At 50.1% G+C, this 56,452-nt stretch overlaps 2 protein-coding genes across 2 annotated transcripts in view; one reads left to right on the forward strand and one right to left on the reverse strand.

The window, feature by feature from the left end:
* Positions 1 to 1,687: 1,687 nt before the first annotated feature.
* On the reverse strand, positions 1,688 to 27,547 carry tgfbr2b (transforming growth factor beta receptor 2b). The gene is made up of 10 exons (XM_068570498.1): positions 27,396 to 27,547; positions 18,582 to 18,726; positions 18,295 to 18,488; positions 13,062 to 13,357; positions 12,724 to 12,972; positions 10,895 to 11,008; positions 10,674 to 10,811; positions 8,467 to 8,608; positions 2,960 to 3,087; positions 1,688 to 2,869 (listed from the first exon to the last, which is right to left on the reverse strand). The coding sequence occupies exons 1-10, from the start codon at positions 27,478 to 27,480 to the stop codon at positions 2,609 to 2,611; spliced, it is 1,752 nt and encodes a 583-aa protein (XP_068426599.1). The 5' UTR covers positions 27,481 to 27,547; the 3' UTR covers positions 1,688 to 2,608.
* A 27,771-nt stretch (positions 27,548 to 55,318) lies between these two features.
* gask1a (golgi associated kinase 1A) overlaps positions 55,319 to 56,452 on the forward strand; it is a 12,476-nt gene continuing 11,342 nt past the window's right edge. The window contains exons 1-2 of the mRNA XM_068570510.1: positions 55,319 to 55,852; positions 55,984 to 56,403. Of these exons, the coding sequence (XP_068426611.1) occupies positions 55,625 to 55,852; positions 55,984 to 56,403 (648 nt within the window). The 5' untranslated portion in view covers positions 55,319 to 55,624. The remainder of the gene's footprint in view (positions 55,853 to 55,983; positions 56,404 to 56,452) is intronic.

Consider the following 56,452-nt stretch of genomic DNA (forward strand, 5'->3'; position numbering starts at 1 on the left):
CATGGCTGCTTTGTTGTCCTTGTTGCTAGCTGGTGTGTGTGTTGTGTGTTGTGTGTTGAGACAGATGCTTGGATGTGTCGTACGAGCACACGGCCAATACACACGGTTCTGATTCAGAATTGTTTTTATTTTGAATCAGAAATGACGGTCGAGTGGAAAAAGACAGCAGTGAAGCTCAAACAAACCAGTCTGAGCGTCGTCTGTGTTTCTGTCCACCAGGGGGCAGACGCGCTCTTTCTCCCAACAGAGCCAGGAAGTCTTTAGAGGGAACACATGTTTCAGTCTGCAGGACAACAACACACAGTGATTACACAACGAGGAATCCAACGTGCACACATTCTTTATGGCTTTCTGTGTTGAGGAAAGTGAAGCTGTGTGAGGCGGACTGATCCAAGAACAGTCTCTCTGCTGACCACCAGGGGGCGACTCCTCTGGTTGTATAGAAGTCTATGCTTCATGTGTTGAAGCTGCATTCTCTCTCCTGACCACCAGGGGGCGACTCCTCTGGTTGTATAGAAGTCTATGCTTCATGTGTTGAAGCTGCATTCTCTCTCCTGACCACCAGTGGGCGACTCCTCTGGTTGTATAGAAGTCTATGCTTCATGTGTTGAAGCTGCATTCTCTCTCCTGACCACCAGGGGGCGACTCCTCTGGTTGTATAGAAGTCTATGCTTCATGTGTTGAAGCTGCATTCTCTCTCCTGACCACCAGGGGGCGACTCCTCTGGTTGTATAGAAGTCTATGCTTCATGTGTTGAAGCTGCATTCTCTCTCCTGACCACCAGGGGGCGACTCCTCTGGTTGTATAGAAGTCTATGCTTCATGTGTTGAAGCTGCATTCTCTCTCCTGACCACCAGGGGGCGACTCCTCTGGTTGTATAGAAGTCTATGCTTCATGTGTTGAAGCTGCATTCTCTCTCCTGACCACCAGGGGGAGACTCCTCTGGTTGTATAGAAGTCTATGCTTCCTGTGTTAAAGCTGCATTCTCTCTCCTGACCACCAGGGGGCGACTCCTCTGGTTGTATAGAAGTCTATGCTGCATGTGTTAAAGCTGCATTCTCTCTCCTGACCACCAGGGGGCGACTCCTCTGGTTGTATAGAAGTCTATGCTTCATGTGTTAAAGCTGCATTCTCTCTCCTGACCACCAGGGGGCGACTCCTCTGGTTGTATAGAAGTCTATGCTTCATGTGTTGAAGCTGCATTCTCTCTCCTGACCACCAGGGGGCGACTCCTCTGGTTGTATAGAAGTCTATGCTTCATGTGTTGAAGCTGCATTCTCTCTCCTGACCACCAGGGGGCGACTCCTCTGGTTGTATAGAAGTCTATGCTTCCTGTGTTAAAGCTGCTTTCTCTCTCCTGATATATTCCCTCAGTAACATTGTGAACATGAGTTTATGGACGATTCTCTTCTCGTCTTCAGCACAGTGTTTTTTAAAATAAGCTTTTCTTTTCCTGCCAGTGAACGGTTCTTCATGGCGGCTGCACTTCCTGTGTCGTTCCTACAGAACATCTAGATGGAGTCAGACAAAGTTTATGAAAAAGGAAGCTAAAAAAAAGAAGGAGAGGCAGAATAAAAACACTGAGGGGAAGTGGAATGAGCCTGAACCTCCTCTTCCTCCTCCTCCTCTTCCTCCTCTTCCTCCTGGTGGTTTCTTTTAGTGACAGGATGGAGAGTCGAATCTCAGTATACACAAATATCTTTAATTTCATAAAAAGATTTACAATATTTTACAAATGACACTCTGTATGAAGGTGCAACAGATATAGAAACACAGTTTATTTGTTAGAATACATGAAGTTAATCTCTGCGTCCAACAGGAGACACGCTCCTCATGTTCATCACCAACATCCACATGAGGAGACCAGGGAATAGCTGGGAGAAGCACACACACACACACACACACACACACACACACACACACACACACACACACACACACACACACACACACACACACACACACACACACACACTTGTGGGTGGAGTCACCAGCCTGGTGAAGGTGGACTCCACCTTCTGGTGGAGGAGGACTCCACCTCTTGGCCTGGTGGAGGAGGACTCCACCTCCTGGTGAGGTGGACTCCTCCTCTGGCCTGGTGGAGGACTCCACCTCCTGGTGAGGAGGACTCCACCTCTTGGCCTGGTGGAGGTGGACTCCACCTCCTGGCGTGGTGGACTCCTCCTCTGGCTTGGTGGAGGACTCCACCTCCTGGCGTGGTGGAGGCCTCCTCTGGCCTGGTGGAGGAGGTCTCCACCTCCTGGCGTGGTGGAGGCCTCCTCTGGCCTGGTGGCGGCAGGGAGCCGGTGTCTCCTGGTAAAGTGCGCTTGGTGTCTTTGGTGGAGCCGCTCGGCTGGTGTCAGAGCAGCAGAGGCTCAGTGACACGTCTCTGTGCATCTCTGGAGGCTTCCAGTTAACGTGGTCTTTTGTCTCTGTCTGGTTTCAGTGAAGGTTAGCTTGTTACGCGCGTGGAGGCCCAGAATGAGGGCTGGAATAAGTAATGACGCTGCCGTCCAGGAGCTCCACTCCTGCCTCACCTCCCCGGCTCCTCGAGCAGGACGGGTGCTCGTGTTGGGGGTTGAACATCGCTTGGAGTCCGGCTCCCTCCTCACTTCTCGTCGCTCACTGAGCAGTCCGCGGCGGGGACGTCCTGGATCTGGGAGATCTTCACCTCCTCCCCGGGGATGCCCACCTCCACCGGGATCTTCAGCTCGGCGGGGATCTTCTCGGCCGACGAGCTGCGGCTGGACAGCTTGTCCATCTCGTCCTCCAGCTCCGAGAGGCGCTCGGCGACGCAGTGGGCGGTGAGCCGGGCCTCGGGGTCGTGGTCCCAGCACTCCGTGATGGTGGCGCAGATCACCGCCACGCCCTGAGAGGGGAGGAGAGAGGGAGTCATGTTTCATGAATAATGTGAATAAGGGGGTTCCTCGCGAAGTGCTGGACCCGGTTGGCGTCTCACCTGATGCTGGATCCAGCTGTCGGGGATCTCGGGCCGGCCCCGGTCCCTCAGCACGCTGTCCTTCATGCTCTCCACACAGGGGTGCTCTCGCACCTTGGAGCCGTAGGCCGGCTCGTAGTCCTTCACCTCTGCAGACGCAGACGCATATTATTTATATTACAGAGGCAGAAACAGGTGAAGTGTAATAAAAACACAAATACACAAATACATAGCATTGTGACGTCTGACACAGCACAGTGAAACACGGTCGAGACCCACGATTTAAGACCATAGAGAGAGGAAACTCTCACTCTTGCATTTGAACAATTATCTTTTTCTAAAACCTCCGACTGCATAAAGCTCAGAAAGAACAATCCTTCTTTTTTGTTTTGACTATTTCATGTGGAGGAACATGCACGGGCCAAACATATCTGATAAGAGATAAGAGAGAGAGAGAGAGAGAGAGAGAGAGAGAGAGAGAGAGAGAGAGAGAGCGAGAGAGAGAGAGAGAGAGAGAGAGAGAGAGAGAGAGAGAGAGAGAGAGAGAGAGAGAGCACAACGTTGAAAACCATGACATTTCAAAACAAAGTCCCGGGACCGGGTCCAGACCTCATGAGGCCGAGCTCACAGCAGCTGCAGGTCTCTCAGATCTCTGGATCTTCTGAGTGAAACGAGACGCTGCACAGTCGTCCATGAAAATGATATTCAAGCATCCAACAAGTAGCCCTGTCACTAGCTGAGGATTATGAACTCGTACTGCCAGTTTCTTTTTCGTGTGATGTATTCACAGCATCTGCTTTTCAAAGATGAACATGAATTCACTTTGTTAGTCAAAGTGAATTCATGTTTCCTGTCAAGGAAAAGCTTCACTGAGCGATGTGATGCCGCCCGATGCTACAAAACCCTGCAAAGACTCCTCTGGTTGTATAGAAGTCTATGCTTCATGTATTAACGCTGCATTCTCTCTTCTAACCACCAGGGGGCGACTCCTCTGGTTGTATAGAAGTCTATGCTTCATGTGTTAAAGCTGCATTCTCTCTCCTGACCACCAGGGGGCGACTCCTCTGGTTGTATAGAAGTCTATGCTTCATGTGTTAAAGCTGCATTCTCTCTCCTGACCACCAGGGGGCGACTCCTCTGGTTGTATAGAAGTCTATGCTTCATGTGTTAAAGCTGCATTCTCTCTCCTGACCACCAGGGGGCGACTCCTCTGGTTGTATAGAAGTCTATGCTTCATGTGTTAAAGCTGCATTCTCTCTCCTGACCACCAGGGGGCGACTCCTCTGGTTGTATAGAAGTCTATGCTTCCTGTATTAACGCTGCATTCTCTCTCCTGACCACCAGGGGGCGACTCCTCTGGTTGTATAGAAGTCTATGCTTCATGTGTTAAAGCTGCATTCTCTCTCCTGACCACCAGGGGGCGACTCCTCTGGTTGTATAGAAGTCTATGCTTCATGTGTTAAAGCTGCATTCTCTCTCCTGACCACCAGGGGGCAGGTTTAAGGGCGTTCATGCACAACACACTCAGTTGGTCTTCATCCTGATCAGTATTTTATTAGGACGAGCTCTACACTGAAGGAGTGTCTTCATGTCTCAAATGGTAAGGATGCTAACATTTTGCCAGAGGCGTGTAGCTTTGGCTTAGCATGTCATCTCTGTACGTATTGAATACCCATTTATTCATCAACCAACTCTCAGAGAAAACGTTAGCTTAACTAGCCAGCTAGCTAAAGGTCCCGCTAGATTAATTATTTCAGCAAAATCAACAGTCTGCTGCTACACAAGGAGCCTTTTCTGAAATCCAGGACCCATTGAATGTAACGTGAGATAGACGTAGCATTGATAGCTGAGGAGGGCAGGGCAGCCTTTGTGGGGAGATTATTTTCTTCTGGCCATAATCTGACTCAGCAACTGCAGATGCATTTTGAATAACATGCTAATTAGCGTTATGGTCTGATGGGACCGAGGACATGTTTAATTTAAGTGGTTTATGCTGCTGTGTCCTCAAATACAGGAAGTGGGATGGTTGGAGTGGAGCCCTGGACAGGAAGTTGGAGGTCTGGGATTGGGACTGTGTCCAGAGAAACTGACTCTACAGGCCCGCACTTCCTGTTTGTTACATGTGGAACTTCCCCAACTGTTTTAGGCGTTTTAAAAGCGGACCCAGCCGGGCCGTTCCCCTGGAGGTTACTCATGCCAGCCTCTCTGCTGCTTAGAGCTCCTGCTGCAGAGCTGGTATAAATACCACACATTTTCCTGGACGGGACACAGCTGAAAAACCCAGAACAGAGCGAGCTGACCTAAAAATGAGAACGCTGGAAACAGAAGTAAAAAGAGCGGTGTTTCTGAACATCAAGACCGTGGCGGAAAAGGGTCCAATTTCATGCTCGGATGTTGATTTGGCCCCTGCAGCCTGCACTTGTCCTTGTGGTTCTGAGCGGCATCTGGGACACAGAGAAGTGGAAAGACCCGGTCCACACCAGAGAGGTGCCGCCGGCTACGCAGCTCTGGACATTTAAAAAGTTATGAGAAGAATTCCCGCCTTTGGTTTGAGAACATATTTCTTGAGAGACTGCAACCAGAGCCTCAGCCTCACTGTCCCCTGTTTGGCTGTCTGGGGGCCCGTGGTTTACAGGCCCTTATATCCAGTCCAAGGGGGCAGAAGGCGGTTTACGACAGTTTCCTTTACAGATTATCTGTCTGAGACCTTTTGTGGCCTGAAGGTTCGCAGGAACCTCTGTGGCTGGAAACGCTGTCTGGGATTTGCTCTCTGGAAAGAAACACAGCTCTGAAGTTTTGGCGCTCAAGAAACCCAAAACTCTGAACAGGTGTCTCAACATGGGCCCGATCCCACATCGATGGCGGGCGAACGGCATCGTAACAAGTACAAGTGAACCTGCGTTTAGACAACACCCTCTCGTGGAAAGACTTTTCTCCATCCAAACCAAACATTGGCCAAAGTCCAGGGGAGTTGTGTGCTGAATTTCCATGGCAACTTTGTGGTGAAAAAGTTAAAGTTTAACGTCTTCGTTTAATGGTGAACGTAGAGCAAGACAGGTCGACGCCTTCTCCAGCGACAGGTGCATCTCGTTGCATCCAGGCCAGGAAACAACTCCTTGTTGTTTGTGAGAAAATTGTCAAAGGACTTGACTACTTCTAAAATAACTACGACTGAAATTTGAGGGATGAGCAATCTGTTATCGTTTGTTCTCGGTGGGGGGCGACATCTTGTGTCTGTATGTGGAACACAGGGTCGAAGCCAGCAGTTAGCATCGTTTAGCATAAAGCTAGCTACACGGTAACTAAGTTATTATGAAGAACTACAGACGACCCCTGTGGACACAAGTGGTCGTGTTTCTAAGCACCAGAGTCTCTTTGGAAAACCTCCGATTTGACAACTTCACTTACCCCACGTAACCCTCAGTTACCCCGCGTAACCCTCAGTTACCCCGCGTAACCCTCAGTTACCCCACGTAACCCTCAGTTACCCCACATAACCCTCAGTTACCCCACGTAACCCTCAGTTACCCCACATAACCCTCAGTTACCCCACGTAACCCTCAGTTACCCCACGTAACCCTCAGTTACCCCACATAACCCTCCGTCCTGCAGACAGAGCACGCGGCCGCGCCCTGCCGGCTAAATCAGGAGATGTAAATGAAACGCTCCACAAGAGAATGAGCTATAACTGAGCACAACAACAAGAGTACATCAGGAGCATGCTGGAGTATTTCTATCCAGCATTCTGCCCCCCGTTGTTGGGGTGGAGGCAGAGGACGGACACACACACACACACACACACACACACACACACACACACACACACACACACACACAGATTGAGACATAAGCGTGGGCAACATGAGGGCGTTTGTGCAGCACCTCCCTTTCTCTCTTTCTCGGTTTCCAAGTTTCTGCGTCTGAAATAAACACACACACGCGTGTTGGAATGTGACTGTCTGGTTCTAAAAGTCTCAGACTGTCTAGAGAAGAAGCCCAACTCGGCAGAGGGAAGGAGAGAAGGAGGGAAGGAGGGAAGGAGGGAAGGAGGGAGATGAACCGGAGCGAGTGCCTCTCTCCTCGCAGGACAGCAGAGGAAACAGAAAGGTGTTTTCTTTGTGCTTCTATCCGTGTGAGAGACATCCGGACTGAAGGGAAGAGAGGACGTCTTGTCTCGTCCAGACGGTTGTTTGAGATGTTTGTTGTTCTAGATTGAACAGATTCGCTCTCCCGCTCCATACTCGGCTTGAAGCGTTGGCCATGCAACGATTACGTCACTTTAACACCACTTCTGGCTTTTTTATAGCAATAAAACCAATTTAGTTCCCTTATCAAATAAAAACGACTGATTTGTGAAGGACTAAAAGTGTTTGTTTTAAATGCTGCAGTGTTGAACGAGCTGGAGGAACCACTCAGGCACCCGATCCTTTTGAGAAGAACAGATAACGGCTGTGATTCATGTTTCTGGGGCTTTTATTGTGAAGGGAAAACGGAAGGAGAGGAAATGTTCTCGAGTAGTGTGGAACGAGAACAAAAGTGTTTTCTGTCTTGTAAGGAGATGAACCCTCCAGGACTACATGTCTTCATGCACTGTCCTACCATGCTGGTAATTATGTAAACTATATCAGATGGCACTGAAGGCCTAGGTCAAAAATGCACAGCCCGCCACTGCCACACACACACACACACACACACACACACAACCAGCTGAAACAGGTACAGTATCTACTCCTGCTCTCTCTCCCTGATTTCCTGCCCAAAGAAGGGCAACAGATCGTCTCCCTCACACATCAGACATTCCTCAGATTCCTGCTGCAGACCAGGAGCTGAGGTCGAGGTGCAGTCCAACAGACGTGACCGCCAACCCCCCAGCACCGCATGACAGGAAGCAGTAGCCTCCACCTGCTCGACGCAGGTCCCACATAGCATGCAGTGGGATGTTTTATATTTGGACTCTCAGATTACAGAACGCACAATTTAACACATGAAGCATAGACTTCTATACAACCAGAGGAGTCACCCCCTGGTGGTCAGGAGAGAGAATGCAGCTTTAACACATGAAGCATAGACTTCTATACAATCAGAGGAGTCGCCCCCTGGTGGTCAGGAGAGAGAATGCAGCTTTAACACATGAAGCATAGACTTCTATACAATCAGAGGAGTCGCCCCCTGGTGGTCAGGAGAGAGAATGCAGCTTTAATAAATGAAGCGTTTTTTTATTTTTATTTTTCATGTGAAGTTGTGTGCATATCTGTATTTTTGTCTCCATGAAACTTGAGGTGCATTTAGGAACATTATCAAAGCTGCACTAATCCATTTTTTTATGATGTATATTTCTGATATAAAAGATGTTACTCGAGCCGATTTACCGACAAAGAATGATAAACAATCATGTTTCTATTCTTAGGGCCCAATATCTGCATGTGTAAATAGGCAACAGTTTGCTTTGACATGATCACCGGATCTCACGAAACATGAGTGTGTGTGTGTGTGTGTGTGTGTGTGTGTGTGTGTGTGAGAGCACTGACCTCCGACGGCTTCACACCTGGACGTCATCTCCCACAGCACCAGTGCCATGGAGTAGATGTCGGTCTGTTTGAAGGATTCAATGTTCTCCAGGTTGAGTCGGGCCTCCAGCACCTCTGGAGCCATGTAGCGCGCCGTGCCCACCTGAGACCAGACAGCAGGGGTTAACGCTAGCACACACAGCAGGGCTTAATGCTAGCACACACAGCAGGGGTTAACACTAGCACACACAGCAGGGGTTAACGCTAGCAAACACAGCAGGGGTTAACAATAGCACACACAGCAGGGCTTAACGCTAGGACACACAGCAGGGGTTAACGCTAGCACACACAGCAGGGTTTAATGCTAGCAAACACAGCAGGGGTTAACGCTAGCACACACAGCAGGGGTTAATGCTAGCAAACACAGCAGGGGTTAACGCTAGCACACACAGCAGAGGTTAACGCTAGCAAACACAGCAGGGGTTAACGCTAGCACACACAGCAGGGGTTAATGCTAGCACACACAGCAGGGGTTAACGCTAGCACACACAGCAGGGGTTAACGCTAGCACACACAGCAGGGGTTAACGCTAGCACACACAGCAGAGGTTAACGCTAGCAAACACAGCAGGGGTTAACGCTAGCACACACAGCAGGGGTTAATGCTAGCAAACACAGCAGGGGTTAACACTAGCACACACAGCAGGGGTTAACGCTAGCAAACACAGCAGGGGTTAACGCTAGCACTCACAGCAGGGGTTAACGCTAGCACACACAGCAGGGGTTAATGCTAGCACACACAGCAGGGGTTAACGCTAGCACACACAGCAGGGGTTAACACTAGCACACACAGCAGGTGTTAACGCTAGCACACACAGCAGGGGTTAACACTAGCACACACAGCAGGGGTTAATGCTAGCACACACAGCAGGGGTTAACGCTAGCACACACAGCAGGGGTTAACACTAGCACACACAGCAGGGGTTAATGCTAGCACACACAGCAGGGGTTAATGCTAGCACACACAGCAGGGGTTAACGCTAGCAAACACAGCAGGGGTTAACACTAGCACACACAGCAGGGGTTAATGCTAGCACACACAGCAGGGGTTAACGCTAGCACACACAGCAGGGGTTAATGCTAGCACACACAGCAGGGGTTAACGCTAGCACACACAGCAGGGGTTAACGCTAGCACACACAGCAGGGGTTAATGCTAGCACACACAGCAGGGGTTAACAGAGCCAACTCAAGGGTCATTTATACTCTGGTTTTACGCGGAGACGCAAGCACGCATGACCCGCTAAGCCCCCTTGTGTAGTCCTATTGGCCCTCTTGCGTGCGGTGCCCAAAATTTCTGACTATTTGTCAAAGCTACGCGAGCCGTTCGCAGCCCACAAGGCTGTGATTGGTCCGCTAACCACGTCCTTTCTGAGTCTTGTATATCCGGTTTCATAGCATAATACCTCTGTTTTTAAAAGCCACAGCAGAAACACAAACAATGGATCCTGTTGAAGAGCGTTTGGCTGAAGAGGTCCACAAATATGAGCATTTATCAAACCCGTCTGACGAGTATCAGGACACGCAGATGGAGGTGAATTCCTGGAGGGAGATATCGTGAACGTCGGTGTGCAGGTCGACTCTTACGGTCGTTGCGCCACCTGCTGGTCTGGAGTATGGAAATGGCGGGAACCATAAACCAAAACGAGTCCGTCAATCCGACTGCGTGGCCAGCAGCAGCTTTAGTTGTATATCGCCCTTCAGCCACCTCGCATCTCATCAGAACCGGTCAAAAACAAAGCAGATAACAGGCGTTCTCTTCCAGCCCACCGATACAACATACTGTGTTCAATAGGCTCATTCATTGGCTTTACTTTTCTCACCCGGAGGTTGCTGGCTGATCACGACATCTGTGATATGATACAATCATGTTCACAATGATCATTTTGGAGGAGTGTCTTTGTGGGTCAGTGATGCCGACTTTGTGACTTTCTCACAAGCTACTTTTAGGGTTTTTTGGTTGTTTATTAAATCTGACATGGTCTTGTTACCTCTACACCTTGAAGCTAATGATTTGAGTACTTGTTCCACGACTGGTATACAATGACGATGGACCGGTTACAGTTGACTCTTTGGATTATTGCTGCCGTTCGGATCTGGAGGACTGCAGGTAAGTTCTGCACCTTCCTTGTTCAGGTAAATTACAAAACCAAAAGACTTTAAATCTGACCTGTCCACTGTTGGCCAAGTCATCCACAGACAGAGTGCTGTCCAAACGCAGTCCCAGCCCAAAGTCACACAGGCACAGCGTCAGGTCGCTCTTCACCAGGATGTTGGAGCTCTTCAGGTCTCGATGGACGATGGCCACCTGGAGGGTCACCATTGCTCATCATTAAGACATAAAATAACGCCTGGGCAATGAGAAGCGCTGTGACATTCACACGGTCCTACCTTCGGGCGCCCGCAGAGGAGGCGGTCGCTGTGCAGGTGTGCGACGCCGCGGGCCAGACACATGCCCAGCACCTGCAGCTCCTCCCAGCTGATCACATGACGCGTCAGGTGCTCCTGGAGGAAACAGTGAAAAAATTGCAAATCGCCTTTGGCGGAATCTACCTAGCTTACTTAAGTACACATTTGAGGTACTTACACTTTTGGAAATAACTAAAATATAGTTTTAGTTATTAGTTACTTTAAAAATTTTGATTTTGCACAAACAAATAAGACAATGTCAAATTACAGTTGGGTAATATAGTACTAATGATGATGTTTGGGACAAACAAAATGAGTAATCGCGACGGCATTCCTCACAATCTGCGTATTAATCCATCATAGGAACAAATGAGTTAATAGTTAACAACACAACAGTAAAATCCTAAAATCCTGTAGTAATAAAAATCTTATGACACAATATATATTAATAGAACAGTCACAGGGGACATGTTTCTACATTGCAGGCTTTAAGCAGAATATTCCTGGTTATACTTGCATACCTTTACTGAGGGAACATCTTCAATGCAGGACTTTTTCTTTTCACATATGCAGTGGTACTTTTACTGAAAGAGTACCTTTCCTACGTTCCCATGTGTTTGTGTCTATGTGACTAATGGCCACAACATTTTGTTAAAGTATTGAGGGAAATGCTGCAGACAGTAGCCACCTAAAGGAGTGAGCTACCCTGTAAGAGTCTGAATACCTCGTCACTACTGCCCTCAGGTAACACTGCCATCAGGTAACACTGCCCTCAGGTAACACTGACCTCAGGTAACACTGACCCCAGGTAACACTGCCCTCAAGTACTACTTCCATCAGGTACCACTGCCCTGAAGTAACACTGCCCTCAGGTACCACTGCCCTCAAGTACCACTGACCTCAAGTACCACTGCCCTCAGGTACCACTTCCCTCAGGTACCACTGCCCTCAAGTACCACTGCCCTCAGGTATCATTGCCCTCAAGTACCACTGCCCTCAGGTACCACTGCCCTCAAGTACCACTGCCCTCAGGTACCACTGCCCTCAGGTACCACTGCCCTCAAGTACCACTGCCCTCAAGTACCACTGCCCTCAGGTACCACTGCCCTCAAGTACCACTGCCCTCAGGTACCACTGCCCTCAAGTACCACTGCCCTCAGGTACCACTGCCCTCAGGTACCACTGCCCTCAGGTACCACTGCCCTCAAGTACCACTGCCCTCAGGTACCACTGCCCTCAAGTACCACTGCCCTCAGGTACCACTGCCCTCAAGTACCACTGCCCTCAGGTACCACTGCCCTCAGGTACCACTGCCCTCAGGTACCACTGCCCTCAAGTACCACTGCCCTCAGGTACCACTGCCCTCAAGTACCACTGCCCTCAGGTACCACTGCCCTCAGGTACCACTGCCCTCAGGTACCACTGCCCTCAAGTACCACTGCCCTGAAGTAATACTGCCTTCAGGTAACACTTCCCTCAAGTACCACTGCCCTCAGGTACCACTGCCCTCAGGTACCACTGCCCTCAAGTACCACTGCCCTCAGGTACCACTGCCCTCAAGTACCACTGCCCTCAGGTACCACTGCCCTCAGGTACCACTGCCCTCAGGTACCACTGCCCTGAAGTAATACTGCCTTCAGGTAACACTTCCCTCAGGTACCACTGCCCTGAAGTAACACTGCCCTCAGGTAACACTTCCCTCAGGTACCACTGCCCTGAAGTAACACTGCCCTCAGGTAACACTTCCCTCAGGTACTACTGCCCTCAGGTACCACTGCTTATGTTGGGTTACCTTCTTGTGGGGGTCTCACCTGGAGGTTTCCTCTGTGGTGGAAGGCAGTGATGAGCCAGTACTGTTTCTCCACCTTCCTCTCCTCCGCTGTCAGGAAGTGGAGGATGTTCTCGTGCCGCAGGTCCGAGTTGGAGAAGATGTCCTTCTCGTTCTTCCAGGAGGCGTACTCCTCGTAGGGGAAGATCTTCACGGCCACCGTCTCGAACTGATCCGACGTGGTCTGCTTCAGCTTGGCCTTGTACACCTGGGCGAAGCGGCCCTTTCCCACCTGGGAGGGGATCACAAGTGATGACTGGTTAGAATGGACGTTCGGGCGGTTCAGAGCAGGACCCATCTGAAGTGCCCCTCGGTGAGTACCAGCATGTCCAGCTCTATGGGCAGCAGCTCGGTGTTGTGGTTCAGGTGGTTGGCGAGCGTCGAGCTGATGTCCGACCCGTCGTCGTCCATCATGATGGCGCAGGCGTCGCTGCAGTCCAGCCCGCCGGCTTTCGGTTTGCGCTTTTTCATGCTGCTCTCCCACTCTCGGCTTACGCGTCGCCGGTAGGCTTGGTACCAGTATAACATACCGGCCACCACGACCCCCATCACCAGCAGGGGCAGCAGGCTCACCAGGATCACCGACACCAAGGGGTCGTCCGGCTTTGGATCCACGGCTGGAAGAACAAGACGGATGATGAGACGATCGGAGGAGGTCTTTGTAGCCGTGCACCAGCGAGACAAAGTGAGTGCTCGAGGACCTGCAGAGCAGCTGCTGCCATGCGAAGGCTCCCATGAAGACAGCGGACCAGTCGGGGAGCACAAGACTTGCTGAAGTCGGTTGTGAAGATGGTCTGAATCTACTTTTTAAACTTTATGGCTGTTGGTAAATTACTTTTACACAACTGCCCTTGAAAATGGACGCGGGCGCTAACATTATTACCCTCCAACATGACAACACTCTTCAGATAACGCACATGGCCATAAACCGTTAAGGTTCAATGTAGAATCTTTCAGACTTGAGTCCGGCCTGATTTGGTGATGCCTGCCACCAAAGTCTGGTTTTATATATTCCCACAACGCCATGAGCAACCGCAAGATTAAAAACTCAGCTGTCAGGGATTAATGCACAGAATGAAGACGTTGTGTTTTATAAATGCCACAGTGTTGATGAGGAAGCACGATCAGCTGGGTGACGACCGCTCCACATTGAAAGCCAGTTGGACACTTCTCCTTCTTTGATTGACAGAAGTCACGCTGGCCCACTGACCAATCACACGCAGGCGCAGCAGTCAAGAACACGCCCAGCTTGTCAAACTAAAGATGTGATTTGTTGAAGTCCATAACAATTAACCACAACGTCCAGAGTGTGTTGCAGTGTGTTGGGTTGTGTGGCAGTGTGTTGTGGTATGTTTGGGTTGTGTTACGGTGTGTTGGGTTGTGTTGCAGTGTGTTGGGCTGTGTTGCAGTGTGTTGGGTTGTGTTGCAGTGTGTTGGGTTGTATTGCAGTGTGTTGGGTTGTGTTGCAGTGTGTTGGGTTGTATTGCAGTGTGTTGGGTTGTGTTGGAGTGTGTTGCGGTGTGTTTGGGTGTGTTGCAGTGTCTTGGGTTGTGTTGCAGTGTGTTGGGTTGTATTGCAGTGTGTTGGGTTGTGTTGCAGTGAATCTCACTGGACGCAGTGAATCAAAGACACGGACCACGGACCTGAAAGTGTGTCGTGAAATGCGACTGCCAGACAGTCAACACACTTGTCCTCAGATTCCACACGTCTGTGCATGTGAATACGCCTTAAGGGTTTTCTAAGATCACCTGGAGGTTTTTAACGTTTACTTCCTCCGCTGTGATTGGAGCGTAGGACTGTGTCATGTGACCAAATGCTGCCAACACAAACCGGCCTTTTCCAATCAGAATGCCAGCGTGTTCTCATGCAGCCTCAAGGAGGTTCAACACGTCTTTCCAACTAAAAGAGGGATCCTCCCTCTGGCTGGCAATCACTCATGCCAAGTGTGTGTGTGTGTGTGTGTGTGTGTGTGTGTGTGTGTGTGTGTCAGGATGTGAATGCTGGCTTTTCAAATGCTGCCATCTCTGACTCAGGCTCTTAAACCCGGTTGCTAATTACTTGGATCCTCTCTCTGTTTGGTGAATAACTAAGTTGTGAGTTGGATATTAAAAGAGGAGGAAGACGACACAGCCAGACATGAGTTCACGCTGGAAGAAGGTGTTGGGTGGCGAGATGGAAGCACACTCTGCCAGTCCAACTCCAATGAGGCTCTGGTCTCATTGTTCACGTTTACCTGGTCAAACACACACCTGAGACGCTTTCTGATGTGTGCTGGGACTTTTCCTGAATGATGGCTGAAGTTGAGTGCTGGTGTCCACCGACTGCACCGTGATCTGGGGACGGGAGCTCATGTCTAGCAGCTTCCTGATGTCTACAAATAGCAGCTAAGCGCTGATAAGATGCTGCTGATGGACCCAGCGGCGACCTGGTGGCGCTTTGATTCCTCATGCAGTCCATGATCACTCTGGGGGGACGAGGAAATCACTTCTCTGGGCCGATGTCAGAGGGCTTCTTCAATGAGAACATCAGCGTTTAGCGGCGTGAGCACCAGCTGTAGTGGAGGCGCTCACTGTCATTGGTTTCCTGGCAAAGCTTTTGAAGCTTTGAGTCGGCACCATCTTGTTTTTTTTTGCAACCAGAAGATAAACCAGTAATACATCCTAAATATGTTTTAGGCGGCTTCACCACAGCCCTTTCTGAAGGGGAACGCCACCGGACAAAAGTAGCTTAACCTCTCAGAGTACACATACAACCCCACTCTAAACAATCTGAACTCCCATTTCAGTTTTGTTGTTTACCATCTTTCCCTGTGGAACCTTTCTCCTGGTGAAGGTATATAAATAACCTTCACCCGGGCTGGTATCATGTTATGTTGGAGCAGCGTGGAGGATTCCTGCTGCTCGCTCTCAAAGTGATTATCACACTCAGTATTTACTCGTCATGGTGACCAGCCCCTCCCTCCAACATCTCTCCGTCTCCATCTACTTCCTCATCTCATCTCAGTGGTTTGTTTTTCTCCCTCTTTCCCTCCTGTCCATGCGTGGTACAGTTGGCCTGCTTCCCTGTGCAGCCGTCTGCTGTGTGACTGAATGACTGACAGCGAGCCAAGATTCCACAGCGAAGGAGGAACTGTAAAAAATAAGTAGACAAAAAAATAAATAAAAGATCTTGGAACAGCAATTTTTTCCTTTCTTGCTCCATTTCCATCGTGTCCTCTTCCTCTGTCGGCTGCACCAATAAGTCTTTCTGATTTATTCTTCCTTTTTCTTATTTTTATCTCTTCCTTATCATCACCCCAAGGTGTCAAATTTCCCCCACTAGAATATCATTCATCACGAAGGATAACAAAACAAACCACAAAACGACTTGAGGGACATCAGGCGACGTACGAGTGGAGGAATGTTGGCGGTGAATTGGCTCCGCCTCCAAGTCATTCCTCACATGCAGAGCTGAGAGCACAGCTGCTCTGCAACAAGTAGTTACTGTGACGAGGCACTATTTACTATCGATGTTTCTTAATGCTGATTGACTCCTCATTCCTCACACGATGAGGCTGTTTGTGTGTCTCCTGCAGCAGAAGCGCCACAGCGATCTTTACTATAACTTATTATTATTTAAAACAATTACAATAGATATTCTTTTAATATTATAATCATTTTAATACCCCTACACTGGAAGCATAAGTTACTGTCTGGAATCAGTCCTCACTCCCTCGTGGTGACATTTGTAGCATTTCTGAATGCACAAACACTCTCAGTCACACAAACACGCAAACCACACAAACACGATTCCGAGCACGTCACAAGAATGTGAACGCCGGGGCGGAACAATGTGAGGCATGTGTGGAGGAACACGCCATGGCAGCGGGCCAGCACACAAACATGGACTTCCTGCCGCATGTGTCCTCAATGGGAGGAAGGAACCACAGCCCTTACCCTGAGGGCTGTGTGTGTGTGTGTGTGTGTGTGTGTGTTTCAGTAGGAGATGCACACTGACAGACACAAAGATTGATCACTTTTTACACAAACCACTTGTTTGACAGAGCTACTGTACTTGAATTTAATATGAAGTGCTTCCTTTTTTCCAGAGTGTCTCGATGCTTATTGATCACTGGAGGGATACAGATCTCCAGCGACGGCCAAATCCACCCGGCGGACCTCATGAGGCGGCAGAACTGTTGACGTCAGTACGAGACGCTGGAAGAAACACGCTGAGAGCGGTCACTTCTCTCGGCTGTATAGAAGAAACCCGATTGGCTGCGTTCATCTCAGACCTGTGTGGCGTTGTTTCTGCGTCTGCACATCATCAACAAGTCATCATGTCCACGCTTCACGTGCTGAAGCTGCATTCTCTCTCCTGACCACCAGGGGGCGACTCCTCTGGTTGTATAGAAGTCTATGCTTCACGTGTTGAAGCTGCATTCTCTCTCCTGACCACCAGGGGGCGACTCCTCTGGTTGTATAGAAGTCTATGCTTCATGTGTTGAAGCTGCATTCTCTCTCCTGACCACCAGAGGGCGACTCCTCTGGTTGTATAGAAGTCTATGCTTCATGTGTTGAAGCTGCATTCTCTCTCCTGACCACCAGGGGGCGACTCCTCTGGTTGTATAGAAGTCTATGCTTCATGTGTTGACGCTGCATTCTCTCTCCTGACCACCAGGGGGCGACTCCTCTGGTTGTATAGAAGTCTGTGCTTTGTGTTGAAGCTGCATTCTCTCTCCTGACCACCAGGGGGCGACTCCTCTGGTTGTATAGAAGTCTATGCTTCACGTGCTGAAGCTGCATTCTCTCTCCTGACCACCAGGGGGCGACTCCTCTGGTTGTATAGAAGTATATGCTTCACGTGCTGAAGCTGCAGTCTCTCTCCTGACCACCGGGGGGCGACTCCTCTGGTTGTATAGAAGTCTATGCTTCATGTGGCCCAGTTCCCAACAGGCCTTATCTATAAATCTTGGGAAGAGCAAATGCACTGCCATTTTCTCCTCACATATCTGAGATATGAGCTTGATTAATCACGACTTTGTTCAAGCCAGGTGCTATTACTATTTACACATGTTAAATTAACTTTTTAAACAAGACCAAATAAGTTCACAGTCAGTCACTACGGAGGTGTTCTCTGTCTAGTTCACCATGTGCTGGAGATGTTTCTTATTTCAGTTAAACACAGACAGGAAACCATATGTCTGAGCTCTCCAGGTGGCTGGTCTACACCACACACACACACACACACACACACACACACACACACACACACACACACACACACACACACACACACACACACACACCGAGACAGACACTCAGCTTTTCTTCTCAGCAGCTAAACAGATGCACGTCTTGAGGATTCGTCCACCTGTGTTTACGTGGGTTGCGAAACACCACGTTTCCACTTCCTGTTTGTGATGACAGTGCAATATCGGCAGTAGACAGTAGAGAAACCACAGTGTGACCTAAAAAGACTTCTGAAACAGCTTTTCACACTGATATGCAATTCCCATGTGAGCGACCGCAAACAGGGGAATAATGACTTTCTGATGAGCTTCGCCTGCACTCACCCGGAGTGAATAAGAGCTGGTCGTTGCACTCGTCCACGTCTCGGCAGGAGCAGACGTGAGCCATCCCGCTCGTGGTGTTCTTCTCCTTCATCACGCAGGTGGAGCTGTTGTAGTCGTCCAGCATCACGCCGTACAGCGGCGTGGACGGGTCGTGGCACAGGGTTTCCACGGAGAAGTCGGTCTCGTTCCTCCTCCTGAAAGACGGCAGAGATGAGACTGTTACTGCTGCGTCCATCGAGACCGACCCGGTCACATCCCATTCAGAGACCGGCTCTCTCTCTACCCACCAGAGCGAGACGCAGACCTCGTGGCTGTCCATGCAGATGGACGTGATGGAGCAGTTGGACTTGCAGGTCCCCGTGCCGCTGCAGGAGGAAAGCTCCACGTCGCAGAACTTACAGAGCTGACTCATCGGGAAGTGAGGGGGCATACCTGCAGAACACAGAGAGCATCCATCAGGCCAGCTGCACGCTGCTCTCCAACTGGAACTACACACATTTTAATAGCACCTCTTCGGTGCAAAACCTTCATTCTAACTTCCTCGTTCACTTCACTCGGACAGAACTGGAGGTTCCCGCCGGTTGGATTTCTCAGTCCGATACTGATACCTGGACTAAGATCATTCTCTTTGTGTAGAGAGACACCAGGCTTGACTTCAACACCGCTCTTAAACGACATGTAAGAAATAAATACGGAGATAGAAATCTGTTGATTTATCCTGACTGCAAACTCCATATGTACACGACCGCAGGAACCACAGGCGGCATCAGCCGGGTGTGAGGTGGTCCGGCCCGTAGAGGAACACCTCCAGGCTGATGGGGCCTGAGGAACCATTGAGCCATGCAGAACGAGGCCACACTGAACCACCAGCACAGGCAACCACAGCTGAACCAAGAGGCAGCCGGTGCCAAGCTACAGCAAAAGCACTTTGGATACATAAACCCCAAAACCTCATGGAACATTTAAAAATGCCTTTTGAAAGGATTTTCTATAAGACGCAATTGTTTTTGTTGTTCATTCACGGATCAAAGGAGTGTTTTCTGATCTGTCCGCTGTAATGTTCAGGATGAACTGACCTGTCTGCTGCGGGAACAAACCACGAACGCGGGTATTCATAAGCTCATAGCCACCGCCGTGTTTTATTGCTCTTTTCATGTTGACGGGCTAAAAATCTGCATCTGTGATCCATAATGTTCGCAGAGATACAGCAACGTTGTTTGATTCTGTCACCCCGGCTGGTCGGACAGCACTGCACGTGAAAGCTGTCATCAGCACAACCTCCCCGCTGTCGGTCTCCTCGGTCCTTGGACCTGTTGAGACCTGCCGTCTGACTCCAAGCCCCCGACAGATAGTCCAGGTAGGCCGGGCTGTGTTAGAAACCCAGGCACAGAGCTTAAACGTGCAGAAAAGAAGGTTTCTCCGTGTGGCTTTTGAGTTCTAGTAAAGGGGTTGGAAGCGGATGATAGGTGTTGTGGTGCAGAACAAACCCTTCTGCAGCCGGGAGGTCTGACTTTAACACTCTGGGGCGGCTCCACCGGGCAGAACGATGAATTCCTTCCGGCTTTGCACCAGATATCAGCGTTTCCATCACTTCTGGTAGAAATAAATAGCAGCGAGCTCTTTGCAGCTGTTCCCCCAGAGTTATTTTTTTTCTTTCTGCACTTTCTGGTCCTGGTTTTTCTAAAAATAAATGAGCTAGCTAATTTGAGCTCTCACTGCTTTGGAACAATTCATTTGTTAGCGTCCAAATAAAGCTGACAGGTCGCTGTTTCTCCGTTATCCATCACAATGCTAACGCTCCTCACACTTGACTTTTTATCTGCAGATCTTCCACAGACCCGCTCGGTGACGTCCCGGTGACGATGTCCACCTCTTGCATGAAGTCTGGGAACAAACTCCAGTCTGCACACACATCCCTTCTTTCTTGCAACAGCAACGCCTCCCACACGCCCAAAACCGAAGACGGAGTCAAAACAACGGCACACAGAGCAATCCGGCTATCGCTCAATCATTTGACTCGCAGCGACGTCTGCAGAGCCGTCTGCAGAGCCGTCTGCAGAGTCTGCAGAGGTGTGAAACCCGACCAGAGAAATGACTCCACGCGTTCTCCTGTGAGGCTTCACTGCTGCGGTTGCACGTCTTCGTGGGTGGATGTGTGCGTGTTGGTGTGCAATGAGCAGTTAATATACTTTGAAGACGCACTTCGTCAAGCAGTAAGAGTAGTTTGGAGACGCGCCGAGAGCGTGAAACAGCCGGCCCTCACACCCACGCACCACCTCGGAGACAAATAAACCTGCTGATTCAATGCAGCACAGGGCCACCGAGAAGGAGTACGTTGTGAATGAGTAACCGAGCAGCCAGTAGGCTCAGTCAGTGTCTCAGGGTGTTGATTAATCTTTATTGCTCGGTTGTGTAATGGTGATGACACATTAAAAGCAAATTTACTGGCAGCTTTCTGATAGTTGTTTTTTGCGTTGAAGGAACAGGCGCTGTTCCTTCAACCTGCGAAGTGAGAAGTCAATGTGATGTGCGTACGTCCGTGGTTACCCAAACAAAGGTTCTTCAACCTCTCTCTTTGGTCACGTTGTTGCCTGAACCTAACTGAGTTTCCTTTGAGGACGGACTCGAACATGAGACGGGCACAAGTTCACACGTGTTGCCGACTCTCGAAGGAAACCGCTACGGAAATTGAGGAGTAATTTACCGATATAACTGACCAGCTAGCTAACGGACGCCACTCTGCACTGCACTGACTAGCTAGCTAACGGTCTCCACACTGCACTGACCGGCTAGCTAACGGCCTCCACACTGCACTGCACTGACCGGCTAGCTAACGGCCACCACACTGCACTGACCAGCTAGCTAACGGCCTCCACACTGCACTGACCGGCTAGCTAACGGCCACCACACTGCACTGCACTGACCGGCTAGCTAACGGCCACCACACTGCACTGACCGGCTAGCTAACGGCCTCCACGCTGCACTGACCGGCTAGCTAACGGCCACCACACTGCACTGACCGGCTAGCTAACGGCCACCACACTGCACTGACCGGCTAGCTAACGGCCACCACACTGCACTGACCGGCTAGCTAACGGCCACCACACTGCACTGACCAGCTAGCTAACGGCCTCCACGCTGCACTGCACTGACCGGCTAGCTAACAGCTGGGGGAGGCAGTCTAGAAATGCCATTGATTAAAATGTCACTGCTTCTATAGTACATGTTTTAGGACACTTCATGACATTTTGCAAAGTAATTCATATTTTCTAATTGCCTACATTTCTTTTAGTATGTGTACATGAATAGATAGGACAACATTTTCAGTAATATTACCAACACCAAGGTATTCATATGACCAACTGCTATAATTCAAAAGAGTTCTGCCGATTGCAGTAAATGTGTAAAACGTTTCAATTTGACTCTGTTATGACTGTAAGAAGACGACAATATCGTTCTTTCATCGCTACAAAGGGTTAACCAAGACTGAAGGTCTGTGTCTCCACTTCTAGATTCATGATGAAACAACATTCATTAGTTAGAAGCTGCTCTACTTTGAAATCCCACCTCCGGAAAGTGAACGGGTTACAGTGCATGCAGGTCTGTAGTGGTATGTGGGTCATTGTTACAGCTGCAAAAACACTTTGACTTTCTCTTTTTATTGCGGCTGCACTTTTCCCTGCAGCTACTCCATGTGTAGGAATCATAGTATGAAAACAACGTGGAGCTCGGTGTGTCACAGGAAAGCGTGGCCTGTCATTACTCGTGCTCCTGACGGCTCCTGAAGGGGCTGTAACTGTGATGTGAGATTTCTTTGTGTTCCTGTTAGTGCAGGAGAGAAAGCTGCTTCCGTCCGGCTGTCAGACCCATGACTTACATGGATAAATACCTTTTCACCAGAGAAAGTGAAGAAATGTTCTCAATAAGACAAAGACGCTCCAGTAAATAACAAAAATGCTGTTTGATAAGTGAAAATATAAAATAATAATTGTGGGTATATCATTTTTTTTTGCAATTTTCCTTTCCATCACAAGACAAAACAAACATACTATTCACAGTACACATTTCTAGATGAACAAAATAACAACAAATGATGGTCATCAAGAGTCAAACAGACCATAAAGCAGAGGATGCTTTAGGGCGGGACTATAAAGTGATTGACAGGTCTCTACTTCACTCCTCATGACAAATAAGGTCACTTCCAATCATTGGTCGCGAAACAAAACAACATGGCGACGACCGTACTCCAAGATGGTGTCGGCGAAATCGATGAACTGGAAGCTTTCTCTTCTTCCTCTTCTTATAGACGCTCTGTGGTCGTAAGAGAGTAGGAACCAACAACCTGTGTTGGAACCTGATCACATGACACAAGGTAAAACTCCTGTGCCGATCTGAAGGAAGACTGAGACATCTTGTGCTTATTTGCTGGCTTGGCATTAATAAGATGAGAAGAATGATGCGTCTGTATGATAAATATGAAGGCAAGAGGCGGTTAGCTTAGCATAAACTCAACATTTATACGCGCAAACATGAGACACCGTATTCAATCTTCTCATCTAACTCGCAGCAAGAAAGTGAAGCAGCACATTTTGCTTTTCTGGAGGTTATGTAAAGCATAATTTAGCTTATGCTTTGTTAAAGTCATAAAAGCACAGCCAGCAGCTCGCCCCTCTAGACCCGCCCCTCTCCCACATCCTCAGCGGTTTGGAAATCAACTGAGGATGTGAGCTCAGCGGACGGCCGCAGGAAACGGGACAGCAGTTCATCACCAACCAGGAAAAGACTCTGAACTGCTCCAACGGGAATGGAAAAGGGGGACGATCAGCCCTCCAGGGCAGCGTCCCCTAAAGGGCCTGAAAGTGTCCCTTAAAGGGCCTGAAAGTGTCCCTTAAAGGGCCTGAAAGTGTCCCTTAAAAGGGCCTGAAAGTGTCTGTTAAAGGGCCTGAAAGTGTCCCTTAAAGGGCTTGAAAGTGTCCTTAAAGGGCCTGAAAGTATTCTTAAAGGGCATGAAAGTGTCTCTTGAAGGGCTTGAAAGTGTCTCTTAAAGGGCCTGAAAGTGTCCCTTAAAAGGGCCTGAAAGTGTCTGTTAAAGGGCCTGAAAGTGTCCCTTAAAGGGCTTGAAAGTGTCCTTAAAGGGCCTGAAAGTATTCTTAAAGGGCATGAAAGTGTCCTTAAAGGACCTGAAAGTGTCCTTAAAGGGCATGAAAGTATTCTTAAAGGACCTGAAAGTGTCCTTAAAGGGCATGAAAGTGTCCTTAAAGGGCCTGAAAGTGTCGTTAAAGGGCCTGAAAGTGTCCTTAAAGGGCCTGAAAGTGTCCTTAAAGGGCATGAAAGTGTCCTTAAAGGGCCTGAAAGTGTCGTTAAAGGGCCTGAAAGTGTCCCTTAAAGGGCTTGAAAGTGTCCTTAAAGGGCCTGAAAGTATTCTTAAAGGGCCTGAAAGTGTCCTTAAAGGGCCTGAAAGTGTCCCTTAAAGAGCCTGAAAGTGTCTCTTAAAGGGCCTGAAAGTGTCCTTAAAGGGCCTGAAAGTGTCCTTTAAGGGCATGAAAGTGTCCTTAAAGGACCTGAAAGTGTCCTTAAAGGGCATGAAAGTATTCTTAAAGGACCTGAAAGTGTCCTTAAAGGGCATGAAAGTGTCCTTAAAGGGCCTGAAAGTGTCCTTAAAGGGCATGAAAGTGTCCTTAAAGGGCCTGAAAGTGTCCTTAAAGGGCCTGAAAGTGTCTAAAAACGGGGGCTCTGGGGCTTCTGTACCACCTTGTTCCCCACGTTCAAGTAGGTAGTTTTGAGTGTTATTTTATATGATTGACTTTTACACGATATTTTGACCATAACTATGAACATCCAGCATGATATGAGCAAGATTCACCTGAAAAAGAGTTTTTAAACAACAGCCCACATTCTAATAACAAACCTTTTTGGAAGGGTTAGGAATCCAACAAAGCATTAGCATGTTAGGAGGATATTCAGTGAAAAAACTGTGTGGTTCAGTAGAAAAATGGACACATTACTTATTTCATACCAAACAGTCAGAATCAGGCATGCTGCATATTGAAATGTTCTGGAGCAGCAAGTTTATGTAAGTACTTAAACTTAACAGTTACTTAAATGTTCTCTTCTCACAAGGGCTCCACTACTGTCGCACTTTTAAATGAAGTTAAACAAAAGGAAACATTTTTAAAAATTTGAGGGGTTTTAAGAGCAAAGTGATGTCGGTCAGGAATGAGCAATATTTGTTTGTTTGTGTGGTTGTTTGTGTGGTTGTTTGTGTAGTTGTTTGTGTGTTTGTGTCAGAGTGCAAAAAACTCCCAACTCATAAAATGCACCCGTGGAGGATGACCTGAAAGCCTTGTTCCCATTTATTTAGTTGTGGTGTCCACAGATGATCCCTGTGTGTGTGTGTGTGTGTGTGTGTGTGTGTGTGTGTGTGTGTGTGTGTGTGTGTGTGTGTGTGTGTGTGTGTGTGCGTGTGCGTGTGTGTGTGTGTGTGTGCGTGTTGCTAAATCATTGCCTCAGCAGGCGTCCTAGCTCCCTCCCTCTGCTCCTGAAATGTATCCTCCCGCCTCCATGACGGTTTTCTTCCTCTTAACACGACTCCCTGCGTCTTGCACGTAACCTCTCCTTCCTCCTCGTCTTCATCGGCCTCCCCTCGACGCGCTTCGCCTCCATCCATCCTTCTTCTCTTTGACCCAGAGCTCAGCGAAGCGAGGCGAGAGGGGAAGTCGACTAATATGGTAAAAATCAAAGGGAGCCCCTTCAGTGAGGTCGAGGTGGGTGACCCCCTCTCTGAGGCCCAGAGGAGTCCACACACATGAAGCCGGACTGATACTTTAAATACCGGAGCTAGCGGCCAACGCGACCGGAGGCAGCATTGCATTGTAAGGATACCATGATGACTGTTATCCAGGAACCAGCAGCAACGGAGTGAAGGACTACGAGGACCTGCGCTCCCAGGCTGCTTTAAGTTCATCCAAAGATACAACAAAGTATTGTCTCCATGTTAAAGTGGAGACAACAGGGAGAGTGACAGGGTGGAGGGTAACAGGGTGGAGAGTAACAGGGTAACAGGGTGGATGGTAACAGGATGGAGGGTAACAGGATAGAGAGTAACAGGGTAACAGGATGTGAGTAACAGGGGGAGGGTAACAGGGTAACAGGGTGGAGGGTAACAGGATGGAGGGTAACAGGGTGGAGAGTAACAGGGTGGAGAGTAACAGGGTAACAGGGTGGAGAGTAACAGGGTGACAGGGTGGAGAGTAACAGGATGGAGAGTAACAGGGTAACAGGGTGGAGGGTAACAGGATGGAGAGTAACAGGGTGGAGGGTAACAGGGTGGAGGGTAACAGGGTAACAGGGTGGAGAGTAACAGGATGGAGAGTAACAGGGTAACAGGGTGGAGGGTAACAGGATGGAGAGTAACAGGGTAACAGGATGTGAGTAACAGGGGGAGGGTAACAGGGTAACAGGGTGGAGGGTAACAGGATGGAGGGTAACAGGGTGGAGAGTAACAGGGTAACAGGGTGGAGAGTAACAGGGTAACAGGGTGGAGAGTAACAGGATGGAGAGTAACAGGGTAACAGGGTGGAGAGTAACAGGATGGAGAGTAACAGGGTAACAGGGTGGAGGGTAACAGGATGGAGAGTAACAGGGTGGAGGGTAACAGGGTGGAGGGTAACAGGGTAACAGGGTGGAGAGTAACAGGATGGAGAGTAACAGGGTAACAGGGTGGAGGGTAACAGGATGGAGAGTAACAGGGTAACAGGATGTGAGTAACAGGGGGAGGGTAACAGGGTGGAGGGTAGCAGGGATGAGGGTAATAAGGTGGTGGTAACAGGGTGGTGGTAACATGGTGGTGGTAACATGGTAACAGGGTAACATGGTGGTGGTAACATGGCAGCATGTGGGTGGAGCTTTGCATGTCTTCTTGTGCGTGTGTGTGTGTTAGGGTCTATTTGTGACACATACAATGCTAGCAGGACCACACAGTCTCTTCTGACATTTCCAGAGAGAGAGCTCACCTACAAGGAGACCTCACATGAGCTCCAGAGAGAGAGCTCACCTACAAGGAGACCTCACATGAGCTCCAGAGAGAGAGCTCACCTACAAGGAGACCTCACATGAGCTCCAGAGAGAGAGCTCACCTCTTTTGTCTATTTGTGTCTAGAATTGTCCTTAACTCACAAAAGTAACGATTAAATAATAACTACTTTGCCTCTTTGAACAAAACATTTCAGCAAAGTTGTCTTGTAAAGAAATGTTATCTCCAGAGGTTTCATGGAGATATCGTTCAGCTGCCTGTCAGTGTACGTATAACTCATCATGTCTTTAAGGCCGTACACTTCCCTTCCTCCGCTCTGAGATGCGCTTCACAGCTGGTGATGCAGCATGTTGCTGGTGAAAAGGGATTTCTAGCTCTCGACAGTGTTTTCTGATTCATGGAGCGATAGAAAGAGATATCCAACATTCCTTTTATAAAAATATGTCTAATATGTCAACAAAATGAAACACAAATTTTGGATCTGACCCAATGTTCAGGTTTCAGGTCTGGAAATGTTTGCAAATAAGCACATACTTGAAAAGATAAGGCTACATTTGCATATTTAAACATAGCTTTTCAGAAAGGTGCAATGAGAAACATTACTGCCTTATCAATACGTTCATGTCTGTTCGTTCACATGCAGGAGACACACTCACAAACCCACTTATGAGTAGAAATACTCCAACATCATCACAACAACACCACATAGTGTCTGTTTGTATGAAATAAAGTTGACATCATCACAACACGAGGAAGTTCTGTTGCGCTCCGTCTTTACATGTCATGTTATTCATAGAAACAACTCTCAAACTACTGGCAACACACGAGTGACTTGAATGTTATGACAGTTATGACAGTTATGATAGTTATGTTGGTAGAAAAGAGACGGACACGTGAACGCGCCGCTAAACTGTCTGAGAGTCACCTGTCGCGCGGGCAGCGGCGGCGCGCGCCCTCCACAGCGGAGCTCGTGCGCTACTTTGTAACTTTAAAGTAACGTCTCGTTGTGTTTCCGCTGTTTCTACATGTTTTAAAGTCACTTCAAAGTTGAGGAGAACGCGGAACTCACCGGCGGCTCCGGGCTCCAGCAGCGCGGTGAGCAGGAGGCTCGAGACCAGACCCCGAAGAGACGCGGCGCGGCGCGAGCCCTCCATGTCCTCTGGTCCGGTCCTCCAGAGAAGGTCTCATGCAGAGGAAGAGGAGGAAGAGAGGAAGAGAGGAAGAGGAGGCTCCTCTCCGCGCGGCAGCTGGAGACGAATGTTGAACCACACACACAGTCACGCGCGCGCGCACACACACACACACATACACACACAGACACGCACACTCACGTGCGCACACACACGTCTCTGACAGGAAACAGAGGGAGGGAGAGAGGGAGGACTCTCTCTCTCTCTCTCTCTCTCTCTCTCTCTCTCTCTCTCTCTCTCTCTCTCGCTCTCTCTGTGTGTGTGTGTGTGTGTGTTTAACTCATGTTGTGGGTACACACATGTGTTGACACAGTGGCGTTGTGGGGACCCTCCTCTCTGGTCACAGCGCATGTCCCCGTGATGTGACGTGTGATGTGAGGTTAAGTCTCCTGCAAATACATTTAATGTAACGTCCTCTGAAGTGATGGAAACACTAGTGTGTGTGTGTGTGTGTGTGTGTGTGTGTGTGTGTGTGTGTGTGTGTGTGTGTGTGTGTGTGTGTGTGTGCGTGTGTGTGTGTGTGACAACAGTGAACATCCCTCCATACGTTTGCATGAGCTCAGGCCTTGGCATGTTGCCGGCGTCCTGAAACACTCAGAGCTTCTGGAGATGTTCAGAGACTGAAAGTGAACAAGGTTCCAGCCATCTGAAGAAACATCACACTTCACTTTTTTAGTCTTTTAAAAACATGTTCAAATGTTAAATACATTTTCTCTACAAGGTCCTTATTAAAGTTACTTTGAGAAACTTTTATTTGGAATAATTGTGGTGGTAATGTTTCAGTTACCAGAGCCCCTTTGGAAACCTCTAATTTGACTGAATCCTTAGGGTCTGACAGTCTGACCCGCTTAATCCTGGTTCTGGCAGCAGTACGTCTGGGTCTTCACAGCCTGGTGTTGGGTTCCAGGTGTTGGGCAGGACGACTGGAGGAGAAGACCGGCTGCCGGGCACCAGATCTCCACCTCCCACCAGATCTCCACCTCCCACCAGATCTCCATCTCCCACCAGATCTCCACCTCCCACCAGATCTCCACCTCCCACCAGATCTCCATCTCCCACCAGATCTCCACCTCCCACCAGATCTCCACCTGCAGGTCGAAGAGGGCAGCTGGTCCGGGTCTGGGTCGGTCCACGCTGGAGTCTGGGCCGAGCTGCATGCCATAAACCGATAGACTATCCAGAACTAGCCGGTCTTCTCGCTGGTTGTGTCACGAAGGTCACATGAGGGTTCAGCATCACACCCAGACGGTCCACAACATGGCAGCACAGAACCTGAGCCAGAGGATCAAAGAGTCTGCCGTCTGGTCGGAGAGGCAGCCCGTTTGGGTACGCGGCTCTCGACCAGCGCTGGAACCGAGCCACGCCCTCCAGTCTCACAGCCCCGCGACCCGTCTCAGCAGGCCTCTGAGTCCAGCTCCCTGGGGCCCGGTTCTGTTTGTGTTTGGGTCCCACGTGACAGCTGGAGAAGAATATGTTTCACAAATAAACTGGGTTGCCTCAAAAAGTGAATCCCTTTTTAATAAGTCGGGATATTCTTGGGTTACGACTCAGGCGTTTGTGTTGTTGAGATAGAATCTAGACCAGGAGCAGCTCGCCAGGAGCCGTCAGGAAGTGAGCTGCTTTGAGTGGGTTGGCTAGGTGCTGGTGATGAGAGCTTCCACGCTCCTGAGCACGAAGCCCAGCTTTCATCTCAAGTACAAGTGATCAGACACAAGTAACGCCTCAACCCACAAAGCCTTCGTCTGTCAGTGCCTCACTCCGTGGTACCTGTCTGAAGAACGCTTCCCACGGACACTGAAACGACAGTCTGATGAATTGAAGAACGTGTGGGCAGAGCTAGAGCTACACATTCGTTTACAAACCTCCACAACTCCTGCAGAATAATCCAGGTCTGTCCAGTGTCTCCTCACCAACTCAAACACTCCTTTACTTCATGAAAGCCTCATTCAAACATCATCACAGAAGCCTTTCAGGTCACAGCCGAAGACTTCAGCATGTTCAGGAACAGGACCCCGCCGACATGGACTCTCGTCCCAGAACATGGACTCTCGTCCCAGGACATGGACTCTCGTCCCAGGACATGGACTCTCGTCCCAGGACATGGACTCTCGTCCCAGGACATGGACTTTGGGTTCTGATGGAAAATAGATATCTGGCCTTATTCCTGAAAATAAAAGAGGGATTCAGACTGTTGCTCACGTCTGATTGCTTGGGCAGTGTTTAAGCAACAAAGACCAAAACTATGTTTTTCCAAATTCTCTGTCCTTCCAAATGAAAATCATCCAAAACACTGTTTTTCCCTGAAGCCTCAGATGCAGTCGCGTTGAGGTCATGGGCGTTGCCGGATACTTTCAAGTCCCAAATCAAGAGCTTTCTGGTTGACTTCTGAAACCTGGAGTGGTGTGTGTGCCGTCCATCTCCAATGAGCCCGATGAGCTCCATACCGCACTGCGCTGCCGGCTGGTTTCATTGCACCTCGTGAAGCATCCGGGAACAAGCAGCCTGTGTTCGTGAGGAGCTTCACATCCTGACTCTCTGCCAGTTTCACAATACTGGACAATGAGACACATGTGTGATGCTGGCTGAGAGAGCCATTCAAGAACATCTCAGTGATTCATGAGCTGTTTCTGTGTTTCTGTGGACCCAGGAGACGTAGCCACAGATCCATGTTCATAGCCAACATCGTCGTATAGTTTGTAGATCAGTCACGTCGTCCCTCAGATCAAGAGCTGCGAGTTGATTGTGTTTTAATTCAAGATGAGTTATGGCGAGAGGATTGAATGTTTAGAAATATAACACAACCGTGGTCTTTAGTGTAGATTTTACATTTCCAAATAACAATTTATAGACATTTAAACAGCCAACAATTATATGGACATGCAAGTATTCATCAGGAGCAAAACAATATTGATGGATAAACATGACGGTTGTTATATGTAGAACACATCACTGTGTCCATGTTGTGTAAAACAATCACAATATCTGCTAACTGTGCTTCTGACATAATGAAGCCAGTTCACCTTGGTCTTACTTCTGCAGCTTGTGCTCAGTGATTGGCGGTGGTTGTGACAGCGTGGTGGTGGTTATGATGCTCAGCTCAGTCATCTGGACCCGGAGGCTGATGGGTGAATAAAACAGGAAGTGGACCTGCTTGTTTCCTGGAGACTTCATGACGGGACGCTGCTTTACCGCAGGCTGAAGCAAAGTGTCGGCCTGATGGGGCTCTCCAGGTGCAGCGGTACCTTGAGGAGACATCGATGGCATCAGGACTCTGCGGTCATGGTGTCGTGTGACGCGCAGACAGGAAGTGCTCACGGGCGCCACACAGCCCCCCCCTCCGTCTGGGTGAAGCCGCGCTCAGGACCACGAGGCTGCCGCTTCCTTTGAACACGGAGGTGAAGAGGAGGAGCCGGTCTGAGCGGCGGCTGGGGGAAAGTGTGTGTGGTGTGATGCGTAAAGTCCCTTTCTTTGTTCATCAGGCACGATACCCAGCAGGCCCCTGTGAAAGCACCATGATGAGTCACAGACAGCGCCTCAGTGAGTCAGATCCTTCTCTCTCTCAATCAACACCCAGCATTCCTATTGGTCACAAGCGCTTGTCTCCATGACAACCCACTCAACAAGCAGGTGAGGTGTTGACACATAGCTGCATGCTAGCATGCTAGCGGCTAACCAGAAGGCCACGGCGAGCGGGAGTTAAACCACAGTATCAGTGCTTTAACGAATGACCTTTGTGCTCAGTGGTATAATGCAGTGTGTGTGTGTGTGTGTGTGTGTGTGTGTGTGTGTGTGTGTGTGTGTGTGTGTGTTCCAGCTCCTGGAAGTCCAGCAGACACCAGTATGGAATGTTGGGAACAGCTGTGGACATGAGTGAAAGAATTTACATAGAAACCCAACCTCACACACACACACACACACACACACACGATCACACAAACACACACACACACACACACGATCACACACACACACACACACACACACACACACACACACACACACACACACACACACATATGTAAAGGCAGCAAACCTTCGTAGAGGTTTTGGTCTTCACTCTGAAGACCATCAGGCTGTCCGGCCTTCAGCTGCTGCACTTCAGCTGGCCCTGGCTGTCAATCAACCGGGCAGAACGATACAAACTAACCCATGCCCTCACGATGCCCTCACGATGCTGCATGCCCTCACGATGCTCCTCCATGCCCTCACCATGCCCTCACGATGCTCCATGCCCTCACGATGCTCCTCCATGCCCTCACGATGCTCCATGCCCTCACGATGCTCCTCCATGCCCTCACGATGCTCCTCCATGCCCTCACGATGCCCTCACGATGCTCCTCCATGCCCTCACCATGCCCTCACGATGCTCCTCCATGCTCTCACGATGCTCCTCCATGCCCTCACCATGCCCTCACGATGCTCCATGCCCTCACGATGCTCCTCCATGCCCTCATGATGCCCTCACGATGCTCCATGCTCTCACGATGCTCCATGCCCTCACCATGCTGCATGCCCTCACGATGCTCTCACGATGCTCCATGCTCTCACGATGCTCCATGCCCTCACCATGCTGCATGCCCTCACGATGCTCCTCCATGCCCTCACGATGCTCCTCCATGCCCTCACCATGCCCTCACGATGCTCCATGCCCTCACGATGCTCCTCCATGCCCTCATGATGCCCTCACGATGCTCCATGCTCTCACGATGCTCCATGCCCTCACCATGCTGCATGCCCTCACGATGCTCTCACGATGCTCCATGCTCTCACGATGCTCCATGCCCTCACCATGCTGCATGCCCTCACGATGCTCCTCCATGCCCTCACGATGCTCCTCCATGCTCTCACGATGCTGCATGCCCTCACGATGCTCCTCCATGCCCTCATGATGCTCCATGCTCTCACGATGCTGCATGCCCTCACGATGCCCTCACGATGCTCCTCCATGCTCTCACGATGCTCCATGCTCTCACGATGCTGCATGCCCTCACGATGCCCTCACGATGCTCCTCCATGCTCTCACGATGCTCCTCCATGCCCTCACGATGCTCCTCCATGCTCTCACGATGCTCCATGCTCTCACGATGCTGCATGCCCTCACGATGCTCCTCCATGCTCTCACGATGCTCCATGCTCTCACGATGCTGCATGCCCTCACGATGCCCTCACGATGCTCCTCCATGCCCTCACGATGCTCCATGAGACGACTTTGAGTCTTTGCGGCTGGGCAGCTCTCTTCCACAGAAGCAGGAGCTCCTCATAACACAACCAGAAGGGATTATATACGTTGAACATACAAGGAAATTAGTCTCAGTGAAAGGTGCATAACAACAAACATCGACATATAATACAACAATAAAACAATAAACATGTGCAGTAATGAATGACTTGTGAATGTCCAATACTAATTTGGCCAGTTAGGGGGAGTTGCATCAGAAGAAGCATCCAGATCATGTTCCAGACATCTCCTCGAAGGCCGTGCAGCAGAATCCCCCCACATCTTCTCTCTCCCCCTGTGCAGACATGTCCGGGCCTGCTGTCGGTCTTCTGGTCTCCAGCTCTCTGTGAGCAGGACAGGAAGCAGGAGAGAAAACTTTGCGCTGCGCCTCGTTCCCGGTGTTGTGGTCCTCACTGGTAACCAGACTCCGCAGCTCTGTTTCCTCCAGCAGCTCGAACACGTCATCGCGTCTCTTCATCGACACATCTTGAGGCCATTAGCATGTGACACATCGGTTACCAAAGAACGTAAACTCCCCGGTCCATCGTGCATGGGAGGACCGCTAATTGATAGCAGCCGCTAACAGCGAGTGTGTGTCAGTGTGTACGTGTGTGTGTGTCAGTGTGTACGTGTGTGTGTGTCAGTGTGTACGTGTGTGTGTGTGTCAGTGTGTTCGTGTGTGTGTGTGCGCCTGTCCACCTGTCGCTCTGCGGCGTGAGGGGAAGCTAACGTTGCAGCATATGGCGCTCCCTTCCTGGTGATAGCAGTGATATCAGTAGAAGCTGGTAACAGCAAGGCCTTCTCTCTGCATTCTGCACGAGGAGCCAGAGCAGAAACTCAAGCCCTGCTCCACATCCTCACTCAGCAGTTCTTAACGCTGGGGAAGTCCCCCTCCGCCCACGACCCCACCCGGTGGCATGCTCCTCCTCTCGGTGAGGAAGGAGCATTGTTCACATGACGCTCCCTGTCAGCGCTCCGGAGACTGAAAGGGAGCGTCCTCCTTCCAACTCCGGCTCCAGCATCCCGTTCATGAACCCCTCCCATATATATATATATATATATATATATATATATATATATATATATATATTTATATATATATATATATATATATATATATATATATATATTTATATATATATATATATATTTATATATATATATATATATATATATATATATATATATATATATATTTATATATATATATATATATTTATATATATATATATATATATATATATATATATGAGATTCTAAGTTATTATGTTGTATAGTCGGTCAAAAGTACATTTGAAAAAGTAAAAGTCCTTAAATGTTCACCTAGAGGCATCGAGCAGCAGCAGCACAGGAAGTGGAAACGTGGAGTTCACAAGCACCACCCTGTCCTGTTGCACACCACCCTGTCCTGCTACACACCACCCTGTCCTGTTGCACACCACCCTGTCCTGCTACACACCACCCTGTCCTGTTGCACACCACCCTGTCCTGCTACACACCACCCTGTCCTGTTGCACACCACCCTGTCCTGCTACACACCACCCTGTCCTGCTACACACCACCCTGTCCTGCTACACACCACCCGGTCCTGTTGCACACCACCCTGTCCTGCTACACACCACCCGGTCCTGTTGCACACCACCCTGTCCTGCTACACACCACCCTGTCCTGTTGCACACCACCCTGTCCTGCTACACACCACCCTGTCCTGCTACACACCACCCTGTCCTGCTACACACCACCCGGTCCTGTTGCACACCACCCTGTCCTGCTACACACCACCCGGTCCTGTTGCACACCACCCTGTCCTGCTACACACCACCCTGTCTTGTTGCACACCACCCTGTCCTGTTACACACCACCCTGTCCTGTTGCACACCACCCTGTCCTGTTACACACCACCCTGTCCTGTTGCACACCACCCTGTCCTGCTACACACCACCCTGTCCTGCTACACACCACCCTGTCAGGCTACACACCACCCTGTCCTGCTACACACCACCCTGTCCTGTTGCACACCACCCTGTCCTGCTACACACCACCCTGTCCTGTTACACACCACCCTGTCCTGTTACACACCACCCTGTCCTGTTGCACACCACCCTGTCCTGTTACACACCACCCTGTCCTGCTACACACCACCCTGTCCTGTTACACACCACCCTGTCCTGCTACACACCACCCTGTCCTGTTGCACACCACCCTGTCCTGTTACACACCAGCCTGTCAATTAATTGCCATTAGAATGAATAATATATTATTTATAAATAATCAATAAATCTGCCCAGTGGCTCATGGAGTCCCCCAAGGTTCTGTGCTGGGTCCCCTCCTCTTCATCATTCACACCCTTCCGCTTGCAAAAGTCATGGTCTTGATTTCCACTGTTACGCTGACGACACCAACTCTATTTCTCCTCCAGGACATCACCTCAGTCACCTGCTCCTCTCTCACTGAATTAATGCAGCAGAATGTTCTTAAACTCAACTGCAATAAATCTGAGTTACTCTTCTTCTAACTCCCTCACCGCTCCGCCCAGACCTTCTCTCTGAACATTGATGCTTCATCGTCACCCCCTCCACCCGGGTCCGCACCCTCTGCATCATCCTGGACTCCACCCTCTCTTTCCTGCCTCACGCCAACTACATCACCAAAACTTTCAGGAACATCGTAGGCCTCCGGCCCTCCCTGCGCTCTGCCACCACCGACATGTTCATCATGCTCTCATAACATCTAGACGATTGCAACAGCATCCTCTGACGCTCACCCAACAAAATCCTCAACAAACTCCAACATGTTCAGAATGACCACATCACCCCGGTCCTACGCAACCTCCACTGGCTCCCCGTCAAATACAAAAATAATATTACTCACGACCTGCAACGCCCTAAACAACCTGGCCCCTCCTGACCTTTCAGACCTCCTGCGGCTTCACGTCTCAACCCGTTGCCTCAGGTCCGCCGATGCCAACAATTTAAAGACCATCAGGACCAAGAGCCGGACCTGGTGACAGGGCCGCCAGGAGCTGCACCCCCTCTGAACCCCTCCACCCAGTCATCCTATCATCATGCTCCCTCTTCACCTGTTAACTCCTGCTCCCTACTCACACCTGTTAACTCCTGCTCCCTACCCTTCACCTGTTAACTCCTGCTCCCTACCCTTCACCTGTTACCTCCTGCTCCCTACCCTTCACCTGTTAACTCCTGCTCCCTACCCTTCACCTGTTACCTCCTGCTCCCTACCCTTCACCTGTTAACTCCTGCTCCCTACCCTTCACCTGTTACCTCCTGCTCCCTACCCTTCACCTGTTAACCCCTGCTCCCTACCCTTCACCTGTTAACCCCTGCTCCCTACCCTTCACCTGTTAACTCCTGCTCCCTACCCTTCACCTGTTACCTCCTGCTCCCTACCCTTCACCTGTTAACTCCTGCTCCCTACCCTTCACCTGTTAACTCCTGCTCCCTACCCTTCACCTGTTACCTCCTGCTCCCTACCCTTCACCTGTTACCTCCTGCTCCCTACCCTTCACCTGTTAACTCCTGCTCCCTACCCTTCACCTGTTACCTCCTGCTCCCTACCCTTCACCTGTTACCTCCTGCTCCCTACCCTTCACCTGTTAACCCCTGCTCCCTACCCTTCACCTGTTAACTCCTGCTCCCTACCCTTCACCTGCTAACTCCTGCTCCCTACTCACACCTGTTAATACTTTTCACCTCGTCCAGCTCTGGTGTGATGATGTCACACAGCAGACTTGCAGGTGCATGAACACAGAGTGCTTTCAGAAGGATAAACACAACCTGTTGAAGAGGAGATCTTTCCAGGCTGTTGCCTCCATGGAGCCTGTCGACTCTTTTAAAAGGCAACTGGAGACCGTTTTATTTGTCCTGGAGCTGCTTGGATTGACACTGAGATGTTTTGGCCTTTTTTAAGTTTTAATTCAAAATGTTTATTTTATATAAACTTCTTAACTGTGTATTGTTTATGTTGTTATTTTAAAGCGCTCTGTGACCCTGGTCTGCGAAAGGCGCTCTGCAAATGAAGCTATTCTTCTTCTTCTTCTTCTTCTTCTTCTTCTTCTTCTTCTTCTTCTTCTTCTTCTTCTTCTTCTTATGCATCTGCGTGCTTCTGGTAATCTGCAGATGTAGAATACAGCTCTTCAGATGTTTCCCAGCAGACAATGAAGTCAAACTGAAGCGTGAAGCGGTTCCTGGCCTGCGCTCCTCGTGAGGTTCTGACCACCATTACAGTCCAGACTGCTCGTTTCTTTTATTGACTAAAGTTACTCAGTAACTCCGGTCCAGGATGATGGAGCTCGTGGGAATGCGTCTCCTCCAGATGCTCAGTTTGATCTTCAGGACAAAACCCAGGAGATTTTAATGAACGCTGCTGGGACACGAAGGCCTCGTGTGACACCACATGAGTCAGTGTGTCTGGACTGTGTGGAGTGTGTGTCCTTCAGGATTAAGAGTCATAGTAAAATAACAAAAGCGTAGTTATGAGATAGATATTTGATAATAAAAATAAAAATTATATATATATATATATATATATATATATATATATATATATATATATATATATATATATATATATATATATATATTAATCATAGAGGATCTTATAAAATCAGACAACAGGGCCACATTTGACCCACGGGTCGTAGTTTGGATATTATAATGGCTCACGATCTCTGCAGACGCACACACACACACACACACACACACACACACACAGGCGTGTTGCAGGCGTGTTGTGTGTTTTTAACACTGTGTGGGTCCGTCAGCAGAACCTGGTCCGGGCGGAGCCGCCTGGTTCTTCCTCCGTCCCGCTGACGCTGTCCATCACTTCCTGACCTTCTGCTCCGGCAGCCAGAACTAATGCTGTTACTTTGTCTTTCAGTAGTTGTCAACAAATCACATAGACGAGTCATCGCCAGACAAGAAGGTTGATATCAGAAGTTTCTGCAGAAATAATTGTCCATCCAGCGAGTGCCGTTTATAATTCTCTCTTTGAGACCGACCGTGTGGCAGAGAGACGCTCACAGAACTTATTCATGAGAACTCACCTGTCTCCATCCATGAGCTGAGGACCAGCTTTGAGGTCGTGGGAATCAGCATCACGTCTTCATCCTGGTAAACATCCTGGTTCCTGTCCAGCAAAAGGTTCTACAGGAGATCAAACCGGCCAGAACATCATCGTCTAGAGACAACGACCAACACTCTGGTTCTCTTGTGGCGCTACACCTCCATCAAACACGAGACGCATGAAAAACCATCAATGAGTCTCCTCCCAATCCGGTCTAGAACTATTGGATCCCAACTATGAGGAACGAGCAGAAGATAACAATGAACTGCTGATTTGTGTTGGCACTATATTGGATTTCATGTTTCCTGTTGTATCGTGAAGGTGTTGAGGTTGTTGAGATGAGCAGCTGTCAGGTACTGAGAAGAGGAAGTGAACCCCCAACATGCTGGTTCTGTGTTGGGGACTCATGAACAGGATGATTAACTTCAGCAGAGCAGCTCAAGACCTTGAGAGTTGACTCCAGACGTTGACACCGTGTAAATACAGGCTTTGAGTAACAAGAGCTCGTGCTCTGGAATCATGCTCATATGATCAGAAGTCACGCTCATATGATCAGAAGTCACGCTCATATGACCAAAACATGTATAAAAAATGAAAAGCTGATGATTCATGTCCGCAAAGACATGATCTGAGGATGATTGATGCTCATGAGTCCAAACGTATTCTAGGAACACAATGAAAGAGATCATGTGAGTCTGAGAAGGAACTGCCAAAGACTCTCAACGTGAGCTTCATGTGTTAAAGCTGCATCCTCTCTCCTGACCACCAGTGGGCGAGTCCTCTGGTTGTATAGAAGTCTATGCTTCATGTGTTAAAGCTGCATTCTCTCTCCTGACCACCAGGGGGCGACTCTTCTGGTTGTATAGAAGTCAATGCTTCATGTGTTAAAGCTGCATTCTCTCTCCTGACCACCAGGGGGCGACTCCTCTGGTTGTATAGAAGTCAATGCTTCATGTGTTAAAGCTGCATTCTCTCTCCTGACCACCAGGGGGCGACTCCTCTGGTTGTATAGAAGTCTATGCTTCATGTGTTAAAGCTGCATTCTCTCTCCTGACCACCAGGGGGCGACTCCTCTGGTTGTATAGAAGTCAATGCTTCATGTGTTAAAGCTGCATTCTCTCTCCTGACCACCAGGGGGCGACTCCTCTGGTTGTATAGAGGTCTTTGCTCTGCAGCTCACGGCTCAGTCGTCCCTGTGGTCCAGGCTCCATCTCCTCTGGAGCGAGTCGTGTCCGGAGGCTTAGTGGAGATCAAACACTCGCTTTAACCCGACAAGACAAACCAAAGCTCTTATGACTGTGTACATAACTATCAGCTGACTGCAATCACACCGCAAGGGATTGTTGGCTGAGGAAGACGGAAACCGACTGGATGAACAGGACCCTCCTCCTCCTCCTCTTCCTCCTCACACAACATCCAGCATGACTATGTTGGAACGTATATTTAGAAAGCCAGGTGGCTGCGATCAGGGCCGGACGAGATTCAAGCTAAACAGAAAGTAAAAAAGCAGCTGGATGTATGAACATGAAGTATATTCCATAGTGCAGAGCTGCCAACTTTTCTTAAAACGACAAACACGCGCCGCCGGACAGCTGTGTGGCAGGAGGGCGGGACTTAAGAGCGACATGAGTGACAGTTACGTTCAATGCGTGAGACTTAAGAGCCCCGATACCTCCGTCCGTTAACAGGATGTCTGTGCTCCTTAGCGCCATCTATCCTCAGGGGTTTGAAAAGGAACCAACGCGCCTCTGACTTCTAACTGAGATGTTGGTTGTGTGAACGTGTGAGCGTGTGAACACATGAAATGTGTCACACGGTGAAAGCGTGAGAGTTGGTGGCTCTGTGATGACGTATTCCCAGAGTGTGTCTCGTGTGACAGGCTACCTGTTAGCACAACATTGAGCGATGGAGCCGGTCAGCTGGAGCAGCGCTCTGCCGCTCTGGTCAAACAGCCTCAACATGACGCTCTCTCATAGAGCCGCCCTCTCCTTCAGGGTTCAGAGGAAACGTCTTCCTGCAGGACTTCTTTATGAACATGAGGTCAGCCATGTGGATTGAAACAAAACCACTTGGTTGAGCAAACACATGGTTTGGGCTTAAAATAAGTACGTTGGTTACTTTATGAATGTTACAGACGTATATTTAGATCAGTCAAGGTTCTTTTGTTGCTCTTGTGATCCATCTCCTGCTTCTCAGCGGCCCCATAAGGTCTCACCCCACATCATGAGAATACTAGATTATTTATAGATTTAGTTTCTTGATTTATTAAGAATAAACAAGAGAGAGTCTTTACAGGTGTAGAGTGTGAGCTCCCAGGAGCAGTGGGCGAGCTGTTCGGTGGTTCTGGTGGCTCAGGCCCGCGGGTTCCCAGATGTTTCCTCAGCTCCTCCAGGTGTTTTGGAGCAGCCGTCACCGTGGAGGAGACTCTGGGCTCTTGGCGTGCTGAAGGTGTGCGAGCTGGATGATTGACATGCGTAGGGTTCTCCACGTTTCACCTGAACACAACCAGGAAGCGTCGCGTGCTTCAAGCTGGTGAGGCTGGTCGAGTGCTGACGTATCCCAGAATCCTCTCTGTTCTGTGACAGACGCACAGCGACACATGTGGCCCTCCTGCAGAAGAAAAGAGTCTCAGAACACGGCGAGATGAACCGGTTCTCCAGGTCAGACGACACGTTCTCCAGCTACAGAACGCCAGCGACCGAGAGCTTCTGCAGCTTCTTTCTTTTCACAGTAAAGCTCACAGGAAACCACCTGCTGCGTCTTTTCAAAATAAACTCCCAACGTGGGTTAACCTCTTATTCACGCAAAACAAAACCACTGAGTCAGACTCTTTGAGTTCGTTACAGGAAGACTTTTGTTTCACTCATTCATTCACAATCTCTCTCTCTCTCTCTCTCTCTCTCTCTCTCTCTCTCTTTCTCTCTCTCTCTCTCTCTCTCTCTCCATCTTCTCGTGCTGGTGTCACAGATCATAGTTTCCCTCTTGATGAAGTCACGTATGCTGAGCGTCCTCCTGAGTGCTGCACCCAGTCTGCTCCCTGTGACTTCCTGCTGGTTTAACTGGTTTAACTGGTTTCAGCGCTTCACAGTGAGTTGGTTTGGCTCGTTGGGCTCCGGCTAGACGCTGAAGTCTGGTAACGTTGGCAGAGACGCCTTCATGTCATGACGTCGTGGTCATGGTGTTGGAGGGAGTGGGTGGTCAGGGCCTCGGGGTGAGGGAGGTGATGAACGCTGATGGGCGGGGCCTAATAATAGGAGCAGGGGAACAGTCATCGTCATGCTGGGATTGGGCCGAGGCCTCGAGGCGTCCTGGTGATTTGGATCCGTTGGTGCAAAGAGTGTTGCTTTCAGTCGTGGTTGGGTCTTGATTGTCTGTCAAGGTTTCTCTTATTTCTTGGGGTAGTTTGTCCTGATCCAATGTGAGGTCCTGGGACCTCCTGCTGGGACGTCTCATGGAGATTGTAAAGTACTCCGAGGAAAATTTATATTTCAATCAGGAGAGCCAGTGATTAGTAGTCAACGATGATTATGCCGAATGATGCTTCATTCAGTTATACAGAATGTGTTTGGAGCTTGAACTCCACGATCAATCAGCTTGTAGCTCCGTCACCGCTTCAGCCAATCAGCTTGTAGCTCCGTCACCGCTTCAGCCAATCAGCTTGTAGCTCCGTCACCGCTTCAGCCAATCAGCTTGTAGCTCCGTCACCGCTTCAGCCAATCAGCTTGTAGCTCCGTCTCCGCTTCAGCCAATCAGCTTGTAGCTCCGTCACCGCTTCAGCCAATCAGCTTGTAGCTCCGCCTCCGCTTCAGCCAATCAGCTTGTAGCTCCGTCACCGCTTCAGCCAATCAGCTTGTAGCTCCGCCTCCGCTTCAGCCAATCAGCTTGTAGCTCCGTCACCGCTTCAGCCAATCAGCTTGTAGCTCCGTCTCCGCTTCAGCCAATCAGCTTGTAGCTCCGTCACCGCTTCAGCCAATCAGCTTGTAGCTCCGTCACCGCTTCAGCCAATCAGCTTGTAGCTCCGCCTCCGCTTCAGCCAATCAGCTTGTAGCTCCGTCACCGCTTCAGCCAATCAGCTTGTAGCTCCGTCTCCGCTTCAGCCAATCAGCTTGTAGCTCCGTCACCGCTTCAGCCAATCAGCTTGTAGCTCCATCTCCGCTTCAGCCAATCAGCTTGTAGCTCCGTCTCCGCTTCAGCCAATCAGCTTGTAGCTCCGTCACCGCTTCAGCCAATCAGCTTGTAGCTCCGTCACAGCTTCAGCCAATCAGCTTGTAGCTCCGTCACAGCTTCAGCCAATCAGCTTGTAGCTCCGTCTTGTAATAAAAAGCAAAGGGCCTCTGAGCGGCTGGACGAGCTCTCACAGTCAGCTGATGACTGACAGCTTTGCAAAGGAGCAGTAAAGACGTGAGGACTCCTCCTTACTGACCACAGTCACTGCTGCTTCACTGCTTCACACTGTTGTGTTTGTGGTGGGCTTCGTTCAGTCAGTCCAGGAGCAAACCCACACGGTGCACACACACACACTCACACACGCACACACACACACACACACACACACACACACACACACACACACACACACACACACACACACACACACACACACACACTCACACACACACACACTCACACACACACACACACACACACACACACACACACACACACACACACACACACAGCGCCTCTCATCAGGTTTCCCGTCTTGTTCTTGTCTCGCACCTCGTTATCAGAGGCCACGCCTCCAGTGACTTTGTTATCAGAGGCCACGCCTCCAGTGACTTTGTTATCAGAGGCCACGCCTCCAGTGACCCATTATCAGAGGCCACGCCTCCAGTGACTTTGTTATCAGAGGCCACGCCTCCGGTGACTTTGTTATCAGAGGCCACGCGTCCAGTGACTTTGTTATCAGAGGCCACGCCTCCAGTGACCCGTTATCAGAGGCCACGCCTCCAGTGACCCATTATCAGAGGCCACGCCTCCAGTGACCCATTATCAGAGGCCACGCCTCCAATGACCATTATCAGAGGCCACGCCTCCAATGACCCATTATCAGAGGCCACGCCTCCAGTGACCCGTTATCAGAGGCCACGCCTCCAGTGACCCATTATCAGAGGCCACGCCTCCAGTGACTTTGTTATCAGAGGCCACGCCTCCGGTGACTTTGTTATCAGAGGCCACGCGTCCAGTGACTTTGTTATCAGAGGCCACGCCTCCAGTGACCCGTTATCAGAGGCCACGCCTCCAGTGACCCATTATCAGAGGCCACGCCTCCAGTGACCCATTATCAGAGGCCACGCCTCCAATGACCATTATCAGAGGCCACGCCTCCAATGACCCATTATCAGAGGCCACGCCTCCAGTGACCCGTTATCAGAGGCCACGCCTCCAGTGACCCATTATCAGAGGCCACGCCTCCAGTGACCCATTATCAGAGGCCACGCCTCCAGTGACTTTGTTATCAGAGGCCACACCTCCAGTGACTTTGTTATCAGAGGCCACGCCTCCAGTGACTTTGTTGTCAGAGGCCACGCCTCCAGTGACCCGTTATCAGAGGCCACGCCTCCAGTGACCCATTATCAGAGGCCACGCCTCCAGTGACCCATTATCAGAGGCCACGCCTCCAATGACCCATTATCAGAGGCCGCGCCTCCAGTGACCCGTTATCAGAGGCCACGCCTCCAGTGACCCGTTATCAGAGGCCACGCCTCCAATGACCCATTATCAGAGGCCACGCCTCCAGTGACCCGTTATCAGAGGCCACGCCTCCAGTGACCCGTTATCTGAGGCCACGCCTCCAGTGACTTTGTTATCAGAGGCCACGCCTCCAATGACCCATTATCAGAGGCCACGCCTCCAGTGACCCGTTATCAGAGGCCACGCCTCCAGTGACCCGTTATCAGAGGCCACGCCTCCAGTGACCCGTTATCAGAGGCCACGCCTCCAGTGACCCATTATCAGAGGCCACGCCTCCAGTGACTTTGTTATCAGAGGCCACACCTCCAGTGACTTTGTTATCAGAGGCCACGCCTCCAGTGACTTTGTTATCAGAGGCCACGCCTCCAGTGACCCGTTATCAGAGGCCACGCCTCCAGTGACTTTGTTATCAGAGGCCACGCCTCCAATGACCCATTATCAGAGGCCACGCCTCCAGTGACCCGTTATCAGAGGCCACGCCTCCAGTGACCCGTTATCAGAGGCCACGCCTCCAGTGACCCGTTATCAGAGGCCACGCCTCCAGTGACCCGTTATCAGAGGCCACGCCTCTGACTTCCTGCGGTCAGCTGTCAGGACACGAGCGCCGTGAGGATTCAGGTGTTCCAGCAGAGTCGTGCTCGTGTTTCATGGAGGACTTGAAGCTGCTGCTCAACGGCTCATCCAAGCTTCAAGCCTGTCCTCTCTTTACATGAAGGCTTTGAAGCAGCTTCCTGTGAGGAACAGTCTGTTCAACACTCCTCTTCCTGTCCTCCTCTTCCTCTCTTCATCAGTCCTCCTCTTCCTCCTTTATGTTCTTCATCACAGAGTAAACACAGAGCTTGTTGTGAAACATCCGTCTGCTCGTTGTTAGCAAAGCGCTCTCAACTCATTCCTAATGCGGTTCTCCTGGCTCCACTACACACACACACACACACACACACACACTCACACACACACACACACACACACACACACACACACACACACACACACACACTCTCTCCGTGCAGTGGTTGTTCACATGCAATATGTTGGTTCTTTGTGTTTTATGACTCGTGTTGTTGGATCTTTAATAAGTCAGTGAGCTCTTCCAACATGTTCCCCCCCATCGTCTCTGACATGCAGACGTCTCCATGCGGCTCTAGTTGAGCGTAGCAGCACGGCTACATTCCCTTTAGGCTTCATCCCATCTGTTGCTCATCTGGGCTCAATGGAAACATGAGGATGTCCATTCCCTCACCCAGCTGAGCGGCAGCGTCCAGCTGATGGTCACCTCGGCCCCAGTGAACGAAGCTCCAGTCGGTCAGCTGGCTGTTAGCGGGCAGGTAGCACTGTGTGTAGTGACACAACAGCTGAGAGCGCTGAGGCCGTGAAACCAAAAGAATGAGCTGAAAGATGGAGAGACACGGCGCTCTGGGGAGCCAATCACAGCCTCTGCTGGGACGAGCCCTTAAAGAGACACTAACACTGAACGAGGTTCATTCAGACATGAGAAAGATAAAGGTTTTAGTAGGAAGGTCTGGACCTGAAAAAGAGCCCCATGTGTCCCCTTTAACTTTGAAATACTTTGTTTGGTAGTTTAATCTTTAGCAGTGCTTTACATCGTATTAGCTGGTCACTTTAGCTAGGCACAGGCTAACCATACTTCACGTGTGTGGCTGTCTTTCAGTAGACTCAATAGAAGCGTTGCTGCACATCCCAGCGTGTGAACAATGACACAAAGCTTGGACGCTAGCAGAGAGAACCCAGAGAGGAGGAGCGCAGCGACCGCTGAACTCCAGAGAGAACTAACTGTCATGGTCGTACTCGTCTGGGCCGGGTTACGTTATCTTTACCCCCCAGACTTCAAGTATGAAGTCATGGTGCAGGTATGCGTCTGTTATCTCTGACCTCTGGCTGTGACTCACAGGCTGCAGGTTCACGGTTACATAACCACGGCAGTGTTGACGTGTTACTCTCATGTTACAGAGTTAGTAGAATAAAAAGAGGCGTCACATCGCAGTTTCCCCCAAAGACAGGAGAACATGGCATTTGTAATGTGGTTCTGCAGCAGGAGCCTGGATGAGCTCAGGAGACGCGTGGCTGGCTAGTTAGCCACGTAGCTGGTCCACATCCAGAGCATCGGGCTGTGAGAGTGTCCGCTAGGCCCAGCAGGCCGCTAGCCACTATGATAGCATGGTGGCCAGCTCCACCATGCTATCATAGTGGCTACATCAGCTGGCACACTGCCCAATTTAGCTAGCTAGGTGGTCAAGTTAGCTAGCTACTCTGCTAATTTCACCAGGCTTTAATGCAGCAAAGTTTCCGTCATCTGGAGAGCGATGTGCTGGTTAGATCTCTCTGGCTCTTTGCTCCATAACCTCGCTTTGTAGATTTAGTCTTAAGTCTTAGTTTAGACGTTAGCTTGTACCATCCGGCTGCGTTGGTGTCAACAGGAACGTCTCGGCTGCAGTTGTGAGGGAGCAGCCGTGCAGATGTTCAGCCTGCTGGACGCCTCCGAGCCGCTGACCACGTCCAGCGGAGTGAAGCTGAAGGAATGCAGCCAGGAACAAAGCTGCAGTGTAGCAGCAGAGACGCTGGAGCTGCTCTGTGGTTTGGAGGCTCTCTGTCCTGCAGGAAGCCTCACGGGCCGAGTCCTGCTCCCACACACACACACTCACACACACACACACACACTCACACACACACACACACACACACACACACACACACACACACACACACACACACACACACACAGAGGCCTGTCAAATGGATCTTTTATTGCACTGAAATGTCATGCAGGGAGCCGCGGGGGTCATGTGGCTAAGGGGTCAGAGGTCAGGGGTCAGAGGTCAGCGGAGTCAGATGAAGCAGCTGATTGTACAGCGAGACAGTAGACCTGAACATGAGGAAGAGTGAGGAGAGGAGGAGGAAGAGGAAAGGTCAGAGAACAGATGACATCAGACGAGCATTGTGCTACACACACACACACACACACACACACACACTATCTCTTTCACACACACACTCACACACACACACACACACACACACACACACACACACACACACACACACACACACACACACATCTGCTCAAACAGCTGCCCCTCTCCTCGCCCCCTCCTCTTTGTGTTCTTATAGGATTCATAGAGAGTAAAACCTGTGATGTCATCAGGTTTCCATCCTTCAGCTCTTGTGTGGTGTTCTGGACCTACAGGGTCTCCTGAGGGCCACAGCAGGGCTTCAGGGCTTCATGGGTTCTGGTTCTGGTCTCGTTTCGTCCTCAGAGACTTCATCTGCAACATTTGGCAGATTTCTTTTCTTCTTCTTTCTAAAAATAAAATAAAACACAACAACATCGCCCCCTGCAGGCCATCGCTCTCCAACACATCTTAAAAACACATTTTATTACGAGACATGAACCGCCATGACCACACAGAACAAAACAAGAGAACCAGGTCTGAGAGTCAGATGAGAGAGAAGAATAAACACGACACACAGAATGAAAGAGTTACGATTTTGTACTGAATAATAAATATATAATAACACACTTTCATTATTTTCCAGAAAGTCACCAACCAAACCGAGAGAAGCATGAATGTTTTCTCTCTTTCTTTTCTTTCATTGTTCTGGTTTCCTGAGATCTTCCGCTGGTTCATTTCCTGTTCTGTGTTTGTCGTGTCGCATCATTCGGACTCGCACTGAGACACATTAGTCCAGCAGAAGCTTTATTCATGAACATGAGAGGAGAACCGCCTGCTGGTGGTCCCTGGTCCTCTGGTCGTTGTGGTGACTCGAGGTGCCAGATGTCCGCTGGACAGTGAAGCAGCAGGAAGGCAGAGCGGACACCAGAGGGCGCTCTCGACCGGCTGCAGACGACAACACACCTCAGGAGCCCTCGAGGTTGAAACTCACACAGGAACTCCACAACATGCTAGATGTCTTTAAACTGTTGCCGTAGAACTCTTCTAAGTTATATTTAAATCACAGCGTTAAACACACGAGGCCTCTGCGGCTCAGAGGCCTCGCTGCTTCAGCTTCTGGACCAAAGACAACGTCCAACATCACTTCCAGGTGTTTTACTTTCAGATGATGACACGCGCTTCACTTCAGGGCTTTTACTTTGAAGTCAAACATCTTACCCAGAAGCTGCTCCAGGGCTTTTACTCTGAAAGGAGCTTTCCCAGACGCTCGCGCGCTCCAAGGCGCGCTCCCCCGGGAGAAGGAGGCTGTGCTCCGTCGGTCGGCCGCTTTACCGGCTGTTACCGGCGCTGCTGCGCGAACTTCCACTTTTCTTTTACGGCAGCAAATTGCACCGAGTTACGGAAATATGTGTTAAGGTGAGAGGGACGCGCGCGCAGCTCCAACTTCAGGACCACCGGCTGTCCAGGGAGTCTCTGCGGGTCCACCGAGCCTCCGGTCCACCGAGCCTCCGGTCCACGGGATGCCCGCGCGGTCCATGAGTCTTCAGCAGCCGGAGAGGAACGCGCTCTGCGGGGACCTGCGCCATGGTGAGGCTCCGGACTCTTCACGGGTCACCGGGACCAGACAACAGTTTGAGACTCACAGAGAGCTGAGCTGAGCTCATGAAGTGCTGAGCTGGCAGATCCAGGACCTGTAGACCTGCAGACCTGCAGATCCAGGACCTGTAGACCTGCAGACCTGTAGACCTGCAGACCTGTAGACCTGCGGACCTGCAGATCCAGGACCTGTAGACCCGCAGACCTGTAGACCTGCAGACATGTAGACCTGTAAAGCTGTAGACCTGCAGCCCTGCAGATCCAGGACTTGTAGACATGCAGCCCTGCAGACCTGTAGACCTGTAGACCTGCAGACCTGTAGACCTGTAGACCTGCAGACCTGTAGACCTGCATCAGTGAACTCTCCGCCTCTTGTTTATTGTCACAGGACTCAGGAGTACCACTGCAAGAAGTACTCAAAGTATGGAAAGTACTTATATATATTTATAATAATATATTTATAATAATGTTTTTATAATAATATATTTATAATAATGTATTTATAATAATATATTTATAATAATGTATTTATAATAATATATTTATAATAATATATTTATAATAATGTATTTATAATAATATATTTATAATAATATATTTATAATAATATATTTATCGTAGATGCACCTTTTAATTTTCAAGCAAAAATATCAAACATTACCATTTTAAATCTTCAGATCAAAGACAAACTGGTTCACTTAGAAAATAGGTTCCAGTCCCACATTTAATCTGAATGATTTACATGAAGACGTGTGATGTTTACGGGTTCACAGCAGGAGGAATAAATAATATAATTATCATAAACCTCCAAACCTGCGGCCCAGTTTTTCACTGTCTAACACCTGAGATGTCAACTGAAAGAGCACGAAAATCATACAATGAAATAATGTCTCTGAACGTTGAGAGCAGCTGCTGCCGGGTCAGAACCCCGGTTCCTCCCTCTGAGGTCTTTCAGCCCGTCCAGAGTCTCACATTTCAAATTGGTTCCATGTGCAGATCAGATCCTGGTCTGAACTGCCACCACGCAGACGCTGCCCACTCGTCTGTGTCGGCCATTTCTGTCCACTGAGCTCCTTTGTGCTGCAGGTGAGGGTTAAAGAACAAGGGTTAAGGAACAAGAAGAACAAGGGTTAAAGAACAAGGGTTAAAGAACAGGGGTTAAAGAACAAGAAGAACAAGGGTTAAAGAACAAGGGTTAAAGAACAGGGGTTAAAGAACAAGAAGAACAAGGGTTAAAGAACAAGGGTTAAAGAACAAGGGTTAAGGAACAAGAAGAACAAGGGTTAAAGAACAAGGGTTAAAGAACAAGGGTTAAAGAACAAGGGTTAAAGAACAAGTATTAAAGAACAAGGGTTAAAGAACAAGGGTTAAAGAACAGGGGTTAAAGAACAAGGGTTAAAGAACAGGGGTTAAAGAACAAGGGTTAAAGAACAGGGGTTAAGGAACAAGGGTTAAAGAACAAGGGTTAAGGAACAGGGGTTAAAGAACAGGGGTTAAAGAACAGGGGTTAAGGAACAAGGGTTAAAGAACAGGGGTTAAGGAACAGGGGTTAAAGAACAGGGGTTAAGGAACAAGAAGAACAAGGGTTAAAGAACAAGAGTTAAAGAACAAGAGTTAAAGAACAAGAAGAACAAGGGTTAAAGAACAAGAGTTAAAGAACAAGAGTTAAAGAACAAGAAGAACAAGGGTTAAAGAACAAGAGTTAAAGAACAAGGGTTAAAGAACAAGAAGAACAAGGGTTAAAGAACAAGAGTTAAAGAACAGGGGTTAAAGAACAAGAAGAACAAGGGTTAAAGAACAAGGGTTAAAGAACAAGGGTTAAAGAACAAGAGTTAAAGAACAGGGGTTAAAGAACAGGGGTTAAGGAACAAGGGTTAAAGAACAGGTGTTAAGGAACAAGGGTTAAAGAACAGGGGTTAAAGAACAAGAGTTAAAGAACAGGGGTTAAAGAACAAGGGTTAAAGAACAGGGGTTAAAGAACAAGAGTTAAAGAACAAGGGTTAAAGAACAAGGGTTAAGGAACAGGGGTTAGGGTTAAGGAACAGAGGTTAGGGTTAAGGAACAGAGGTTAAGGAACAGAGGTTAGGGTTAAGGAACAGAGGTTAAGGAACAGAGGTTAGGGTTAAGCAACAGAGGTTAAGGAACAGAGGTTAGGGTTAAGGAACAGGGGTTAAGGAACAGGGTTAGGGTTAAGGAACAGAGGTTAAGGAACAGGGGTTAGGGTTAAGGAACAGGGTTAGGGTTAAGGAACAGGGTTAGGGTTAAGGAACAGGTGTTCAGGAGGTTCGCTCTCTGACTGATTACCTGCAACACTAACGACATTCCCAGAAGCCTCAGCTGTCAGTGACTTACCGTTAGAGCCGTCTCTTAAAGGGACAGTCACACCTGCTGCTCTGAGAGGCGTCCTGTGGGCCTCGTGGGCCCAGACGGTCCCGTGCAGCTGGAGGTGACCTCCAGAACCTCAAGGAGTCTCTGTCCCAGGAGCCAAGAGGTTGTGTTCTGGCGGCCATGACAGTCTGCCTTCATTTTTGGCGTAACTAGAAGGCATTTCTTGTAGTCGCTGTCTCTTGTGTGTCAGCACGGTTCAGAAGTGGCTTTGTTATCACATGCTGTGCAATGGGCAACAGATTGAAGCGCATGTGGACTCATGGCAGCCTCATGGATCTCTTTGTGCCACGGAGCAACTTCTCAGAGCTGTGATTGATGTCCGGCTTCATTCAGCGGAAACCTCTGCTCCCTCCATTCCTCTGGAGAGGAAGAGGAAGATCAGGCCCCTTCGCTCAGTCAAGCTTTTCGACGGCTTTTCAAGATGCGATCTGTTTGGCGCTCGCAGCAGAAAGAGATGTGTCGCGGCTGCACATTTTATTCTGAGAGCTCTCGGAAAATAGGAAACAGTCGCGGGCAGTGGAAAATTATAGGTTTAAAAATAACTCGAAAACGCCACGCCAAAGAAACAAAAGAGCAGCTAAACGAATCCACATGAGTCACAGAGCTGGAGAATAGAGCCTTCATCCCTTTAGCAGCACATGTAACGTTAACTTTAACCTTTCTTTTCAGGGCCCCTTCTCCTTAATATATACATATATATATATATATATATATATATATATATATATATATATATATATATATGTATACATATATATATGTATATATATATATATATATATATATATATATATATATATATATATATATATATATATATATATATATATATGTATACATATATATGTATGTTTCTCACAATAGCTACAGATGTATTGACACATGTGATGTGCACGAGTTCACAGCAGGAGGAATAATATAATTAGAATAAACGTCCATAAGCAAACCTGCAGCCTTGTTTTTGACTAACTGTCTAACACCTTAAGATGTCTGTTAAGTGTCATAAATAACATTCAATGAAAGAAAAGTTTGAACCAGATCAGGTTTGACACTTTTCACCTGAAATGAATTGTTTGTTTAAAATGGCAGCCGATCAATAAAATGGATCGTCTACACACTGAAGGTGAAGGCAGAGCAGCTGTGAAACCCTGTGGTGTGGACGAAGTGGATAAGAAGCTGGAGGTGTGCTCCCACTGCTCCCACTGCTCCCACTGCTCCCACTGCTCCCAGCGCTCCCAGTGCTCCCACTGCTCCCACTGCTCCCACTGCTCCCAGCGCTCCCAGCGCTCCCAGTGCTCCCACTGCTCCCACTGCTCCCACTGCTCCCACTGCTCCCAGCGCTCCCAGCGCTCCCAGTGCTCCCACTGCTCCCAGCGCTCCCAGTGCTCCCAGTGCTCCCACTGCTTTTAGTGCTCCCAGTGCTCCCACTGCTCCCACTGCTCCCACTGCTCCCAGTGCTCCCACTGCTTTTAGTGCTCCCAGTGCTCCCAGTGCTCCCACTGCTCCCACTGCTCCCAGCACTCCCACTGCTCCCACTGCTCCCACTGCTCTTAGTGCTCCCACTGCTCCCAGTGCTCCCACTGCTCCCAGTGCTCCCAGCGCTCCCAGCGCTCCCACTGCTCCCACTGCTCCCACTGCTCCCACTGCTCCCAGTGCTCCCAGTGCTCCCAGTGATTCAGTGATGGAGCATCTCTGATCGACCGGCCAGAGATTAGTATTCATGGTGATTCCTCACGGCGCCGTCAGCCGGCCGACACCTTGTGCCCTCCCCTCACGCCGCTACACACAGTGTGTGTCCTCTGCAGCGTGTCCTCACGCCGCTACACACAGTGTGTGTCTGCTGCAGCGTGTCCTCACGCCGCTACACACAGTGTGTGTCTTCTGCAGCGTGTCCTCACGCCGCTACACACACAGTGTGTGTCCGCTGCAGCGTGTCCTCACGCCGCTACACAAACAGTGTGTGTCTTCTGCAGCGTGTCCTCACGCCGCTACACAAACAGTGTGTGTCCGCTGCAGCGTGTCCTCACGCCGCTACACAAACAGTGTGTGTCCGCTGCAGCGTGTCCTCACGCCGCTACACAAACAGTGTGTGTCTGCTGCAGCGTGTCCTCACGCCGCTACACACACAGTGTGTGTCTGCTGCAGCGTGTCCTCACGCCACTACACAAACAGTGTGTGTCTTCTGCAGCGTGTCCTCACGCCGCTACACACAGTGTGTGTCTGCTGCAGCGTGTCCTCACGCCGCTACACAAACAGTGTGTGTCTTCTGCAGCGTGTCCTAACGGCGCCACACACAGTGTGTCCCCGCTGCAGCGTGTCCTCACGCCGCTACACACAGTGTGTGTCCTCTGCAGCGTGTCCCCGTGCAGGTACACACAGTGTGTGTCCTCTGCAGCGTGTCCTAACGGCGCCACACACAGTGTGTGTCTGCTGCAGCGTGTCCTCACGCCGCTACACACAGTGTGTGTCCTCTGCAGCGTGTCCCCGTGCAGCTACACACAGTGTGTGTCCTCTGCAGCGTGTCCTCACGCCGCTACACACAGTGTGTGTCCTCTGCAGCGTGTCCTCACGCCGCTACACACAGTGTGTGTCTGCTGCAGCGTGTCCTCACGCCGCTACACACACAGTGTGTGTCTGCTGCAGCGTGTCCTCACGCCGCTACACACAGTGTGTGTCTGCTGCAGCGTGTCCTCACGCCGCTACACAAACAGTGTGTGTCTTCTGCAGCGTGTCCTCACGCCGCTACACACAGTGTGTGTCTTCTGCAGCGTGTCCTAACGGCGCCACACACAGTGTGTCCCCGCTGCAGCGTGTCCTCACGCCGCTACACACAGTGTGTGTCCTCTGCAGCGCGTCCCCGTGCAGCTACACACAGTGTGTGTCTGCACGGGGACGCGCTGCAGGCTCTCGGTGCTCCAGCTGCCAGCTCAGGAGCCTCCCGGCTGGAAGAATGGGATCCTTTCACAGGTGGAATGTCGTTAAGATGGAGACGACGTCTCAAGGGTCCGAAACATTCCTGCACTCGCCTAGAAGAAGGGGGGGGTGTAGAGGGGGGGGGGGGGGGTGTTGAAGGGAGGGGGGTGTAGAGGGGGGGGAGGAGGAAAGGGTGGGGGGTGGGGGGGTGTTGAGGGGGGGGGTGTAGAGGGGGGGGGGGTAAGGGCGGGGGTATCTGGGTCATTCTGGTGGGGAAATGAAAACGTTTTCTTCTACATGTCTTTAGCTCAGTGCTATGTTCAGGGCACCATTCCAAGAGTCGTTGGAATGAAAGGAAGCTTCATTGGATTGGAAAACTTTATTGATCCTCAACAACAAACAAGGTTCACAGTGCACAGCAGACAAGCAACACATCAAAAAGAACAGACACCAGAAAATACCATGAAACCAGACACATGGCCGACATAACAAGATGCTAAATCTAAAAACCACAGCTGCTGCTGGAACTAAAGACCTTCTGAGTGGTTCAGTAGAACTAAAGACCTTCTGAGTGTTCAGTAGAACAAAAGACCTTCTGAGTGGTTCAGTAGAACTAAAGACCTTCTGAGTGGTTCAGTAGAACTAAAGACCTTCTTAGTGGTTCAGTAGAACAAAAGACCTTCTGAGTGGTTCAGTAGAACTAAAGACCTTCTGAGTGGTTCAGTAGAACAAAAGACCTTCTGAGTGGTTCAGTAGAACTAAAGACCTTCTGAGTGGTTCAGTAGAACTAAAGACCTTCTGAGTGGGTCAGTAGAACTAAAGACCTTCTTAGTGGGTCAGTAGAACTAAAGACCTTCTTAGTGGGTCAGTAGAACTAAAGACCTTCTGCTGCTTTGTCACCAAATCCCTGATTTCCATTTTTAGGTAAATAAATAGTCAAACTGACGGAGCAGAATAATGCGACACAGCACGTTCATCTTCTTCTCAGCTCCACATCTCCCACCTCCTCCCACGTGCCTTGCAGCAAGACATCTCCGTACAGCCTGGAGTCGGTTAACCCCTTCAGTTTACCGTCAGATGCTATCTTTGCCATTCATGGTGCCACCAACATAATCTCTGTTGGCCTCCCTCTAACTCGTCTTTTCTTTCTTCCGCCCAGGCTTGGCGAGCGTGGTCAAAACTCTGCTGCTGTCAAAAGTGGCTCCTCCTCCTCTCCCCCCTCGTCTTCCTCTTCATCACCATCTCTGTGATGAAGATGACTCTCTCGCCGCCTTTGCGCGTCGTCGACTGGCGATCCTCCCGAGCCCTGAGCTCCTCCGGGGAGTTGCGTTCCAGGCCGGGAGTGGCGCCCCCTCCGCCTGCCGCCGCCTTCCAGCCGCCGCTCGCTCCCGTCCACATGGCGGCCTGGAGGGCCGTCGCTCGGGAAGAGACGTCTCAAAGCCCGCCGCCACCAAAAGCTCTCAGGGAGGCTGCCGGCAATACAAGCAATGGCATGAAAGACAGGAGAAATAACCCGAAAAACAAAGACAAAAGAAAGGAGACGGCGGCCGCAGTCCGGCACCCAACCAGCCATCATCGTCTCCGTCTCCCAGAGAATAAGGTCAGCGACACGGGGTCAAAGGTCAACAACACGGGGCCAACGCATCAAACCAAGCCAAGCAACCACAGCGCCGTGGAGAAGCACAGCAGCATCCATCTAGAAAGAGGCAAAGCCAAAGCAGCACGTAGCTCTACTGCGGCACACAGACTCGTGCATGGCAGACAGGATGCAGACAGACAGGATGCAGGCAGACAGGATGCAGGCAGACAGGATGCAGGCAGACGGGATGCAGGCAGACGGGATGCAGGCAGACGGGATGCAGACAGACAGGATGCAGGCAGACAGGATGCAGGCAGACAGGATGCAGGCAGACAGGATGCAGGCAGACAGGATGCAGGCAGACAGGATGCAGACAGACGGGATGCAGGCAGACGGGATGCAGGCAGACGGGATGCAGGGAGACAGGATGCAGGCAGACGGGATGCAGGCAGACAGGATGCAGACAGACGGGATGCAGACAGACGGGATGCAGACAGACGGGCTGCAGACACGCATGACGGCCCTGCAAGTGCAAAGCTAGCTGAGCATCAACAGGCTTTGGGAAAACACAGACAAGCAGCAAAGCACTTTGGGAAATCTGTGAAGCAGGCGGTGAAAAAGGCCCCCGGGGAGCTCAGAAAACACCCCACTCTCTCGCAGGATCCCCTCAAAGAGAGCCCCTGGTCATGGGACCGCAGGAAGACTTTGTCCGAACCCGAGGCGGCCGCGATGCAAGACGACGGCGGCCGATGTGGGAGCTTCAGGGACCAGGACTTCCCAGACGGCGACCGCAGGAGGATCAGGATCAGTCCTGACCTCCGCCCCGTCCCCTGGCTCAGCCAGGATGACGTCCAGAAGATGGAGCTCCTCGCCGAGGGCGAGCCGGTCAGCAAGGCCAGGGTGCCCGCTCACGGACAGGTGCTCCGGGTGGAGCTGGATCCTCCTGCACACCAGCAGGTACAAGCATCTGAATTACATTGCTATGTTTTAGGAATCTTTGTGCGTCTGCCAGCGTATGACATGCATTCACACTCTTATGGCACTCGGTGAAGCGAGCGTTACATAACTGTATGTCTCCGTGACGGCAGCCGTCACCCCAGAGGGGTTCCCCTGAGCCCGGACCTGGCCAGAGACGTCCGGAAACCCACAAAGAGCGCTGCCAGCAGGGGCTCTGCTCGCTGGTCAAACGCACCGACGACTGGTTCGAAGTGGTGGCCTTCCACCTGGACCGGGTGCTGGGTCTCAACAGGAGTCTCCCTGCGGTGCTGAGGACTTTCCGCAGCGAGATTCTGCCGTATCGGTACACCAGCGGCACTCCCCGGCCCGTGGTGTGGTGGGATCCGGGGATCCAGCACCTCGCCGACGAGGACAACGACCAGAACTCGGTCCCGCTGAGCTGGGCCCAGTACCAGAAGCTGCTGCGGCTCCGCTGCGGGGGGTCGGCGCCGTGCGGGGGAGTCCAGCACTCGGAGTGGGGCAGACTGGCTCTCTTTGACTTCTTATTGCAGGTAAGCCCGGTGCCTCGCATGCGGCTTCCTGTCCTCAGGCGGTCCGGTC

This window comes from Clinocottus analis, unplaced genomic scaffold, assembly GCF_023055335.1.
Source record: "Clinocottus analis isolate CAN_PGR_092001 unplaced genomic scaffold, fCliAna1.0.p SCAF_9, whole genome shotgun sequence".
In the NCBI taxonomy this organism is placed as follows: Eukaryota; Metazoa; Chordata; class Actinopteri; order Perciformes; family Cottidae; genus Clinocottus; species Clinocottus analis.

Excerpts from the sequence above, each read along its gene's own strand:
- tgfbr2b (XM_068570498.1), bottom strand. The coding sequence starts at position 27,480 with ATGGAGGGCTCGCGCCGCGCCGCGTCTCTTCGGGGTCTGGTCTCGAGC. Across the intron at positions 11,009-12,723 it reads ACCACAGAGGAAACCTCCAG|GAGCACCTGACGCGTCATGT; the intron begins GTGAGACCCCCA and ends TGTTTCCTCCAG. Across the intron at positions 8,609-10,673 it reads ACTTGGCCAACAGTGGACAG|GTGGGCACGGCGCGCTACAT; the intron begins GTCAGATTTAAA and ends GTCTGGTCTCAG.